The sequence below is a fragment of the Athene noctua genome, chromosome 2 (genome assembly GCF_965140245.1).
Source record: "Athene noctua chromosome 2, bAthNoc1.hap1.1, whole genome shotgun sequence".
Lineage (NCBI taxonomy): Eukaryota > Metazoa > Chordata > Aves > Strigiformes > Strigidae > Athene > Athene noctua.
In genome coordinates, this window is record NC_134038.1 from 146,078,997 (window position 1) to 146,151,085 (window position 72,089).

Genomic DNA, 72,089 nt, shown 5'->3' on the forward strand with positions numbered 1-72,089 from the left:
ACTCACCCTCGAAAGCGCTAACAATATTTGCACACACAACCTCTCCACAAGGAGACTCCTCAGCACATTTAAGAACTGCTGCCCAGCCCCATCTTGCACATGCATATAAGGGAGAGGAAAAAAAGGAACAGGATGAAAATCCTCCTTGAATTTAGGATGAAGAAAAGATCAAGATCTCACTTCAGTTCTGTTTTGAAGGCTTAAATGGAAGATAATTGCACAGGCCTGTGCCAGCCCTCTGCATCAGGGTGGTTGTTATTCCAAAACGCAGCACGGTTTTGCATGCCCAACAGGGAGCAATGCCATGTTGCTTAAAAAAATCTGCTGCTTTGTAGGTCAGATATGGATACATGTCTTGCCTCAGTGATGAATAATAAGAATTATTAAGAACTTCAAATTCAGGTTGGTTTTGGGTTTTTTTTGTGTGTCTATGTACAGTTCCAGATGCATTAAAGGATTTCCTTCCACACTGTTTTTTACTGAATCATATTATTTATAAGATCACAATCTTCTGAACTCATATACACAGAGATCTTACCATCCAAATGTTTTCCACCACTCATCTCCCTCAAATTAATTTTTATGCTTATTTTCATAATGCTTCTATATAATCTAGAGAATGGTATTTGTCCTAAAATGGAAAATTGAAGTACAACTGACTCTTCCCTTAGCTTTTCTCCTTGGCTTTTGAAATTTATTTGTCCTCAGTTTTAAATAAATAATGCTGTTTCAGAAATGTCTCATTAGTATAAACAATGATGTAGTTGATGTTTTTCTTTTTACACTGTAGCATCCCTATGATAAGTAAGATCTGTTGTCACTGTTCTCATGCTGCATTTCTGTAAGCACAAACAATGCATCACCACTGGACAATAATTTTGCCAGATTAAGGCTGCGACTTTGCCCTTTGAGGGTTGTCTGTAAGCAGATAATACTGTTGAACTAGACAGAAGGATTTACAATGAACCTCTTTTTGATTATCATGCATAACTCTAGAGACCTTTACAAAATGGTCCCTCTTTGAGTAATTTTAATACATTTCTAAAAGATTTAAAGTAATATAGGTCCAGAGGCAGAATAATATGCATGGCTGTTTTTAAATGCTAGTGTAAAACCCCAGCTGCACAGCTTTGTCTGTATTCATATTTTATTAAACAGTCCATTTTAATGTCCTCGCTTCTCTCTCTCTCTCTCATTCTCTTCCTCTAAGTCCCTGCCCAGCTGCTTCCCAGAGACCATTTTGAAATTAATTGCAATGATTTTAGGCACTTTTAATATGACTATCATCATAAGACTGTTCTCTTAGTGAACCAGGTCGTTAGCTAGCAGCAGTATTATTTGGGGACCTCATTTCATTGTTTCCTCCAAACTGACAAGAGTCAGGCCAAATCCTTGGTCTAATCCTGTTTACTTATTCACAATTTAAATTAATTTAAATGAATATGCCACAAGATAATTGGCTCCCTTAAAATATAATTGCAAAATAAAGAGGGTCTAAGCTCCAGCTGTTTTTCAGAGGGGGAGACAACTTAGATCATTCGGTCCTTCCAATGACAACCCCTGTGACCAGACTCATCCCCTGCAACCAGAAAAACCCTGCGCTTATGATGAATTTGCTCTGGCCTGTTGGGCATCTGGAGCAGTTACTCCCCTTCGATTAGTGATCAGTTGTGACTAACAGTTTCAGATACTCCACTGGACCTGAAAGAGTTCTTGGCAGACCACTGATTTTAAGTGGAGTTTAATGTTTATTCAGGTTAAACACTGTCTGGATAACAGCCATTAGTGCCTTTCAGCACAATGGTTAACAAGAACTCTAGTCAGAATTTGTGCACTCAACTAGTTAACCAAGAGCAAAAATGTCTGATTTTATTGACAGCCAGAAGAAAGGAGGCAACTTATACTTCAAATGTTTCTTCTTCCTTGATCCTCTTCTTTTCTTTTGTTTTACACTTGTTCTTGTAGATCACTATGTATCTATCTAGAGTCAGTAAACTTCAGCTTTGGCAATCTGCCTAAAATCAGTGCCTTGTAACAAAAAATCCCTTAGTGTGCTTCTTTGCGGAAAGTCGTACTTGTACTACTTCATAAAAATCGCAGAGACAGCGTTCATGCTTTTCCTTTTCCCAAGACCTCTGGTTCTTTCATAGCACTTCTTCACCCAAGTTGCAATGGCAAAGCTTAATTTAATGGGAGGTTCACATTGCACTGCCTTCTGTGGAATTTTCCTGAAAAGGAGAATGTTGAAGAATAGTTATGATAATCCCAGAGTACGTTAAATTTCTATCAGCTTTTCTTCAGAGCTTAGTTTATGAGGGGGGAAAAATACACATCTTCTTAGGGTTTCAATCTTGGTCCTCCCTGATGATCAGCACCAAGACAGTAATAAAAAGGGATGCCTGATATATGTGAAAAGAAGAAAATCTTCACACATAGAAGATATACATATATATATGTTACTACAGATCATGTCATCTCCCCAGTAATACCTGTTATTACACCATATTTGTCCATAACAGATCTGTTATTACACCATAATATAATTGTCTTGCAAGACAAATTCATGGAAGATGAAAGCATATTTTTTTAACAAGGGAGAAAAAGCTATCTTACAGTAATTATAACAGCTTTTATACAGCACTTTCTATCCTGTGAGCAAGATTTACTTTGAAAGTAAATTGAATACACCTTCTCATTTTATCTAGGTGAAAACTAAGTGCCTAAGCAAGAAGGATCATTTAACCTAAATATTTTGTTCTACTGGCGTGTCTGTAGTTACTGTGAAACATGTCACTCAGCAAAAGACTTAGGCCCACAGTTAACTTCAAATCTTTTAAAAAGTTCAGTAGAAGTTAATGGCAGTACTCTTGGTGCATAATATCACACAGATGTATAAATGCCTGCAGGATCAGGATCTTAGGTTAGCAGCTTGTGTGGGGCACATCATATTTCTCTTTCTAATAATGTAAAATATCATGTAAATGTATGGCGAAATATGCATATTCAGTGTATATGCACAATATCCCAATGAATTTGGCTAACAGTTTTCTACATAACAATAAAAGACATAACTAAAAAAAATTCAACCTCAAACCTAATCAGTCAAGTTGATTATTTTGAAAGACTCAAGATAACAGACCTTGGGTACTATGTAAGTCCTGCCAGAGCAATCAAGTTTTTGTAAGTCCTCACAATACTGTACATAAAGTAAGAAATATCTTTAGTATTCTCTGAACAGTGTCTCAGATGTCCAAGTCTCAGATGTCCGGAATGAACACCTTTTATGTTATTAGTTGTTGCTGGATTACTTTTTTCAAATCTCTTTTTCTTCTGATTCAGGAACATAATAAATCCACCAAAGTTTCTCATTTTCTGCCCAGACACCCTGAAAACTGCTTCTGGGATTGTGCTGGTTGCTTCTTATATGTCCCATCATAAACAGTGATTCTTTATGCTAACTTCTTTTTCCATCTAGCTATTAAAAATGACAGCAAGAATTATGCAATAGAGGATTTGTTTGGAAAACCTCATTTGCAGTCTGTACATCCGGTCAATAAGACAAGCCCATTTCTTAAATAAAACTGTAGGTTAAGAGAAACCTGTGATAAATCTAAACTGAGAAAAATATCTTGATGAGCTGAAGCTATAATCCGTCCTTTCCCCCTACCCTCCAGCAAAAAAAAAAAAGTATCCGCAGTTTTGTGTTTATAAGCATTATATGAAGCTATACCTACTGTGCTCTTGGAGACTGTCAGGTGCAAACATTTTGGGGATCTATAATACCATGGTTTGTTCATTTTGTTTATGGATAATTTGCACTGTCACACTATTCATTACACTTATTAGCAATTAATACAACACTCACATTTCATAAGTATATTATTCAGAGGCAGTAAGTTGGAGATGTGCATCTATACTGGTACAATACAGGTACATGTGTTTTCTGTTTTGTTTCACCGGTCTGAGTTGGTCTTCTTTTGTTCCTTACTATGACTCTCTAGGTAAGAAGTTAAAAACAAGTTATCACCAGTTATGTTAGTCTACATAGATAACAGCTAATTTATGTTTGGTTTTGTAATGGTTTTCCACGTGAAGCCACTTGTGCCTTGCAACCACAGTAAAACATCATGGTGCCTTTATGAATGCTTTGCCAGAAAGAGCGTCAAGTATCTAAATTCTCACCCAGGATGCTGGGCACCCTCACCTGTCACAAAGATGAAATGTGTCATAGTTTAGGGCTGGAAGTCTTCAGAAACCTGCTTTGAACAGGGCTTCTCCATGATCAAGTTGTCTGGCTCTCATGCGCTCCCGCCCTATCAGTGTAAGCAGGGAGGGACAAAGGATGATGGAAGCTGTGAGGCCAGATCTCTCCTACTAAAGGCAGGTACCTCCGAGAAGTTCTTCCCATGCATGCAAGGCAAAGACCTGTAAGCAAACAGTAATAATTTGTGTTGGCATCTATTTTAATTTTGGCAGGAATTGCTTTGGTTTTGAATTCTCCATGGGTTTCTGTCTCCCCAACCAGTGGTACTGGGGACTGTTTGGTACTTGTGACTCATGGCGTAACTACCTGTATTCCTGGGAGCCCTGGGAAAAGTAGGGGCTGTTATTATGTTCTGTACAAGCTTTACATTTTGTCATAATTTAAGGCCAGGAGAGATCAGATTGTCTAGCCTGACATCCTGTGTATCAATGGCTATTAAATGTTGTACGTGTACCTCAAAGTTGAGACAATTACTTTCAGTAGCCCATAGTATTTTAGTCCTTGAGAAACCAAACTGTTATGTGTCTAAAGCAGTACCTGAGATCCCTGCAGTACTTGAGAACTGATTAGGTGTGACATGCCCCGACAGAAACAATCCATGCAAAAAATCCACCATCCTTGCCAATCTGAGCGAGTAAAATCTCTACTGCTCCTGAACTTGACTTAATTCAGACTCAAGCATCTGATGTCTAAGATAATTTTCTGCATTGGTTTACTCCCTTCCTGGCTACAGCAAAATAAATAATACATGCTTCAAGGGAAGGCAAAAACTTCTACTGCAGAATATATGAGGCCAAATATCCTCTGGGAGAAGTGGAGAAAGGATTCCTCCTCACCGCTGTAGGCAGCCCACTGAAACTCTCAAGTATGGGATTTGATTATACTCATTACTTTAATGTCAGCCTGCAAACATCTGACTGAGCAGGGTGTAATTCAAGTCATCTTGCTTCAGCTGTAATGGAGGAAGTCACACAGATGTGTTATTCTAATGCATGTAGGGCTAGAGGGATCACTGGGAATCTAGCCCGATATGATCCCCCTTCCTTCCCTGTTTGAGGCTGCTCTGTCCATTAAAAATTCTCCTAGAAGCTGAAGTAAAGCCCATATTTAAGAAAGACAGCAAGTTTTAAGGACAACATCAAGCAACAGTGAGTGCACTACCTCCCTTTGTAAGCTCCTATGGAGTTTAATTACCTTTACTGCTAGGAAATTGCATCTGATTTCAAGGTTGATTACATCTAACCTTAAATTTCCAGTCACTGGATTTAGTTGTGCTTTTGTCAGCAAGAGTGAAAAAGCGCACTGCTATCTGTTATCTTTCCCCTGTATCCTCTCAACCTTTTCTTTAGTAAGTGGAATATGTCCAGCTCTTTAAGCCTCCCATCTCAAGACCTGTGCTTGACTCGCAGAACATTTGGATTTTCTCCAATACTTTCTCATTTTCTTTAAAGTGTAGGCACTAGAACTGTGCTCGATATTTTGGAAACACACAAGGACTGTGCTGAGTCCTTTCCACAGCATTGCACTGAGATCTCATGTTAGGGTTGATTATCTAGAGTAATCGCTTTTATCATTCCCTGAGTCTCTGCTCTCAGAGACAATGTCCATTCCTACAAGATTTTGGTTCCCAGAGGTATTAATTTGCATTTGACTGTAGTAAAATGAATTTAGTGTGCTGTTTGTTGGACAGTGATCATTTAGCCAAATCAAATCACTGCAGAAGTAATATATCTTCTTTATTTACTGTGTTAAAATACATTGTGTCATATGTAAGCCTTTAAAGCAAAGATTTTATCTCATGGTCTGGGCTGCTTAATACAATAAATAGTATTAAGTGAAGACTGTTTCTGATTCTGCTGGGAAAGCTTCCCACATCGAACAAAACCTCCCTACTAAAAGACTACATTTTGAAAACTGTCAGTGAGACACTTCTTAATCCTCGTAATGGGTGACCTGTTAATTCCATGTAATGCAAGACTTGAAATCAAAATGTCATGTGGTATTAAGTCAGACTCCTTGCAGAAATCCAAGTATGTCCTATCAATACAGCTGCTTTTCTCATGCAGACCTGTAGTCTTTTATAGAAATCTTCTAAATAATCAAAAATTCCACAAGTGTGTCTGACAAGATCTAACTTCCACTAACCTACTTTGACCAGCATTAAAAATATCTATTCTCCAGTTCTTTTTCTAATATTTAGGTATCCCCAGAAACGTATGCTATTTTGTGAGCAGCCCAAACCACCAGTTTCAAGTAATAGATGGCATATAGCAAAGAAATATGCTTCCCTACTTATATTTTCCTCTAAATCAGAGCTAGATGGAGTATGAGCTGAACTAGTTGAGCTTATTTACAACCATTGTTTCCCTTTCAGAGCTAATGAATTATTGACAGTCTAAGGATTTTCTGTTATTTAAAACAGAAACTCTCTTCTATAATACAGTGCAACTCCTCACTATGTAGAAAAGGGAGTATGTGCAAAACTAGCAAGATCTTTCAAAATGACAGAACCTGACAAATACAGGAAAACAGAAGCTACTGGTACTTCTTCAACAGATGGTTTAAGGCCCAGTTCTCAAACCCCTGCGAGAGTAGCAGTGCTTAGAAATCAAGATGGTTTCCAGAACAATGCACATTGCTAGCACAGTGAGTTTAAGGGATACAAAATATTTGTACCAGCCCTCCTCGAAGACGGCTTTTCTCCATTATTAGTCTTCTTGGGCCAAAACCTCAGCACCTGTAAATGCAGCAGCAGTGCCCATAGGCTGAGAGGAGCATGAAGACTTGACATCCATCAGCCTAGAGAGACACCAGGAGTAGGTATCCAGTTCAGGAACACAGCTATAGTGTGAACTCTATTTTTCTGTTTCTGTTGCTTTTAGTGTGGCTAGGATACAACATTTTGTGCTTTTTGCAGCTCTTGTGGCTCAGCGCTGACTACTGCTCTGGGCCCGGTGTGCATCCTCCCTTTGAGCATGGAGTAATCCCAAGGGGAATGTGCTGCCCACACACCTTTGCACTGTCCTCTACAAAGAAACCACTCTGGCCCATAAACAGGAGAAATACTCTCTCTAAACTGCGAAGCACATGCCACTAGAGGTAAAACCACTGTGAGATTTAGTTCTTTAAAGTACCTACGTCTAGAATATGAATTTCATACCATTGTTGGCTAGGAAAGGAATTGATCCTCCAGTAAAAGGAATATTAGTTAATGGATAAGGAGAAGGCCTCTGAATTTATCTCACCACTGGAAGAAGTGGTATTCTTTGCTGATTTTTGTACAAAGTTATTAATATCTGGGAAGCTTAAAGGAATAGATAGTACCAGATGATTCCTTAATTTAGGCATTGAAATATTTTGTCAATATTTATAAATTTTTAGGGATCCAATCCTGTAAAGTCTTATTTATATGAATAATTCTGACAGTCTCACTGCAGGTTTTCTGCATTAGAAAAAATAATTTGTGTAAAGGTTAGTAGTACTGGGCCCTTAAATATTTATAAACACTTAGCAAAATTATTTTCTGAGGTAAACTTAAGAACCATCTGGTATCACCTATTATTTTATGCCCCCCAAATTTTCATAACTGTAGCAGTCAGCAAGTATTAGCAGTTTCTTTCTTATCTGAAGGCAGCCAAATGACCTTATCCTTTAAACTTATACTCCTTCCTAACAGAAGACTAATCCTTTCACTTCTACTTAACATGTAAAATGGACATATGATGCCAGCAAGCTAATGAGCAAATCTGCTAGCACGTTCATGGAGCTAAGAAGTCTCTTCCACCTATAATAAAAATATATTCTTTCTACTGCACACACAGCCAACTAAGGGGGGGCATGACATCAGCTGTATTTCTGTTCTTAAAAATCTGTGACATTTTTAACAGCAAGTAGTTGTGCATCCCCTCACAGTAATTTTCCCCAGAAAAAAATACTTCCTTCTCCTTTTCAAAAATATATTAAGCACCCATTAAATTTCAACTGAAGTTACAGATACGTAGCTGCTCTCAGGAGTGAGTCTTTGAATACAAACCTACAACCCAGCTACTCATGTGCAGCTGGTCAAAAAACTTTTTATAAGATGTGATTTCAACAACAAAAATAAGTATTTCTGTCTTTCTTGAGGTTCTTTTTTCCCTAACACAAGCAATCACACTGAAATCAATAGGATGAATAACATCATGGCTAATGTGGTAAGTTATGCAAGCTAAGATCAGTCTTCCCTTATATTGTTAAGATATTTAACTATGTCAGTTGTTTGTTCCACAAAATATAACTAGAATTTCAATTTTAGAGAGAAATTACGGCATGGAAGACATCCATTTTAATGTAATCAAATAAACTTTTTTTTTTTTTTTTTACTGTTGAGCCAAATGAAAAGCAGATCTGCTAATTTTCTTTTTCATTAAAAAAATATTTAACAGGAGCGAGGTCATGCCAAGGAGGTTTGTGATGCTTGTCATATAAATACTAGTATTGCGGGTATCAGCAACCAAGTACATCCATCCTGGGTGCTACACCCAGTTATCAGATACCTATATACTGAACAGTGAAAATATAAACCCAAGATGAGTTTGAAGAAATGACTCCTGCACATTAGATTTTGGGCTCTCAGCAATGGTTAATATCTTTCTACTGCCTTAAAATGAATCCAAGTCGGTTTCAGTCAAAGGAATAAAACTCACAAAGCCTGAAAATCATTTCCCATTGTAAATAATACAGGGCTGGCAGTCCAGTCATGGCTTCTTCCGGTCACTGACTTTGTGACATGATCCAACACCCTGTAAACAGGAATGCATGCTCATGTACTAAGTTTTTATTTTTTAACTGAATATGTCTTCAAAGATGGGTTGAGTCAGTCAGTGTGAGGAATGCGTAAGGAACTGACAGAAGCGATGTTTATCAAGTTTCTTCGTATTTGCTATTTCCTCTTATACTAATAAGAATGTGAAATGATAGGCATACATAAAAGTGTTCATGAGCCAATCTGAAAATATTCTCAGGTGCATAAAAGCAGGTTTTGCTAGAATGCAAAGGCCTGGTCCTACATTATCTTGCTAATACGATTCAGAGAGCTTATGCAGAGAGGTAAGTATTTACTTGGGTAGCGACTCCCAGGACAGAGGTTTCATGATGGAGAATGGCATTTAGCAGCGTCCTAGTTGCATGTTTTTCCTTCTTTCTCCCCCACCCCCCACCGAAAAAGATCACCTATCTGTGGCCATAGGAGTGGTCCTTCTGACCCAGCAGTTTCCTTTTAACAACAGCCTATATGGAGATAAAACAGTTTTGTATAGTTAGAGGCAAAAAATGCTCCAAGGAAATCCCAGCCAATTCTTTTTTGGTTGTTGTTGTTGTTCCATGTAGCATCAGAATCCTTTGCTGCACGAGGTAACCAGAAAGTTTACTTTGCAGAGCCAGGGGAGAAAAGTGCACGACAGACAATGCATGTTTGAGTGAGAGAGGCAACCAGCTGGTGATGTTCCTTCAAGGCTGCGTTTTGACACTCAGTGGAACTGCTGCAACGTAGCACATCTCACAGAAAGCACCTCTCAGAGAAGAAAGCCACCCTGGCAAGAGTCATGGTAAACCCAAAGGAGGGTCTCAATAACCGGTTCTACACCAGACCAGGGTTGATTAGGTTGGGTGCAGAGTTAACTTCACCTATTGTAGCAAAACCCGTGCGGTAGCAAGTTTGGCAAATCGAGTATTACACGCTGGCAATAGCTGGCTTCTCACTCAGATTGGGAAAACAATTAACCGTATTCACATTCTGCAGGGGAACGTGGTGGGCACTGGGGAGAGCAGACGCACCCCCCGAAGACGCCCCCGGGGGAGATCGCGCCTCTCCCCGCGCCCCTCCTTCCCCCCCCGCCGCGGCGGCGGCCCCTTAGAGCGAGGGGGGCGAGAGCCAAAATCGGCCCCGGGGAGGGACAGACAGCATCCCCCCTCCGCGGGGGTGGGGGCAGCTCCCCGCTGTGCTCTGGGAGCGGGAGGGGACTCTCCTCCTTCCCTCCCTCCCTCCCCGCTCTCTCCTCCCTCCCTCCCTTCCCCCTCCCTTCCCCGCCTGCCCGCCCGCCCGCCGCCTGCCCGCAGCCGCAGCGCAGGGGCCGGAGGGAGCGGCGGCGCGGCAGGCAGAGCCGCCCGGCCGGCGGAGGCAGGAGGGCGGGCGGGCGGTGGCTGCTCCCGGGCCCCGCCGCCCCGGCCCCGCCGCCCCGGCCGCAGGCTCCGCCCGTCGCTCCCATGGCGCGGCGGCCCGGCGCCAGGTGAGATCTGCGCTGCCTGTTGCGCCGCTGGGGCAGGGGCAGAGCCGAGCCGGGCCGAGCCGAGCCCCGGCGGCGACACGCCGCGAAGTTTTGCGGGAAGGCGCCGCTCCGCGATGTGAGTTGCGGGGCCCCGCGGCCGAGCTGGGGGGGTGGTAGCGCCGGGAGGAAACTCGACGGGGAGGGCGGGGGGCGAGCAGCGCTGCTGCCGCCGCCGAGGGGCCACCGCCGCGCCGTGCCACCTCGCCCGGCACTGATCGGGAGATACTCCCTCCCCCGGCCCGTGGTGGCGAGCCCCGGGAGGGCTGGGAGGGGGCGACGTTGGGGTCTGGGCTCCGCCGAAGCAGCGCGGGGGATGGGGAGGGAACGAAGGGGTGGAGGGGGCTGCTACCCCCTCCCTTGGGAGCAAGCGAGGAATTCGAGACCCGCGCCCCCCGGTCTCGTAGCGGAGCAGCATCAGAAAAGGGGGAGGAATAAAAAAAAAAAAAACCCAGGCGCAGCCCCCCCCGTATGTCCGTGTTTCCGAGGCGCCTGGCCGCTGCGCCCCCCGGCCGTGTGCGGGGCGGGCTGCCGGCGGCCGCGCTGAGCCGCGGAGTGCGGGGCGGGGAGGCGGAGGCGGGGAGCGGTGGGAAGACGCCGTGTGTGTTGCCGTGGGGTTTTTCCACTTTGAGACCTACCAGGACCAGTTGCTACGGAGCAGGCGGCGGTGGCTGTGATGGGGAGGGAGAGGGCAGGTCCCGCCGAACGCGAGCAACAAACGGCAGCGGGGGGCAGCCGGGCGGCGGTGCCCGCCGCGCCCAGGTGAGCCGCGCCGCCCGGGGTCAGGCACCGGGCGGGACCGCGGCGGGGGGCGCCGGGGCTCCCCGGGCGGCGGGTGCAGCCCCCCGAGGCGAGCTAGGCGGGCAGAGGGTCCCCCGGCCCGGCGGGGGTGGGGTGCCCCGGCCCGGCGCCCCGAGGAGGGCACGGCCGCCACCTCAGAGCCCGCCCGTCGGTTTCGTGATCGCCGGCAGCGAGCGGGGACGGGCGCTCGGGTGTGCGTGGAAACGGCCCGCGCTTCTCTCGCCCTCCTGGCCATCCACGCGCCCTGAATTGCCCCTCTCCTAGAACTTGGCAAATGTCTCCATGTGCCAGCGGGCATTCTTCTTTACTTCTTGCTTCTACCTTCAAAAATGAGAAGATTTTAGAGGTTCTGTTAGAAAATCGCAGAGTGATTCGGGCTGCAGTTTATCACCCCCTCTCGCTGAATGTCCCTAGACAGCAGAAATGGTGTGATTACAGAATAAAACCAGCCAAATAACTTGAAAAGCACGAATAAGCCAACTACTTAAAAGAGTCAGAATTGAAAACCAGGCAAACAACATGTAGCGCTCCTTTTAGAGAAGTGAGCCCAGAGGTATTTATGTATGTATGAAAATGACAAAATAAGCAAATGCTTTTGAGATGATTGTAATTATTTAACAAAAATAACAGCCACGGGAGAATATTGCAGACTTGACAAGGAAAGGAAAATAAGTACTTTTAGAGACAAAAGCTCTGACTAGGATAGCCTTTTCTGAACGCTGAAAAATAACTGGCAAGAATTTCTTCTTTTGGTAATCTGTCTAATAGTTTCTTCATTTAAATTGCAAGGTGTGCATCACGCCCTACTGAAAGTGGTAGCTTGAAGGCTTTGATATAGAGCACCACAGTGTTCATATGGCTTGCCCGTTGATATTATTCTTAGTAATTTAATTAAAAAGGACGGGCACACAATGGGCTTCTACTTTGATTTAGAGGGAAAGAAAGTAAGCTGTAGCATGAACTCATTTGCAAAACCTTTGCTATGCTCAGAGTCTAATTTTCTAGTTTAGTATCTAAATGCTAAAATTGCTTGGAATTAAGATAACACTGAGATTGCTTAGCCAACTCTGCAGCCCTTGTGCAAATTGCAGAGGGTTTCTGTGGAATTACTCCTACAGGTAAATTCTGATGACTCAAGAGAGCAGGATTGGGCTCGTTGTCAGCATAGGGCAGTACGTGGGGATGCACTCATTGGTGCTGATGACTCTGACTTCAGTAGGAGAAAAACTTGGGGTTAAGTCCAGATCTCTTGCATTTATTCAGCTGTTGCTGGTTGGGTCACTGAGCCCTTCTTGCCTTCTGGTGTAAAATCTGCACCAACTTCAGTCCAAGGAAGATGAGTTCATGTGAGTGATTGTGGTTTTCCATTGCGTTAGGATGAGTCGAAGCTGCTCGGTATCTTGGAGATCAGGGCCTGAGTGAATGAGAAGGAGGGCTCTATCTGCAGCTGTCGAGGATCAGTGTGTTTTGCCTCAAAGGTGAGCTTAGTTGAAAAATAAGTATCATTTGATAGGCATATAATTTTGTGCTCTGGATCAAGTCCTGTGCTAATAAAGTCCATGAGAGTGTTGCCACCAATGAACAGAATAGCAAGACTTAATTTAAGGATGCATTTGTGATTTGTCTCTTCCATGTGCTTTGTGCGTTTCATATTTCAAATCTTTTGAGAGATAGGAAACTCTTCCTACTCACACTGAAGCTGTGTTAGAGTAACTTCAGAGCAAATGCATGATATGTCAGCGCAAGAAATAACCTCCAAGCAGTAGAACTGAAATTTATAAAAATCAGCCTTGCTCAGAAGTGTTAACTTGGGTGTCTAAACCCAGAGAAAATGTATTGCTTTATTATAAAATTACCTTTAGATGTTCAGTTAAATAATAAGGTACTTCTGAATCTTGCTTTTAAGGATATTTTCTGTCACTTCACTAGGCATATTTATGAGACTAACACATGTCTCACTGGCAGGAAGATTTTAAACTTTTTAGTGGAATGAATAATTTAAGCAAGTAGGAATATGTATAGAAATATTTGTTGTTACCATTTCAGTTACTCAGAAGATGGACTAAGGAAGGTGCTTTTTCTCAGAGTAGGATATTGCATTTGTGATGATTTACAGGATTTACATGTAACTACTGTCCTTGTCATCTGCATACATGGGTTTTGGATTAGCCCTCACTTGAGAATGCAGATTAAAATTAGTGTTCTGTGGCTAGCAAAATAATCTTTGTAATTTTGCTTCATCCAGTAAAATTTGGTCATAAATTTAGAGAAATCTTTCATGGAGCTATGAAACTTGTAATAATGCTAAACAGAATGTTATTTTTAAATGATGGTATTTTGAGCCAAAAATAAATTATTTTAGTTCATGGAATATGTAGCATTTACCTTGGCTTGTTTGGCCAAGCCTTTTAGAATATTATTTTGTTTACTAAAAGGAACCTCAAAAAGGTGTGGTTTTGGTGGAGCACTTCAGTGCTGATATGAATCAGATGTCAGTATGTCTACAGAAACTACAAGCAATAAGAGTATAGGAATTTCTCAGCACATTCAGTAAGTATTTTTAAATGGATTACAGTCTGTAAATACATGCATGAACAAGGTGTGCATTCTACTCTTAAATCCACTGTGCTATATCAAATTTAGGGTTGTTCTCTTCTGGTGAATTCAAATCTCTGCTTCTAGTTTTAATACAGCCCTTTTCATAAAGAAGTTTCTGTGTTTCCATCATTCTGCTGTAGTTTGTTTGTCTGGATGTTCAGTGGACATGTGGGTGCATCCCAGTGAAAAAGCAGTATGATGTGGTACTTCACCACATGTTGCTGCTTCATCTGAGCTCATGGTTTAGATGAACAACTGCCAAACCCAGTGTGGAGTAGGGTCTCGTTATTTCACAATGATTAAGGATGTATGCTCCTGCTTCATTAAGATTTCTGTGGGGAATTGGTGTCTCTGTATTTGCCATTGATGACTTGCACTGCTTACCCCTGTAGACTAAGCAGCATTTGTAGCCAGCGCTGGCTTGTTTTACACAGAGATTTAGTTTGAACTTTGAAGAATAACAACAATGCTTACTGCTACTGAACAAGAAAGTAACTTTTATTCCTCTCTCCCTGGATACTCTATTGAGTACCTTCAGCAAGCGGATTTTTTTAAAAATTAACTTCTTTCTACACTGACTTCCACACTGGACATGGGAAGAGCCTTTTACTGTAAAGATCGGCACAACTCCTGAGTTCTGCTTTCCATCAGCAAGAAAAAGGCAGTGGTAGGTGAAGCAAAATGGGGTTTCTTTCTCTGGAAGGTATGAACTTTTTATAAGGATGAAAAAAAGACAGAAGGAGAAATGGGAACAGATGAAGGTGACCAAATGCCCTTGAAATAGGGGAAAAGTAAAAGACAGCAAGGAGAAGGGTCCTGTCTGAACTGGGTAGTTCAGACTTCCCGAAGGATGAAGGTATCAGTGGGGTTGCACCATAGCCCTTTAGCTGCCTGCTGTGCTGTGGGCTTGCCATGGGACTTCAAAAAAGATGTTGGTTGATTTCAGTGGGACTAGAAGTCTTGATGAGGGATTGAAATTGCCTTGTTGTGTCCTGACTCCACAGATAGAAAGACCATAAAAATCTCTCTCAATTAAACGGGGCTGGTAAAAGGCCTTTTTAGAGATACATTGAACTGGGTAATTGAAATTTTTACTTAAACAGAGATGAAAATTTGTACTACAGATCTTGGTGTACTCAATTAAGGTTTACCTCCGCTTTTCAGGGTGAGTTCAACTCGCTAGTGTGCGTTTTAAATTAATTTTGTCCTACATTAAAAACAGTTTCATAAAGCTGCTAACTTACCCTTTGAGAAGAAGAAAAAATTTGATTTCTGCCTGCCAGATAGTACTATAAAGATATGATAACAAGAGAAAGTGAAAGGTGGTAGAAGTGAGTGATAGCACATAAATGGGATGCCAGTCTGGCTTGAAAGCAGGAAAGCAAATGGAGAATATTTAATTATTTAAGGAACAACAAATTAAAAGTCTGGTTATAAAGTGAGAGTAAAAGGAGAGACAAACAATAAAAATTAAAAAAAAAGTTGAGAAAGAGAAACAATGCATAAAGTAAGTAGAAGGTGGACAGGAAGGAATCAAAGGGGCAGGGGATAGATTTAAATTTCCATGGAATTTTCAATTGGAAAATGTTACTGGTATAAATGTGTGTATAGCATGCTTACATAACAACCTGTATTCTACTCAAATTGTGGAAGTCTGACAGAGAGTGTTCTCCTGGGGGGTCACTTCATGTTCCCACTTCATCCTTTGGACACACAATGTTAATAGAGCATGTGTTTTTAAAGGTGGCATGCTTTAGTGACAGACTGTCTCAAGAGGCGTACTTTGTGGATGTTGTTAGTTTTAATGGCGTCATCATATTCTTTTCTGTCAGAGTTGCAGTGGAAGTTACGTCTTTCTCCAACAAATAATAGCATTGATTTTAAAGGGAGTAGTTTTTTGCAGTTTACCAAAATGGGGTTACATGCTTTTGCAACTCTACTAAGTAAAGATACTTTGTATGTAAAGATGGTGAGTATTCAGCATTTTATTAGAGTACTTGAACAACTGAGTGTTTGGTATGCTTGTACTGGGAGTTAGAGGGACATGTGAAAAGCATGTGAGCGTTGTTTCCCTCATCTACATTAATTGTATACCACTTTGGAAGAATTTGCTTCATGCAAAGTATTTTTGTAATACTTAAAAAAAATATACATTTTTACGTGCACGTGAATAATTTGCAGCAAAAAGGTGCAGCCTTTGGACGTTCAAATGAACCTGTGCTGCTTGCTATTCTAAATACATTATAATTAAAAAGAAACAGCCACTGGTGTTGAGTTCATGCAAGTACTCATCGTTCTTCAAGAACAGACGCAAGTAATTCTTCCTCTTAGAAGAGGAACTGCAACAAAAAATATGTGTAGTTGCTTGCTAAGTCATGTGTGGTTAAGCAAACAATGGGGGTTATATATCTAATCGATGAAACTTCAGCTTATGACCATTAAAACCAAAATAAGTTTAAGTTAGTTAATTGTGTTCTGATTCTTGACTTCTACACATTTTTACTTTGTGTTAGATTGTGCCAATTTTCATTACCCGTTAATATTATTTTTGTTTTTAGTACTTCATGTAGCAGTATTTCTATATTGTTTTCAATACACTTTTACCTTAAAAAAAGGAAACATCAAAAAACATTTTCATGCAATTTTAAAAACAGATTCTCTAATGCTTTTTTTTTTTTTTAAGTCTGAAACTTTGTTTTGAAATAGTGACGTTCTGTTACACTTTTCCATCCTAGGCAAAATATTATTTGCCAAGAACAGAAATCTTGAATCAGTATGTGCAAATGTAGGAGTTCCAGAAGAGGAAAAATACTTAAAGGCAGGAACCTGTTCACGAGACTGGGAATCAGTAAATTCCAGGGTCAGCCTTTATAGCAAGTCTGGCTAGGGTTTGTTTGTTGTTTTTTTTTTTCCTTGCAAATGGTCTTTAAAATTTATCTTGATTCTTCTCTATTATTAAACATAATTTCTTGTTATTAGCGTCAGAAGAGAGAATGACCCTTGGTTCTTTTCTTCTGAAATGAAGTTAACAGAGTACAACTGCCATTGCAACCTTCAAATAGTCTGATAGTGTTTCTAAATGTCCTTTTTGCCCTTGTTTTTATCTTTGTTGACACTGAGTCATTGAGATGAGAATTGGTGACTTTTGAACAGTCTATTTTTAACAAAGTTTGTAATAGAGTATTACTGTTCATGAAAATGTGTTGATCCCAATCCACAAGGCATGTATCAGAAAAGAATTGCTTTTTAGTACTCATTTTTGGGTTTTGCTATTCACTGGGTGTGCCTGGTCTGTAGATAAGCGTATTGATCTTCACTCTGCTGCTGCAAGGATATATCCCCTTTTCTAAAGCTGAGAGATTCTAAACTGTTTCAAAGGAAATGGTCTACATCACGTTATATAAAATATGATGCAAAGGGGAAGTTGTTGTTTTCCAGCATCTTCAAACTTAGAGTGAAACAACTCCCAAAACATCAGATCACAGTATTTCTCAGACCTTCAGTTGTCACTTCTCTCACACCGCAAATAACTGAAGTACACCAATTCAAATAGAGTAAGAACATCTCAGCTTTGACTTAAAAGCAGCACATGGATGACAGCATGCAGTAAATGGGAAATCCTTACCCTGAAAGTACATATTGAGACTGCAAAACTGAGCTGTCATGTCCCTACAGACCAGATTTCTGATTCCATTCTTGGTTTTAAGCAGACTGTTGTCATTGAAGGGTTAATAGTTTATGTTAAGAAAATGTATTGGTCATTCTCTGTTTCCAGAATCTTTCACAATTCTTGCCCTTTGACAGAAGACATTGTGTATGTATTCTGCATATCGTTTTCATCAATTACATGGTGTGCTTATTGGCAGCTTTCATGAATAAATACTTATTTTGCTAGAGTAGGAGATGACAGGATTTAGACATGTAAGAAACCTAAATCTTTGGCTCAGAAAAAAAATCCTGATGGATACAAATGGTATTTCAATAACTTTCGATCCAAAAACTTTTCTTGCAAAGCGACATGACTGTTCTTGCCAGTCATGGCAGGTGCTCCATCTGTACAAATACCGCCTAATTTGAACCAGTCAAGCTTAATGGTTTTTTTTCGTACTATCTGCCACATTTTCAACAAATTTTCTCAGTTCTTTAAACAAGTGTGAGGCAGCAGTGTGGAACAAACTGGACAGAGGCCAAGCAATTCCTTAATTATAGTAGATTTTTTTAACACATTGAACAACAACAGTCAACTGTGCAGTGTCAGTAGTGTTGCAACTTCCCTTGGTTGTGAGTAAAAAAAAATAAATTTGCATGAATCTGTTAAAAATTGAATGCATGCTGTTGTATTGTCTAATATCATCTCAGCCCTTCTCATTGTCATGCTGCATGAACAACTATGAACAAATCAGCTGTGTGCTGTTCTTTTGATCTGGTTTGTGCAGCAATAATTGATGTACCCTCTCGCATTCAGTCTTTGTTGTCTGAAAATGGCTCTTTATTGCAAGCTCACCATAGGCGTATTTGCTATTACACCTTTGTCGCTGATTTCAGCTCACAAATATGTATTTATTTTTTATATATAAAAAGCTGTTGTGCTGGGGCTCTTTCTTGGTATGAAATCAGACTGCAAGTCAGATCCAATAAAATATACTTTGCATTAATTTCAGGATCAGTTTGTATAAAAATGCCATTCCAATTTGGACTTTCTGTGTGGCTGTATCACCACACCACAAACGTACTTTTACAGACTCTGTCCCTTCTCCACAGAGCTGCCTTCTCTGAGAGAAACTCTCTCCATGCCATGTCAGCTACATGCACTGTCATCTTAGTACTTTTTTCCCTGCGGCATGCATGACTTGGCAAGCAACGCTTTGATAAGTAAATTGCTTTAAAAAGTTTATGGATGTTTGAGTTGGCTGGGAAATCATTAGAAAAACATGAGGTGAATGAGGACACTGCAGGTTTCACAGGTCCTTTGTTTTCCTCTTGCTGTGGAGTTGAAGAGCAGGTAAGGTCTGGCTTTCTGTGGGCTTCCCAGATGGAGTCTTGTTGACTGGAGTTACTGTGTCTTGGTTGTTGTTTTAATGAAGCAATTTTAATCATGTGGGCTAAAACTGCTAGTTTCAAATTCTGGTTCTAGAAGCTGTGAAGTGCAGTTTTGAATCCCCAGTAAGCACTTGGGCTTCTTCTGCAAAGGGAGACTAAAATACTATCAGGCTTGCAAAGTAGTGCCTCATGAATGCAAAGCAGTGGGGAGCTGGGGACTGATTCTCTGACAACCTGTGTTCTTCCATTCACCTGGCTAATCCAAGTAGCCTTTTCAATTTCCTATGCATCCGTAGTTTCCTCAAGTTTTATTTTTTATTTTAAAAATATTATTACCTTTCTTCTAAAAATATTTAAGGCAAGGCGTTAAAAAGACTGTTGAATTTAATAAATACCTGTATAGCGGTAGAAAATACATTTTTGTGACTGCAGATGTAGGAGCCAATGGAGCTCTAAAAGCATTCGGTCTCAGTCCTCCTGAAATTTCTTTATTTTTTTGACCATTCAGTAAAGAGCACTGACAGGGTAACTTTTTAGTGAGTTAAATACCACAGGTGACAGAGCTGATCCTTAGAAATTAAATCTTTCTATCAGGGAAGTGACTTCACTATTGCCATCAAGAAAAAAACAAAAAACCCCGTTTATTTTTAATTACAGATACTGAGCTGCTTGTGGTCAGTTGCTGGGAGTAGAGGTAGGCTGACTGTAGAGGTGGAAAGTTTGTGGCAGTGGAGATCAGTGAGAGGTGGATTTCTTGCTAACATTGACACTGTACTCAGGTTGACAGTTTTCACCCATATACCTGACTGTTCTGTACCTAGCAGCATCTTGGATAGAAGGGTTGCTCCTGGAAATGGTTCTTTTGGTCTGAGAAATTAGGTATAAACTTTGTCCCTTCTCCAGTTTAATTTAGACCAGATGATTTTATTTGACAACTTAATAATTGTACCTAAGCTGCTTCTGAAAATATTTTCACTTTAATTTTATTAGTCTTGAATATATTATTTTTTTCAAAAGAATTTTTATGGTTCTTACTAAAAAAAGAACAAACCTGGGAGTAGGAAATTAAAAGCAAGTGCTTTGTATCTTCAATTCCAAAACAAATTCAAAATGAAAAAAAAAAAAGTGTAATTATCTTTTCATGATTTTCACACCAGAATGGAGGGAAAAAAAAAGCCCATCTGTGTAAACCTTTTGAAACCAGCTTCCTGTGCCATAGCTTGTACTTTTTCAGATTAGAGAGGAACACTATATTCCTCAGATGTGATAAGGAGAATATTACTGTTCAATGACTGTGATAAGCAAAGAAAATACTAGGCTGAAAGTCAGGTGCCCCGCTGCCCTGCAGCAGCAGTGGTGCTGGCATCTCGCTGACAGTGCTGTAGAAAGAAGCAGGTGTTTGCAGGCTCCCTGTGAGCCTTGTTGCTGCGAGGGCAGGGTGCGCCTACAACCACTTCAGACCGCAGCTTTGGGGCACACCTCTTTGCTACAGAGACTCTGTGGAACATTGTAAAGTTCACCTTGCATCTTTACACTGTGTTGTAGTTCCCCTTACTGGTGAAAGCCTTTGGTTTTTTTGTGAGGGGTTTGACCCTGGGTTCATTTGAAGGGGGAACTTGATTTCCTTGCACATCCAGAAAACAAACCACCACCACCACCAAAATCCCAAACAAACCACAGAAAAGCACCAGCCTCTGTCAGCAATAATTCATCAGGTGTGACAGGGTTCCTCAGTTTGGGCTTGCATTTGTCAGGCTTAGGGGCAGCATGAGAGGGAAGTGCTGTCTGTAAAGAGCTAGTAGGGATCCACCAGATAAAATACCTGTGTAAGAAGACTCATCTGAAGAAATGAAGGACAGAAAGATCAGGACGTGCTGAAACACTTCCTGTAAGATTTGTGCCTCTGGTGAAAGGTAAAAGATAAAACATCTCGCTAATGCTAAAGCATATCCTTGCTAAGCCTACACAGTGACTTTCTTGGCAGCCCTGATCGGAGACATTTTCCTGGGGCCAGAGAAAATGGGCATTTTGGGTGTGCACAGGCGATGGGGATTTGTCAGGGCTGAGACATGGAAATAGGTACAGAGGGCAATCATGGAGCTTCTAATCCAGCGAAGCATCTCAGACAGGAGCCTCTGTCTCTGGGCATCTGTGTGAAGGGCTCACAGTTATCGGCAGTAACGGGATTCCCTCAGAAGCCATCAAAGAGCTGTTCAAGAGCTGGGCTTTTCTACAAAAGAGGAGTTTCTTTATAGGATGGATGAGTGGTCCAGGTTGTAACAGGAATGATGACAGTACTGCTGCTGCCAAGGTTAGTTATGCCTATTGTGCACTAAAATATTGCCATTTGAGTTTTTTATGTGAACATTATCAGTGTGAGTTGAGGATGTTTTTAATTGCTGTGGTTTATATAAGGCCTTCAGGGTTGTGATTCGGGACTTCAGGAGGTCTTGTCCAAAACCTTACTGAGAACAAAGTGCTCAGTTCTTTTCCTGTAGTGAGTGGCATGGTTTGGGGGTGGGGTGGATAGGTGAGATTTCAATGTTCTCAGCAATGAGGCAGTCCCATGTAGCATTTTGCAATGTGGGTTTAAAATCTCTAACTTTCCAGCTGTTTCCCTTTTTTTCTTTCTTACTTCCCCAGAACTTTTAAAACCTTGTTCAAATTTTTCCCTGAACCAAAGTGGTGTTTAAAGAACAAAGTCCATTAGAGATGTTGTCACAACAAAGAGTTTTAGAAGATGTGAGTCAGCTTAGGAGGTTTGAAATGGGAGGTTGCCTTTCTCAGGGGAAAATGGTCATTCTGAATAAGAAGGTAAGGTGTTCTCAAGTGATAGATTAAGAAAGTCTGCAAAAGGTTTAAACAAGCATAGCACCTTCGCATTTCCCAATCAGGGGTGGGGAAATGTCTTATTATAGCATAGCAGTGTTGTGAGTTAATAAAAAGTAAACTTTGTGTAATTTTCTTTGCAAATATTTGGATACTATTGAGAATGTTTACAGTCCCTAAGCTTTTTACTGTTTTCTTTTTACCATACTCTCTCTCTTCCCTTTTCATTGCTGCTGCTTTTTGAAACTTGTGTTTTCCCCTCTCTTGGAGGTGTCTGCTACAGAGGACTCTTCTCATGCACCAGCTTAATGCCTCATGTGGGCTAAGGGTTACGTGGAGCAGGGCAGCAAAAGACTTGCAGTGCAGATGCCTGAAGCTGGTCCTCCCATACCCCTGCTGGAGCTGATGGATGTGTCTGCTGGGGGTGGAGCTGGATTCTTACGAGGAGAAGGAACCGTGGGAATGTGTGTAGGTTCACATCTGAGATCAGGGTTGTACAGAGGTGTTCCCATTAGCAATTAGTTTGCTGTTTGTTTTGGAAACATCAGTATCGTGGGTTTTTTGGTTGGTGTGTTTTGTTTTTTTTTTCTCTTGCATATCACTCATGTTTAAAGAGTTAAGGTAAATCTACATAAGTCTGAACTCACTGAAGTTGCCTTAATGTGGGTGTAAACCATAATAGATTTATGTCCATAATGCACATGCTGTATCAGTTTGTGATAGACTTATGCAAAAACATAATGAAAACACCTTAAGAATGGATGTTATTCATACTGATTTGAACACAGTTATGTCCAAATGGGAAGCGAGGTATTGCTCCTAACTTGCGATATAAGAATACTTGAAATAACTATTTCTGGGATTTCAGTATTATCTGTTGAATTCATATCTACTCTTGTAATCTGACAGGCTACTAAAACAAGATTCTGCTCGAAATGATAGAAGTGACAGTCATACAATGCATTTCATTCCTGCTGAGCCCTGTTACGTAGTTAGTTTGGGGAGATTGGGATCTTGCTTCAGTCATTCAAAGACAGGCCTTCGGAAAGGATTTGCAGAATTTGTAATTGTGCCCATAAATCCCCTGCTCTCCCCACAAGTATGGTAAAATTTCTGTTGCAACCCTACTGTTCCGTGTTGGGGAAACAGCATTTCTGTCTTTTTTTTTTTTTTTTTTCCCGTTTGTTCCCTCTTTTTCAAACCCCAGAGGTTGTGTTGAGCTTGCAGTGAATTCCTTCTGCCACTGCCACAGACTGTGCTTTCCTTTCTCTGCAACACTGTTATGTAGAATTGCTTCTGTGCTCTGTCAGCGTTTTGACCCCTTGCATCTGGCAGTGAATAGAAGAAATCATATATACGGAGACCCAAACTCTGCCCTTAGCCATGCTGGTGAAAGCCTGTGGCATTATACAATTGGCTTGGAAAGACTTAAGAAATCCCATGAGATCTGCTCCACTGAAAGTCACTCTGTAAATGTTACACAGGGCTCTTGTTTTTGCGCTAGTACATTTTATTTTAAAACTGTACCTGAACTGCAGTCGATGATACTGTTTCATAACACTGAAACAGAGGGACAGATTTGGAGTATGAGATGTGCTGTGCTGTCAGTGGAGTTTGCTACTAAAACTGTCTTAGCCAGGCACCGTAGCAGTGTCTGTGCTGCGAGACAGACGTGCTCTGTGGGCTTCTGGTTCCTGGCAGCGTTCAAACCACATGTCGTCATGCGACCATCCTCCTTCATGGCCTGATCTCGTTTGGAAAGGAGCCAGGCCCATCTGCTGCCAGGGCTGGGCAGCAGAGGCACCCAGAGTCCCGGGCCCATCTTGGTGGACGCTGGCCCAGGCAGTAGAGTATGTTGTCATTCCTGGGCTGAGAAAACTGGGTATAGGTCTGACACGTTCCTGGCACCATCTAATACAGAACAAGCACAGGACTGAGGAACGTAAAGGGAAGGTGCTTGTACCCCCTTGATCTGGAGGCAGTGGGGTGCAGCTCTGGCGTCTGGCCCGTGGTGGTGTAGCTGACTGCCCTGCCATCCGTGACTCTGAAACACAGCTTACGTGGTGATGTGTGTTGCTGTATGGAGAGGCCCATATGACCTTTTAGTTTCATGTTTAGTGCAGAACTATAGGAAATGGTTCAGCCTATAGAGAGATACTGTACAGAGCACAGCATCAGTTTGACTTACACCCATCTCAGCGAGTGTGGATGATACTTCATACAGCTGGTCCACAAATAACTGAAGAGCTTGAACAGCTGTATAATTCTTCTTTACAAAAGTGTTGCAGTGGTAGACCTGAGCAGATTGCAGTTACAGTCAAACAGCCCTGCCCTGAGCCATTTACCTTTCTTGGTTTCTGAGTGTTGTGATCCTACTGAGACAAGAAAGCAAATTATGAGAGGTGAGGAAATGAAACAGAAGATATGATGAGATGTATTATTCATACCTCCAGCATTGTCGTTAGACATTTTTACCTACTTATATTTTTTGGAAAATTTTCAACACGAAGAGTTTTGCGTATTTTTTTCCAGACTGAATGGAAATTTTGCCATTGCTTAACGTAGAAAGGGAGTCAGAAATATCAAAGTTACATGTGAATTATTTATGTGTCCAATTTGCTGTTGTGAGTGGAGGAACAAGGATTTTAAAAGCTGTTAATTACTATGAATTTTATTGTACTGACTGTGGTTGTGGCTGCAGGCGACATAGGCTCTGGAGGGTAACCTAGTGCTCTGCACTAAGGGCACTTCTGGGAGGGAGGAAGCAATGTGCCAAAATGCTCACTGCTGAGCAGTGAGGTTACATCTAGATGTTTTGTCGTGTTTTTCCTTCAAGGCCTGAAGATGAACAGCTTTATTTATGTTTTTTTCTGGTATGTCCAGAACAGAAAAAAGAATAGAACAAAAGTTACAATGTACATTGTAGTACAGCATCTTCACATTTTTTATTCTGTGCTTCCTATATTCAAGGGATTTCCTAGCAAGAATAGAAACATCTGCAATAACAACTCCTATTTATGTTAATCTTTTGCAATCAGCATGCAGTCTGAAATAATTACAATGAATGCACCCTCTGCTCCAAACACTCAGAACTTGCATTTATTTCAGGTTTCTTTACTCAGAAGTCTGAGAACATAATCCCTCATTCTGCTCTGCTTCATCTCCTTTGCATGAATTTATCTAACGTACCTTTTGTGAGCTTCATTAATAATGGTCATGCCATAATAAATTACATAAATTGAGAAATTTTTAATTAAATCTAAGTTAACAACAAAAAAATCAAAGCATAATAAATTTAATTAGGTGACATTTTCCAGTAAGAAATTTGCACGCAAGGTGTGTAATGAAGTAGGGCGGGGTAAAATCTATAATCTGGATTTTTTTAGCCTTCATAGCTTTATTAATTTTATCTACAAAAATATTTTTTCCTTCTTTCTTCCATAACATTATAAAAACGTCATGTGTCAAACATATCTTGTGCAAATGATTATGCAACCTTATCAGAAAAATAGTGGTTACTGACAAAGACATGACTAAGAGTATGTTTGACCCTATGAAGACCCATCTTCCAGTCTTTCCTCCTCTGTTTCTTTCAGAGCTGCTTGCCCAAGTCAGGGTTGTTTTCTCCAGCTTTCCAGCGGCCCTTCAGCTCCATTCGTTTTTTTGGTGCTGAACAGAATTGGAGGGTATTTTCAGTTGAACTGGACAATGTATATGGTATAAAGAGCACATTCACAGCTTCATCTTCATGCAGGTGCTATTTGCATTTAGCTGGACTGCTAAAGTGTGCAGTGCCATGAAGCGACTCCTCAGGTGTCTTCTGCAGCTATCAGCACCTGCTTTGGCTTTCTCTTTCCTGAACTTGCATCCAGAAATACTAAGGATGGCTACGCGATTCCCTGCCTCCTAACTTCTTACAGGGCTCAGCCAGGCTGCTTTCATTTGGGCAATGTTCCCATCTAAGGAATTTCATCCGAAAACGAGAGGTTTTGTTTTCCTTTATGTCCAGGATATGCAGTTTCATGACAGTGAACGGTGCTCTTATTTTCAATGGTGAGACCATGAAGGGATTGAAGAAAAACCAATTGGAAAGGACACAGAAAGGGAATCTTTAAAACGATGAATACTGGTTTGTGTTTTTCCCAGACATCTCTGCAGAGTCACAGAGAGCAGTGCAAAGGGAGTATGCTGGTACGTTACATTCACCGTTTTGCTTTGGTGATGCATAGAGTGAGAATAATGTTTTGTCATTCTCTTTCACAAGTGCAAATGGCTGTGTACTGAAGGCCATGAAAAATAATTACTGGTATTTATTATCTCTGCAAAGTATCTTTTCCTTTTGATATTTTAATTCAGGGCTGATTTAGAGAGGCAAGATTGATGTCAGCAACATCCATTTTCAGTTTGGGGTGGGTTTCTGGTTTCTGGCTCCTATTATTCTTATGTACCATCAAACTCTGAAAGGAAGGATTAAGTCTTTTGGACATTCTGTGAGAAAACAGCACTAGGTCATTTATTTGTGTGTACATACAGTTGAGGTTGCAGGGTGAGAAGAAGATGTGTGATGAAGGACATAAGGGAGAGACAGAGATACTGGGTCAGATTGTGACAATATGGCCTGTGGTGGCATTGACAGTGCTAGGTCTCTGTCCCCTCCTAGTCAACTGTACCCTCATCTTAGGTCACTGCTGGGGTAGCTCAGTATTATGGGAAACAGAAAAAAAAATGGTCTGTTGCATTTTAATACTAGCTCTGCCAGTAATTCTTGTGTTTTCTACAAGATAGATGTAATATTTAACCAGGTGAGGTCTGTTGTGAAGATGAAATGGCAGCTTATCTGATATATATATATATAACTCATAAAATTCACCAGAAAGGTCACAAACCTGTGAGCAAGTGGATCTCTTATAGTTCTCCAACTCACAGACTGTAGTTAAGTGTCCAACAGAAGGGATTATAAAGCATTTCAGTATATCCAGATATCCTATCTGTCTCTGTCCCTGCCTTTTTACATCGAAAAAAAAGCAGCTGTATTTCTAGAGAAGGCATAAAGTTTATAAATTCTAGGAGGGCATAAAGTTTATATAGCAGAAGCACATCTATTTTACAGAAAATGCCCCACTTAAGTTTTAGGAACAATTGCCAGATAGCACTCCTAGACTTGTGGAGTATTGCACAGAAATAATTGCCTTTGCAAAATCTGAGAACTTGTAGCATGCATGGTAATCTGGTGGTAAAGAAGGAAAGGGACACACAGGTCTAGAGAGTAAAACCAAGGTGAAAATAAAGAGTTCATGGGAACACTGTGGAGGAAGACTAATGCACAGAAAAAGAGTGGGGAAATTAGTCAAGCAAAGAATTAAAATTAAAATACAACGTGTTGACTGAGAAAAGCAGCTCACTAGTAGTCTCTTGTTAGGATGAGAACGTAGTATGTTCAAGAAGAGACTCAAGCGGACCTTCCTGTGAAGGTTTGGGATCTCCATGTGAAGGACCTTGGGGTGAGTGGGAAGAAACTCTCCCTCTTAAAGTGATACAAATTAGATGGCTGAGGCAGAGAATTTCTTTAATTATATCTGGAATAGAAGATAGTAGAATTAAGGTCTTGATGACAGGAGCATGTCAAATTAATGCATTATGTATTTTTGGAATTATACAATGTGTCATAAGCCAATTTCGTTCTGGGGGAAATGTGACATCTTCTCCATTGTGAGTGAGGTTTCCAAAGGGCTGAAAAGCAAGGAAAATGTAAAGCAAAGAGAGAAGTTGTCAAATTGAGAAAGCATTGACTGTGCTATTTAAATTGTATAAGTCAGTGGTGGTGTATCCTACCTCTCAAACCCTTCTGATAGCTCGGTGTGTTTAGGCTGCTATATCCGTTTTCCATTTTCAGTCTGTTTCAGGGCAGTAGATTTTACCTTGACCTGTAAAGCCAGTCATATCCTTTTACATAGCAGTGACTTCTCAGAGAGCAGAAACATAAATCTGCACTGCTGCCATGAGGTGCATGCTGTGCCTCACAGCAGATCTGTTTTTTAACTCACAAGAATGTGTGCAAGAGGATTTTGCTGGGCTGCTGAAAATATTTGAGCTGCAGTTTTACATACTGAATTCTTGTTTCTTCTGCTTCCAGATCTGAATAATTTAGAAAGGAAATAGAGTAGAATTCTATTCTATGAAATTCTATTCTGTGAAATATGGAGTTATTATCTGAAATGATCTTCCTTTTCAGAAAAATACTGTTTCTGACATTCCTGTTGAGGAAGAGGAGCTATCCTTTCTAAGACACTTGGTATAGGTATGAAAATGGTCAAAGAGCTGACAATTAATAATTATTATTCACTGCTGCTCATTGCTTCTTGTATAGAGAACATATTTTTGGAGTAGAATTAAATCCAAGTCTCTCCAGGGGCTATTGGTATTTTGCTAATGCTAAATTAAAGCATGCCATGTGCTGTGCGCTAGAGGTGGTCAGCAGTGGCTTGATGGAATTTAATTGTGTGTGTGGCAGGGGTGCTTTGGGTCACTGCGTGGTAGGTGTGATACAGCTTCAATCTGGTGGAAAAGCAATCTTTCACAGCCCGTCGTGTTTTTGTGAACAGGAAGGAGACATCCCCAAGCTGCTTTTCATCATGCCGGCAGGTGAGGTGGTCCAAGTCCTGGAGTGGGTATCCTGCACAGCCAGTTTTTGTTTCTTCTGCTAATCACTTATCCCTTTGCATTTTCTGATCCCAAGATGTAAATACTTAAAATGAGAAATAATTAGAAGCCATGAATCGGAGATGGAAGCTGAGCTACCTTAAAAAATCAGTAAGTGAAGAAGCAGGTCCAGGTTGGAGAAGGGAAGTAGTCTTTATAGCCTTCAAAATTATCTCCTTATTAATCTATTGAAACAAAATTTAGAAGTATTGCCTCTTTGGAACATGCTGGTGTATGTCTGAAGTCCTTAAATGGCATATCCTCCTGTACTGCACCGTTATGAGCACTCATACTCTTAATGTATCTTTTGTATTATTTTTCTTGATGAGGTCCTCACCTTTCTCAGGTGTACGTTTTGAACGTGTTCATTGGCACAGTCAGTGCACAGTATGTTGCAGCATGTTTGGGCTAAAATAAAGTGGCAGTAGGAAAAGAACCACCGAAATTAAACCTGTGAATCTTGCACCTAAACCAACAAGAGTCATGGGGTGGGGAAGTTTCCCGAAGGCCCTATTCCCAGGATCTCCTCCTTCCTGCTCTCTTTTCCGTATCTCACTGAGGACTAAGCTAGCTCAGGCAGCCTGTGCACTGACAGTGGGTAGGGTTCCCCGGAGAGCGGTAACTGTGATCTCTGTAGCATGTAGTAACTAAAGGGGTAATTCATGGGATGCAACGTCTGTAAGGTATAGGTGCAGGTAAAGGTTTGGGGGGGAAAAAGTGTCTCTGATGCGTCCTGCACCCACAGTGATCCTCAGTGAAGGGTATGCTGCCTCCGGGCAAGGAACGAACAGGAGTTGCTGTTGCAACTCGATGCGGGTGCTGCGGCTGCTTAGGCAGTGGCAGGGCAGAAGAGTTTGTCAGGAGAGCGAAACATCTGAAAATACATTGGGCTAGCATGATGTTTGATACTATGTGGAATGGTGGCATTCTGTTAATTTATTTAGTAATTTGTGATGGCAGTACCAGAATATTGAACAGTTTAAATCTAAGCAACTGGCATTTCATGCTTTGGTGAAGAGTGGGTGCGAGAAGTAGTAGGGGTAGATTGTGAATAGGAGTGAAACCAATATGTGCAGCTTTCTCTGGATCTGCCCACCTCTTTCTTTGTGTAATACTAAGCAGCTGGGGCTGTGCTATCTCAGCTTATTATCACTAATCAGGCTGTAGATCTCTGGGGACATGTTTTGCTTTCAGTAGCTTTGGTAGAAATCTAAACTTATTACCTAGATTATTTGCATTCAGACCAGCAAAACTGCAAACAGAATCTTTTTTGTCAGTGTGGCTGGTGGGAAGTACTCTCATTTTATGAGAGACTGCTATCTTTGTTTAGTCAAAGAAGAAACCGCTTGAATACAAAATGAGAGAGCATTTGCACTATTGTCTTTCTCTTTCCTTCTGTAAGGAAAATTGTACTAATCTTAGTAGGAGTATAACTAAAAGAATTCACTATAAATTAATTAAAACTACTTAGTTTATTCAAAAGTGACATTTTCCTAATCCATAATATTTATGTCAACCTGTAAGAGCATAGGACACAAGACTTGACCAAGTTAGTTAAAGGTGTATGCTCCTGTAATTGAATTCCTTCAGCTGTTTCAAACATTTTTCAGGGAGATTTTCTCCCCCTTGAATTCCATGGAGTTTTTTCTCTAAGTAACCCACTGGATTCCCTAATGATTTTTAATGCTAGGCTAGGTAGGTATGTTTATGAGTTGCCATCCTAGACTGCTTTCTCCAGAGGTGTAATTTGGTGTTTCATTCACTACTGTCCTTATCTTGGTCAGAATCTATGATTCCATCTGTTTTTGAGCTTGCAGACTGATGACTCATTCCTTTGCTTCACCAGATAGCTGCACATGATCTCGTCCCATTCTTAGATGAGCTTTGGAAGCAAGCTAACAAGGAATGTTCACAGTATTCAGGGTAAATCACAGTTCCACAGAGAAATTTATTTAAAAAAAAAAAAAAAAAAAGTTACTGTAACTAAACCTTTTTTTTTTTTAATCGTTTATGTGGTTTATTTTGCCTCTTTTGGGCCTCACAGTACATGCAGAGGATGTAACAAAATACTCTTTCTAGCATGCGTGAGAAAAGTCAGGGTGTGCAGAAGCAGTGTGGTGCTTCCATTCAGGAACAAGGTGCAGCAAAACCACCAGAGACATCCATCTCCCATACTGCAGAAATCCATGTAAAGAAAGAAATCCTAATGGGATGTCCACTGTATTTGCAGGAGTTCTCTTTAGAAGAGCAGCTTCCTGCATGTGATGTCCCCACGTGACTTAGCAGCATCCTGTAGGTGTGAATGCCTGTCTCTGCAGAGCAGGATATGCAGAAGATGAAGAGATGAGTGGTAGAAGGATACATGGTCACTAACTCTTTTTTTTTCCTGGAAGTGCACCCTCAGCATGGAGGACAGCATAAGTATGTCCCGGATAGGCTCCTCACACTGCATCATTACTGGGGATTAAGCCATTTTTCCCATGGATCCTGTACTTGGCAGAAAGCTCTGCAGGAAGAAGTAGTGTGCCTCCAGATTTAAACATGTGCAGAAATCAGCACTTGCGTAGCAGGTTCATTTGTTGTTATCCACCAATTTCTTCTGTTCTGAGACACGGGTTTCCGATACTGCACATGTTGATTTTTCTCCTCATGCCATGTGGTCCTAACACATGGCGAAGGAAGGATGTTCTGACTTGAATTATTTCATCTCCCAGAATCTAAAAAAACCAAAGGTTTTCCAATGTCACTTTTTTTTTCTTCCTGCTATCTCTTCTGGTACTTTAATTTTTTTAAAAATAAGACATTGAGTTTAGATTGTTAACTTAAAACTGATGGTTCCCATTCACTAAGATATATTAGCAAACTGCAACTGAAAGAACTAGCATGCTGTAATTTTGCCCCTTTTTTTTTGGGGGGGGGGGGGGGGGGAATTTGCTTAGATTATTCTTTCTGCTTTGCTAGGTCTGTGAGGACCACAAGGTTTAATTTCTCTAGGTAATTCAAGCTTGCTCATTTTTCAAATTTTTATCTCCTGGCTTTGAATAGTAATGGCAAATTTGCAGTAAAGACTTGTCTTGGAATTTGAAGAGTACATTTATGAGCAGGGTAAATAAATAGTCTCTTTCCTTATTTAGGTAAAGGTGTTGGCCAGCATTCTTGGTGATGGTGTCCATTTGAACTAACCTGGATTATTGTGTTGTGCAGAGTGCAACAACCAAGCGGTACCAGGCATTATTTTTGTTGTTATCTGCTTATAAGTGATGCCCTTATGGTAGTTAAAGGCAGCATAAAGAATTTACACTGAACATGCTCAACCTGTCTTCCAAATGCTGTGTTCATACCCCTTCCCTGCTAGCCACCCGGAATCTGTCTTCACCTAGTAAAGACTTTTTGTTGTCATTTGGAGAGTCTGCATGACCATAGTCTGTAAAACCTTTCTTCAGCCTGGCTGCCAAGCTGTGTTTGCACAAGTTAGAAGATGGATGGCAAGAGCCAGAACTGGGATTTCTCTAAAGTCGGTTTATTAGGTTCCTTCAGAGCACAGGAGAAACAGCCTTCCATCCAACTGCATGGTTGAGTATCACTTATAAAACGTTCTTTCTCTGTTTTATTTAATAGTCTGGCTGCTGTTGAGCTTTTCCAACTGTGAAGTCAGTTGGTTTCTTGTGTACCAGATTCTGTGGAAAAATTTTTGGCCAATGGTGATTGATATGAAAGAGGAGCGCGGACTAATTCTGTTTAACAGCTTGTGCAAAATATATGTAGGAGTGTAAGGAAAAAACTGTCACTACTGAATCTCGGAAAAAGTAAATGTAAGAAAAATGTTTAGAATTTAGGGAGGAAGGAGAGAATGGTGTGCACGGATTGAATGGAAAGCATCAGGTCCCCGTTCAAAAAGAGAAGCTGTCCAAATGCTGTTTAGGAAATATGGGTGGTTTCAGAGAGCATATTCTGTTATATCTTGTTACTGATTAACAAGTCTGTAAGTTTTTGGTGCATGTCATAGTTTTATCACCTGCTATCGCAGTTTGCTGACTAAGGCTAGTGAAATTTATTTCTACTGAGGATGAGTATCCTCATAGGACATGCACAAAGAGGTTGGCTGATTGTATTCTTCCTCATTTGAGAAAGCTAAAATGTTTGTTACATACAACTTGTAAAAAAGCAAAGAGAATTTATAGTGTTATGTGAACAACACAAACTCCTTGTGTCATTTCATATGAAGCAGACCAAAAAAGCACCGTTGTTTATAAGCAACAACTAAAGCAAGGCTTTGAAAAAAACATGGATTTGGCTTCTGTCAATATAGCAAAATATTTATTTAAATGAGTGAAATTTCGTTTTGATGTTGTAAGGGAAAATATTTTTACATATGTTCACTTTACCATAGTAAACCATCTTTCTTACTTTGTGTAGTCATGCATGAATACACTGTATTAAGTAGTATTCTTATGAGTTATCTGGATATTTGAATTTATTATGCATGGACCTATGAATTAAAGAATGCAGTTTGAAAAACTGATTTTAGATGAGATTAAAAGATCAAAGTAACTCATTATTGTATCCTTTACATAGGTACTCTAACTGTAATTTTTTCTTTAACGTACATACATATATTCCCTCTGTTTTTGTAGCTTTCTGATATTATGTCCTCTGGGGTTCTTTTCAGTATTAATTTTTGTGTATCTCATTTTTTTAATGTACCAAATGAAATGAAATGAAGATATGACAAGTCAAATAAACAGAGAAATAGGTTAACATCTAGAAGAATAGAAAACTTGTCTAGGAAATAGCTTTTTAAGTGGGTTTAATTTAAATGGTCAAATTAATAAGGCTAACCAGAAGAGAATAGACATTTTTGTTGAGAAGGATGAAAAACATATTAAGAGAAACTTGTGAAACCTCAGGGGAAAATAAACAGACAGCAGCTTTTAAAACAGTCTAGCCTTATGACCAGAAAGAACTAAAAAAAATAAATTAAAAGAATTAATTGCTTCCTTGCCATCAGCCCTTTCCCACCATGAGAAGTGCCGTAAGCAGCAGTGAGTAAGCAGTGGTTGCTAGCACTTGGGAGTAATGACTGTGGGCAGGTATGTGATGAGATGCCTTTTTTAAGCTTGGTACAATAAGGAAGCTTCTCTTTGGTGTAAAACAGAAGTAGAAATTAAACCTGTTGACTTGAAATGTAAAACCGAATTGCTTAGAGCATTTCAAAGGAATTTGTCTGTTATCAGTTCTATCAGTCCTTGAATTTTAAAGGTATTTTTGTTACTGTGAACTTGAAAATTGAGATGTGCTTTTTTTTCCAAGGCATGAACTACATGATCCCATGATGTAGTGCCTTTGCACAGACTACCTCTGTGGCTTTGGAAGAAAGCTGGTCAGCCATAGTGCTCCCCTTCTCTCTTGCAGATTATCTGGACCTATAGAAGTATGGAGCAAAGCTAGTATGCCTTGCTTCTTCCGGGACTTGCACTACTTTTCTTCAGAGTCTGGCCTCCTGGGAACCCCTGGGATTGCGAGGTTAAGCAAATAGCGTAATAGAAAGCTTGACTGATACCAGGAGATGAAAAGAATTGTGCTGGATCTGCTGGAAGATAGCAAGAGAGAGAAACAGAGAATCCCCGAGTGCATGCAATCACAAGATACTGAGCAGACCCCGGGGCTCTTGGTTTGTCAAGATGAGGACCAGGAAACAACCTTGGTGGCTTGTTCCTGTGGAGTTCTTTCCCTTTGGCAGACATCGCATCCCTTTACAGAGATTATCTAAGACAGGATTGTAAATGAAGGATGGAAAACTGTATTTCCTATTAAAATCCATTTGGCTGACTTCTTAAAATTAATAACAAAAGGTGGAATTTTAAAAGCTTGTTCTACCAACAGCTCAGATCAGCTTCTGAAAGCATTTTACAAGACACTTAAGTAGCGACAGAGTTCAGTGCGTTTAGTTTGGTTTGGTTTTAAGCCTTCTAACCACACTTTACAGGATTTTGTTCTGTAATTTGGGTGCATAAAACAGAATGAAAATTTGCCTTTGTTTTCTGACCAGCTTGAATATCATTTTGGTGCTCAAAAGCATTTAAAAAAGGCTTAAACATTTTTGTTCCCTCCCCCTTTTTTTTAAGGGCAGTGTTCTTTTTGTATGTTCTGTTGGTATGAAAGTAGGCACACAAATTAGTGTTTGATGCATTAAAATCAGTTAATTCACTTAATTGGTTCATTAGGTACTTATGAATTTATTTGCCAGAGTTTGGCCATGTGTGACTTGCTGTCATTTAAAAATCTTCTCCTTTCAAGAGTTTCCAAATAAGTTTATGCATATTTATTGGGGATGTTGTCTTGCTCCCAATTCAGTAATTCAATTTGTTGACTTCAGTTACATAAATGAATAAATACTTGCAGTTTTGGTACTTTGCCTTTAGATGTTGGTATAAAAGAGTACTATTTTGATTTAGAGTATAAAGTCACAGAGCAATACAATAATTGTGTATCCTCAATGTTTGCTCATACAGGTATTTCTCAGGAAGCACTGTTGTTGTGGAAACCAGCATAATTTTAATTAATGTTTTATACTATGTGCCTTACAATTAGTATTTTAAAAATAGAACATCTGTAATTGAACTTGTTTACCCACCTTAGTCATAGTGGGAACTGTACTCAATGGTAAGGTGTTTCATAAACTCTGAGTGGTAGAAAACATCTACAGCCAAACTCTGAGTTTGGGATATGTGTTTTTAACTCCCTGTTGCAAATGAAGCACCCCATGAAGTGCATTTCTTCTTTACAGACAGCATAGATTGTACAACCATGTGTAACACAAACAGGAAATAAAAATGTGCTTCAGTAGAACTTAAATGTTGTACTGCAAGGCCTAGAATTATCTCTGTCTTAAGTTATACTGCTTTCAAATATTTTTTCTTGAATTGTAGTTCTTTCAGATGTTTTGTTTAACCTTCTTGAAAGTAAATCACAGAATGGCTGAGGCTGGAAGGCACCTCTGGAGATCTCTTACTCCAACCCCCTACTCAAATCAGGATTACCTGAAACAGGTTGCTCAGGGCCTTGTCGCCCTGGTTTTTGAGTATCTTCTAGAGTGGAGATGCCACAGCCTCTTTGGGTAACCCATTCCAGGTTTGACCCCCTCACAGTAAGGGGGGCAGTGTGGGAATAATTATTAGTTTCTTATTTTCAGATGGAATTCCCTGTATTTCAGTTTGTACTGATTGCCTCTTGTGCTTTTGCTGGGCACCACTGAGAAGAGTGGCTGTCTTCATTATTCCCTCCCATCAGTTATTTGTACACACTGATGAAACCCCCTGTGCCATCTCCAGGCTGAACAGTCCCATCTCTTTCAAGCCTTTCTTCATAGGTCAGATCCTCCAGTTCCTTAATCACCTTTGTGGCTCTACATTGGACTTGTTTAAGTCCATGTTTTTCGTGTGCCAGGAAGCCCAGAACTGGACCCAGCTCTGCAAATGTGTGTGACCAGTGCTGAGTAGAGGGGGAGGATCACTTCCCTTAACATGCTGGCGATGCTCTTTCTAATGCATCCCATGATGTTATTATCTACCCTTGCTTCAGGGGCACGTTTCTGGCTTATGTTCAACTTGGTGTCTGCCAGAGCTTACAGGTCCTTCTCTCTGCAAGGCTGCTTTACAGTCAGTTGGCCACCAGCATGTACTGGTGCATGGAGTTATCCATACCCAGGTGCAGGACTTGGAACTTCCTTTGTTGAATTTCGTGAGGTTCTTGTCAGTCCATTTCTCCAGCCTGTCCAGGTCCGTCTGGATGGCAGTGCACGCACCTGGTGTATCAACTCCTCTCAGTTTTATATTGTCAACCAACTTGCTGAGGCTTCTATCCCATTGTCTAGATCATGCATGAAAATGTAGTTATATTGGCCCCAGTACTGACCCCTGCGGTACTCCACTAGTGACTGGCCTCCAGCTGGACTTTGTGCTGCTGTCCGCAGCCTTCTGAGACTAGCAGTTAGCCAGTTTTCCATCTACCTCACCATTTACTTATTCAGTCTGTGCTTCATTGGTCTTGGCAATGAGGATGTTATGAAAGACAGCATCAAAAGCTTTGCTGAAGTAAAGATAAGTAACATCCACTTCTCTTTCATCTCAGTGAAATGAGCCAGGCATCTCATTGCAGAAAAATACCAGGTTGGTCAAATGTGATGTCTGCTTTTATAAATCCATGCTGACTACTTCCAATCACCTTATTTTACTCCATATATTAAGGAAATTGTTCCCAGATTTATTTTCTCATCACTTCCCAGAATTGGAGGTGTTGCTGACCTGCATGTAGTTTACTAGATCCGCCTTCTTGAAAATAGGACTTTTGCTTTCTGACAGTCCTCAAGAACATCCTCTGATCCCCATGACCTTTCAAAGATAGTTGAGTGTAGCCTCCTGTTAACATCAGCCAGCTCCCTCAGCACCTGTGGATGCATCCTTTCAGGACCCATGAGTTTGTGTATGTTCAGTTGTTTTAAATTTCCCTGAACTGGAACCTCCTCTGCTGACAACAAGTCTTCATTGCTCAAGACTTTCTCACTGGTTGCAGAGGCCTGGGATTTCTGTGAACAGAATATTGAAGGAAGAAATATCTTTTAAATTGACTGCCTTTTTTCTGGTAGTAGTCTGTCGCTCTGGCTATCAGAGATGCACTTAATGTGCTTTAAATGCAAACCAGTTCTTTGCAGAGTGTGTGTATTAAATAAATGTAAGGTCTGTTGGTAGACCTATATTTAAAGCTAAACTATTAATGTCTTTCCATAATTACACTGAAAAAGAAAAATTTTAGTGTGCAAAGGAGTATGAATTTACCAGAAATGTGGGAGTTTTTTCTGTGTGCTTCTCTCCTGTCTTGGCCTGGCTGAGTGCTGGCTGCACAGAGATATGTAACAGGAGTTACTACAGGCAGTGCAGGGATTTCAGAGATATTTTTCATGTGTCAGAACAACAAGGTGGCTTAGTCTGCATTCATGTTCACGCTGCCATCGAGAGCTGCTGTCTGTGCCTGAGCAAGGTCGTTTTAAGCTTGTATGACTGGAACAGTCTCAGTCTACAAGCGTTTTTGTGCATTTGTCAAATGGGGAAAAGGAGGGAAGAAAAAAAAAGTGACGGTGCTGTTTCCAACTCAGCAGGAATCTGACAGCTCCTGAGCTCAACAGTACTAGATGCTGAGAGCTGCTGCCTCCCAGGCAGGGTAAAGGCATGGCCATTGACAGGAGGCAGGATTCTGGCTCCTGGCTTCTTCTGAGCTCCAAGCCCAGCAGCAGCTTGGGAATTCCACTGCTTATGGGGGTACAAAGCACAAATGATCCCTTTCTGCTGAGCATGTGCCACCAGTGGGGAGCATAGGTTAGTCATACCTGCCCTCCAAAGAGAAATTGGACCTCCCGACTCAGTAGAGTCAGAGCTGAGGAGCCACCTATCTTCGACAAGTGTTCATCTACTCTTCCAGCACAGCTCTGCCAGCTTTAAGTTAATAACTTTTAAAAAACCTTTCTGTTTCTTAGGGTTCCTTAAACAGCCAGCATTTCTCAAGGGGTTGCACAGCAGTGAGGACTCAGCCTAGCATAACACAAAGGTCTGACAGGGTCATTCCCCATCATGCACACAAGGGAGAACAGCTCTGGGTGGGAACCGTGGCACTGCCTCAAAACTAGTGGGACATTGCAGATGTTACAGCAATTATTAGCAAGAGTAGCTTTGCCATCTTTTGTGCTGCTTTCTGCTGGCACTCTTACACAAAAATGTCATTTATTGTCCTTGGCATATCTTCTGTTGTTAACACATCTTGATAAGTCAGGGTTGCAATGAGTGTCTCTTGTTCATGGTAGACCATTTATAACATATTAGATGTCTCATCTTACAAGCACATTGTATGATCTCACCACAACCGATTGAGCTTCTGCTTCAGATCATTACTGAGATCATGAGTGCAAGCCCAGCCAAGCAACATCCAGTGGGACCGCTTTGTTCACCTGTTTGTAAGGGCCTTTAACCATTAATGCACTGAGGAAGCACCTTCTCTTCATTTTGAATAGAGCTGACTGAAAGCTCCAGGTGAAAGAACTGTAGAAGAAAAAATACTGTAGTTTTAGTTTAAGTTTTAAATATCAATGTTATTTAAATTTTGTATTTGGATTGAAATTTTTCATATTATATAATGTTTTCTCTCTTAAAGCCCTTTCAGGGGTTTTAAAAAGTTTTTTAAAAGTAGTATTTAATAAAAATTACTTTCATAAAATTCAATAAACATATATGTTCCAATAACATTTAAAAATCCGTTAAAGTATCAGTAACACCTTTGATACAAACACTGTGAAAAATGAAGCAGAAATAAGAAATGACTTAACTGAAAGAATGCCACTAATAAAGGGAAAGATGTGAAATTATTTTCTTCTCTTTTTATCTTCATCCACCATCAAGTTTTAAGCCATGTGCACATTTGAATGAGTAAGGGTAGAATGTAGCGTTTTGCCCAGAGAATATTCTAATACCTTTAAATAATTACTAGCAGGTTATAAATAGGCTATTTTTTCTCTCATCTTAATACTAACATGGATTCCAATAGAAGGCTAGTATTTATTTCAGTATAAATAAATTATTGCCATATTAAGGCAGCTGTTAAAATCACTGATAGAGAACTAATCACTCATTCTTAACAAAGTTTTTTTGTGCAACTGTAAAAGTAACTTCATAATACGAAATTATGTCTGGTGGGTTAATATTGTGGATGAAGTTGTAAGACATCTCCAGGGCAGATGGTTGACTTTCCTGCTTTTCCCTGTTTGCAGAGGTGTTTGCGTCTGCCAAAGTACATTTCAGTGTTGCAACTTCAAAGAATTTTAGAATGCTGTTTGCAAGACAACAGGGGTTTTTTGGTGAAAAGAGAAAGGAGAAGTTGTATATCGCAGTGAAAAGGAAACCAGGTGAAGTGACATGTCATAACAGCTTTCTGGGACTCGTTGAGTGTCATGCCCTGAGTAACCGTGTGCTTGCCATAGTGCAGTCGTGCCGCACGTGTTCTCCACATCCTCTGTGGTGACTGTCAAAGTCCAGAGACTACCTTGATTTATCTCTTCACACTCAGTGCAGGCTGAAGGCTGAGGTTTGCGGCAACCCTGTTGAAGAGAGCATATGTTCACAGTGGTGACAGTATGGGGTGACTATCAATGCCATGTCTATGAGCCTCTCCCTTCTGTGCTCTTGGGAAATGCTTTTGAGCACAGCGCACCATGAGAGCTCTGGTGGTGCAGTAACACATGGCTATTGCCTTGTGACATGGCTGCTTTCAAATTCTATCTTCATCTGTCTTCTATTCTTCATCTATCGTGGATCAGCCTGAAAATCGGTTGACAACACAGTGTTGACATGAGGTTTAATACTGGGCTGTTCCTCAGGCTGGCAAAGGTTTGCAAGGTCTGAAATGCAGGTTTGTAAGGATGGGCTCCTCTTTGCAGCTGAGATGGAAAATCTGGTCTTTTTGGGAAGCATCCTTTTGGGATGCAGGCAAACTTTCCCTGCATCAGAACATGAGTGGCAGTGCCCTGTGGTAGTTTAGTCCATTTGATTGCGTGTGAGCTGCTCTGTTAACATCACTGTCTGGTACGAGAGGGCAGGGTGGAACTGGAGGGTACCGTTGACTGACTGAAAGCAAGAAGGGAAGGAGGCAGGAGGTGCTCAGATGTGAACCAGTGCACGGAGATGGGACTAGCATTGCCGCAGCACTGTGGCACTGCATCTGTGGCAACTAGGGGAAAGAGAATGAGCAGTGTAATGTTTCCTGTGATGTGGAGCATGAAGTAGAGATTTGAAAATGCTGCTCTTAAGTGATATGATTTGTTTTGCAGTTTTTCATAGTTTGTAGACTGGGACTTGATAATGGTGTTGCATAGCCCATTTGGACTTCTTCGGGTGTCCTGGACTGTTGACTTGTATTCAGATGTGGGATTTGGATGCATAAGAAGTAAAGGTGCCTCTGAAGTTAATTGATTCTTAAAAAGAGGGAGAGGAGGAGGGCAATTAGCAGGATGCTTTTCATTACTCTCTCAGTGAAAATGTGTAGTAGATACAGGGTAAAACTATACCACTGTATGGGTTATTTACTGTATTGGAACATCTCTTTCTGCCACATTAGTCAATGGGAAGCTCATGCTGCTGGTGGTGGGCCAATTCATGGCCTGTTATGTAGCTCCTGGAAAGATTATAGAATTTGTAGAATTTGCTTATGTTTGGCAGTTTCACTGGTCTCCAGGTTGTAAGGCGTTCACGCATTTGCTTGTGAGCCAGGGTGGTGTCTCATGTGAAGGTCCCATGTCTGGCTTCCTCCCTTCACAGTGAGAGCACAGACATGACAACAATTTCTGGTTCTCATTCTTCTTTCCTCTTCCTGCAATTCCACAGACTTTTCTGACAGCCTTGAACATCCCTGTCTTCTACTCTCTGCCTATTTGTCCTTGAATTAGTAGTCCTGCCAGTGAGACAAAGGCTGGCTTTGTAGCTGGGCCATTTCTATAAGGAGTCCTTAAATCCCAGTGTTTGTATCTGACTGAGGAAAAAAAGCAGGTGAATGGCTTTGAATTCATATATTTTTATTGGGGGGGGCAAGAAAAAAAAAAAAGGATCAGACAAGTGAAAAAAAAGCTGACAGGTAAAAATAAGTCTCTATTTCAGAATAATTCCCATTTGTTATTTTCTCTGACATTTTATTTCATTGCTTCTCCATTTCATTTTTTGAAAGGAGTTTTTTCAGGAGAGAAAACAGTAGTCTTATTTTACCTGCTATCACCCAGACTGTTTTGCGGCAGTGTATGGATGCAAGTGACACGTGCTGACAGACAAAGCCACCATTGTAGTTACGCTCAACACACCTCACGGAGAGTAGCTGCTGTTCCAGAAACCGGAGGAGAAGGAGAGCGTACATGTGCCATGTGCTGGGGACAGATTCCCTTTGCTCTGACATGACTTTTATACATCTTGTTAGAAATGAGTGGGTTGGTGTCCAGGCAGGGATCGCAGGGGGCACGGCAGGGCTTGGCATACCAAAGAAAACCCAAGGCCACAAGGGCTCTTGTAACTGAGTGAGAAAATTCAGATTAATGTCTCTCCTGGAATCAGACTGAAGTGAGACTGGTAGTAAACAACTTCTGTGCTAATAGCAGGGTGTCTTAGTGTGCAGGTGGTTTGGAACAGAAGTAAGTGCCTTTAAGCATTGTTTTATGGTGTTGTACATTCCAGACTGAAAAATGGCCACAAGCTTTATTGCTTTAATATTAACGCTTTTTCATTACTCTCTCTGCCCCTCCTGCAAACTGCTGCATTCATCCATTATAAAGTGGCTCTTTCTTTTTCTCTTTCACCTGCCATTTTTCACAGTGTGAGGAGAGAGAGGCAGGTGGGTGGCAGGAGGGACAGTTGAGGACATCATGGCACCTCACCTGTTGCCAAATGAAGCCAAAGTCTGGGCTGCTGCCAAAAAACCTGTTGAGGGAGCTCTCAAAGCCCTCAATGATAAAAGCATCCCTCCTGCTACCACTGCCACTTTCTAGTGACCTGCGAGGGGACTGCACCTCTTACGAGAGCATCCTCCCTCCTGCTCCTTGATGTCAGGGGCTTTGCAGCACGGGTGTCAATATCCGTCCCTTCCTAACACTTGCTATCAGGTGTTTCCACCACATTTGCCACTGAAGGCTGTATGCCAGGATGTTTTAAAACTAGGAGACAATAGTGATTCACAGGACCAAATTTGCCCCGCTCCCCACAGCAATTTGGAAAAATGGTGTAAAAAAATTATTTTTCAAAATCTTATTCTTATATTTTCTTTCCCATTCTAAATATATCGAGTTAAGTTTATCTCCATGCCGGTACCAACTGTAACCAGAGTTAAATTAGCCTTCCTGTTAGCTCTGCTTGGTTTTCACTTTTCAACAAGCCTTAGTAAAATAAATCATGTCCCACTTGTCTTTAAATTTCATTATCATGACCTAATGTAATTTGCTGTAAATTATTTCTACCTGAGCTTCTTCGACTGTGAACTTGCAACCTCCAGTGTCTTGCTCATTGGATCATTGCCCAGTTAATCAAGATTTTATTTTTTTTTCTTCACAACTACTGCGTTTTGTATTAGCTAGCTCCAGTAAAGTCAACTTGGCTGTATAACCTCTGTGTGGACACACAAAGAGCTGATGTATTGTTGTCTTTAAAACAAGGGTTTTATTAAACTGAGTTTTAGTCTCTTCCTGTCATGCTCTAGTGCTGCTAATAAAGACCTCTTTTCCCCTAGAATAAATGTGACCTCAACAGTTTGTTCTCATCTTGGAGGCAGCCATTGCAACACTTTCTTTTGACTCTTCCTTTCTTTTCTCCTTGGGAAGAATAACTGACTGACTGGAAAATCTCTGCTCTCTCAGTATCGAGCAGCTGTGCCTTGTTTTTGTTTTTTAGCACAGCTAGATTTCATGTCTGATAAAGATTGGTGTTTATTTCCACTGAGAAATGCCAATCCATTTTTTTTCTTTAGAGCTGTTCCTTTTATTTAGCAATTGTTGATAAACAACTTTTATCTCAGCCCCCTAAACACTGAAGGCTCGCCTCTCACCAAGCTGCTGAATTGCAACCAGGATGAATATTTTTGCTGAGTAAGGGTCAGAGAACCCTTAAAAAGTTTCAACCTCCTACATCAAGTTGTAGTAACAACTTGCCATGTTCATATGTCCTCAGAAGAGAAACTTATACAGTGAGCTTTTTATGACTTTGGAAAAATACCGAATGGCTTGAAAAAAAAATAAAAGGATTTTTACCTGTCTTCCTGGGAAGCCTTGGGGATGCTCCAGAGCAGACATTTCAAAATGAAAGCATGCTGATTGTTGCTTAGGTGGAACACATGTAATTTGTGAGTCCTTTAATGGCAGCTGAGGGCCTGATGTAACTCATCAGCACAATAGCCAGTTTTTCTAACTCTCATTTGGAGACAAGTGGTAACATGCAGCTGTTCATGATGACCAGTCTAACATTATTGTTCAATATAGCCATTCTTTTGAAAATAGACGCTCTTACTTGGTGCCTAGATCCTGGATATGTCTCCTTGAGTAGTTTAACTGTTATGGATGTTGATGGAATTGAGTTTTCTGGGTGCATTCAGATTCTGCTGAAGTCATCCTGTTATACCTTCCGGTATGGAATGGTGCAAAAACAGCAGGTACAAAAGGTACTGCCTTGGGCACACAGCAGTCTCCTCAGTTCTGACATGCTTCAGTCTGACCTAAATTATTGGCTCAAATGAGGTTTACTGGTAAAATGACACGTCATGTGATAGGCAGGGGGTCAGATTAGATGATCTAATGGCTCCATCTGGCCTTAAACTCTTAATTAGGGAAATGCTGCCAGCACAAGATGAAATCGAAGCTTTCCGCTTTCTGCTGTTAGATTTTGCTTGCTTGGGAGATCCTCAGGTGACGGAGAGCTTCAGAGGTTGTACCTGGGCTAGTCTTTTCCTTGGCCTCTAATGCTGGTAGCAGCCAGCAGAGGTAGAAGCAAGTTCTGGTGAGAACCTTCTAATCTTGCTTTCATGGAAGTACAAAAACCGTGTATCTAACTATTCCAGACTGTCACGTGTTCAGCTTTTAAAGCTATAGTATCTAAATATGGAAATAAAATCTATTATTAGCCTGGTATTATGGCATTCATTGAAAGAAAAAAAATAAGTTTCTCTGGCAAACTGATGAAAAAGAAATTACAGTTATCTGAAGCTGCTCATGGATTAAAATATTAAAAGTGGGGGTGTGGTTTTAGTGATGGGTGGTTTGATACAGTAGAGGTTTATGATACCTTTACTTGACGCCTTTGGTGCCGAAATGGGAAGTATAGGTGTGTGTGTTGTTGTCGATGCACTCTTCGCTCTCTCAGCTATGCAGGTGGCAGTGTGCAGGTTTAATAACCATTGATACAGCAAAACCAGCATCACTGATCAACCAGTTTTGTCAGCAGACCCAAATGGCTTGTAGTTAACTCAGTGTATCACTTGATTCCAGAAGGTCACTTGAATGTCTTCTTAAAGTTGCTTAATTGCTTATTGATCTCATAATTATTCCATACTTGCTGCCTCTTTTGCTATTTTCTGAAATGCGTTGATACATTACAATTTTAATTTCTTTAATAGAAGATTGTGGTATTGTGTTTTTGTGGTGTTGAGCATTTGCTTTTAAGTTTAGAGATTTTAATTGGCAATTTCAAACGTTTTTGGTTTCCCTTATATACAAATGTTACACTTTTTCTTGCATTTTTCAAAATCAGATACTTCTGCATGCCTGTTAAAGGTCCTGTTATTATACAACTAGGATATTTCAGAGCACAAGGAGCTGAATTAATAACTGTTGAGGTACTCTGTTCTAAAGTGCTGTCTGCTATTGCTAATTTAGCTTGTGTTTTTTTCCCCCCTTTCAGATTTTTTCATACAGAGTAATTGCTCTGGAAGTATGTTTTCTTTGTGGTCTCATCTTGTGGATATTAATCAGACCGTTTCATTTTAGTAGTAGCTTCAACTGCCCTGGCTTCTTGCCTTGCAAATTCCTTGTGCCATAGATTATTGCTCTGTGTTTATGTCACTGGGAGGTTGTGCATGGAGAGAAGCAGCCTTGGTTGGTTTCCTGTAGTTTAGCACAACGGGGTAATCTTGATCCCAGTTAAAAGCAAGAGTATATGAAACTGGATGCTAAACCACCACTGCAGCACTGCCTCTGCTCACATCTGTATTTCCTTTTGAGGTGTCTAACCCAAGAGACGCTCTCATCTGCGGTGACCCATCGCAGTTCCTGGGAACCTGTTCTGTGGCAGAGGGTCATCTGGAAGAAGCAGCTTTCAGTCATGCTCTGCTTCATTCTCCTTCTCCCTTCCCTGTCTTACTTTGGAGTCTGTAGCACATCTTATTTCTTCTAGGACTCCCTAGTGCCCAGGTATCTGCTGCCAGCAGCTGTCTTGCTGGCTGCTTCGTGCAACTGTTGTCAACTTTACAAAGCCGCTAGCATGTTCCTTGCTGAATGGTCCCTTCAGGTTTGCATGCTTATTTCTGGCTTGCTGACTTTATTATCAGCACAGCTTCCCCAGCCTAATTACAACTTCTCTCTTCCCACTGCTTACTGAGTTGCACGAACATTTGGATGAACCTCAAATGAGCCTGAAGACATCAGTATGCAGAACCAAATAAGTGCCCTTAAAAGTGGAAGAAGGGTCTCTAGATGGTCTGAATCTTGCTTATCTTTGGAAGGCAGTACCTTAAAGGCCTATTATTTCCTGATAACACAGGTTTTATTACCAGGGTTTAGATTTATGCTTTACAAAATAAGAATGAGATTTTCAGTTGGACAAGGACACCATCTGCAGTCACCAGATGCAGTTATCAAGATTAAATTGCAAGACTTGTCACTGATTATGCTGGTAATCATTGAGGTGATCAGTGTAATTATCTTGAGATCAAGAAGACATTTTCTCTGATATGGTACTGCAGAATTAAGTTGAAGGAGCATCCATCATTAGCTGCTGAATAGTCAGAGTATGGCTGCAACCAAGCACTTGTCTTTTTCACTTTGATCAGATTATTTTATAATATGGGAGAAAAATAAATCAGCAAATATTTTGAAATTGAGCTTTTACATTGAAAACATTTTCCATTGGATTTTATCAGGTTTATTGAAAACGTACTGCATTGCCTAATCGTGAAAAGCTCCTAGGCAGTCAGTTCATAACCAGACTTCAGAACAGACTTTAGTCTTGGTCTCTTTACCCAAGGAAGGCAAAGTATTTCCACTTCAGGTTATTTTGATGTTTTAAAGTACATTTTTTTTCTATATAGATCATATGGAGGATTGACTCAGTTGCTGCTGGAAAGAGTTTTCTTGCCAAACAGAATGGTTGTTGATGTTGTCTCAGAAGATGTGACTAAGACTTGGTAGAATATAATCCCAAACTCTAAAAATGGTTTTGACTCTAATGCACGCTATTAATTAATCTAGAAACAAACGCTACAGCTTTGGAGAACTCTTTACACACAGTCGTTTGAATGTGTTGGAGCATTTCCCTTTAGCGTCTGTAATGTGGTTCTTCATGTTCTTATATAGTGGTAAAAAATCCGTTTTGCAGATATGTTTGCTGAGCAGTAACTGGCATATCTTGAGCCTTTGTTCAATCTTCTGTAGATTGCCAAGCCTATTTCTTGCGAATATAGTGATAAATTATGTTCAGGAGATGATGGTATTTATGTCTTATGTCTTCATTTTTAACTTCATGTTGCTGCTCCTTATGCACTGTAAGTGTATGTAGTGTTTTGTTTCCTTTTTCAAATGGCATATATACACCTACAAAATGCTGTTTGTGTTTCCCAGCAGGGTATATTGCTCGGGGAAGGGACAGGAGCCTTTTGTGGTCTAAGTCATCTGAAGAAAATGCAGGAGATAACTGTGAATAGTAGGCAGCACTGAACATCTTCTAAAAAGCAAGGGATTCAGTCTTTGTTAGGCCGTGAAAGAAAGAGGTCTAAGAGCATCCCCAACAGCTGTTTCTTTATTTTCCATCAAGCATATCAAATTTGATTCCACACAACGTGTTGCCACACAAGACATCCAAGAGCAAAGCATCATAGGAAGGATAAGAGATAACTGGTAATACTTTTTCTGTCATTGATCTGTTATTATATCTTCTAAGCTTCACACAATTATTTATCAGCAGAGAGTTATAAAATCATTCCTGACTTGACATGAAAAGGGAGAAAAGTCAAATACATTTTTTAACACGAACCCAACCCATCAGTCTTAAAGTGCTGATTCATTTGCCCACACAGTATAATTAAGTAAGCTTTTAATCTGTAATAAGGAGTGATACATTCAGTGATCTCACAATCAGAAAGTAATTATAGCTTAAAATGTTCATTTGGCTCTCCTCAACCATGTTATTACTCCATGACTGTTAAGAGAGAGTGTTCATAGCTTAGGATCTGTAAACTTTTACCTGCACAGTTTGCTTCTGCAACTGGAAGTGGTTTGCTATGAGCAATTGTTAGAAAATTGTCTATGCTGGAAGGTTTGGGGGAAAAAAATGTCAACTGGCATTCTGAGTCCTGTCTTAGGGGAGAGTATTATAGTTTGAGTACATTTGGTGTTTCATTAGATAATGAATCCATTATGTAATTGGAGTTCAGGCTCAAAATGATTAATCACGATGTCTCATTTATTCAATCAGTGATCTTTTGCACCCCTTTTTTCCCACCTCATTTGCTACTGGCTTCTACTAATTTCCCTTCTTACTGCTTTAGAATTTCATCTTGCCACGTTCTGAGATCCCAAAAATCCTCTACTGCCAGAGACTTTTATCTGGGAATTTAAATCACCTGGCACCTTGCAAGGATCTCTTGGCATCTCTCTGGTTTGGTGCTTCATAGCATTTTAACTGCCTACCTTCAAGGTAGCTGTGCTGTGAAGCAGCCAGGCAGCTGCACCGTGTTTGAGGACTGCCAGGGAGAGATGCCTGAAAGACAGAGGTTGTCCCAAGACTCGAGATCAGATTCTTGTTTCCTCTGTTAAATTGAATTTCCTGACGGTGTCCCGGAGCCACAGGGAGGGTCAAGTTGCCCAACCTAGTGAGATTGCCCTTAGCTGTGGCATATCACGGTGCCTGCCCTGCTGACAGTACGCAGGCAACATTGTTTTAAAAGATTCTGTGTTTGTCTGGAGGAATTCACTTGGTACCCATGAAGTTTGTTGTTCTGTAGTGCACAGACAGCACAGAGATCAGAAGCAGCTGCTGGGTTCTCCTTCAGGTTCTGCTGCTCCCGCTCACCTCCAGCTTGCAGGTATCCTCTCTTTCCAGCTCAGTACCCACTCAGTCAGTCATGTTGCCATGGTGTAGTTTTATCATATGTCTATATGGAAGTTAACAAAAATACTTTTTTTTTTTCTTTTTTAAATTACTGTTATTTTGACACTGTCACTTTTGAGCCATTGTCTAAATCCTGAAACAGATTTAAAGTAACATATGGAAGAAGGAGATTCAGCATTTTTACATCAGCCTTCTTGTGTTTTTAAACAGTTGTGGTTAGATTCAGCCCACAGGTGTTGGAAGAGCCAGGCAGAATTTCATGGAGTTTTTTCCTGCAGTGTGCACAGACTCTTGTCCTCCAGAGGCTCAGCTGCTCACAAACGCAGCACACAGATGTACAGGACAACCCAACGTGTAGCTTACTGGAAGGTCTGTACTACCCAGTAGTACAAGATTGATTAAGGACAGAATGTATGGAAATAGTTCTTCCCATGGATATCTTCTCTGGTTTGATTCTTCATAAATAAGCCATCTGCAGTTGTTTGGGAGTAGTGGTGGCAGATCTTCTTCAGTTCAGCTAAAATTGCCCTGTCCTCAATCCTTTAGCAAATTGGACTCTTTGGGTAGGCTAATCACCTGTGAACTTCAGTCTTTAGTCTCCATCTTACAGCTGTCTTGTCAATACTAATTACAAGGTAATATTTCTAGAGATAAACTAGTGTATGGCATTTTATGACAATATTAATGGCCAAAATAAAAAAAGGAGTACAAAGACATAAAATACAGCTCTTTATGGATGTGGAGAGTAAGGCAGGTTTGTGCATGTGCTCTAACAAACAGACTGGCATTACAAGAAGAGTTCAAGAAAAACAATCCATTAAAAAGATGTTTTCTACTTCAGTGGGTGTGGGTAATTTGCTAAACCTGAATTAAAACAAATGTATTCAATATGGCGAAGTTAAGACCTATTTTAATAGAGAATAGGAGAGTGGATTTATCAATAAGCATCTTTTCTATACCAACATAGTCAATGTCTAAAAGAGGGAAAGAAAAAGTTATAATAATGTCAGGTCTTTCAAAAATATAAACCATCTCAGTAATTGTCTGGAAGTCAGATAAAACAATGATCTTTTTACTGTGTTCCCTTTTAGTGGATTCCTAGTTACAAAATTTTAATATTTATTCAAAATGCAACTTTGCTCTAAAGGATGTCTAAAACAAGAACCCATAGGAGTCTTTATTTCCTGGGCTTTTCTACTTCCATATCAAACTTCTGCTGTTTGCATGCAAGAAGGTTGTTACTCTGAAAGTTAGAAGTTTGCTTAGACTGGACTTGAAAAGTCGAGCTGTTTTTTTAGGGATCTCTTGAAGGCTTATTGGGCGCACAGCCAAAGCTGAGCATTTAATTTGCAGGTGGTAGAGCTGCACACATGAATACAAGTTTATAGATTTTTCTGTAAGTTGTCTGGGCTGTACGTGAGGAGGACAGGAGCACCTCGACGTGTGCAGTGCATCTCCAGTGTGGAGAGCCAACAGTTGCTCACAGGGTTGCCTTTGGTATTAACTGAAAAAAACAGTAATCTTTGTGGTGGACTTTGTGATCCCAGGGAGTGTGGAGCGTAGCGGTGCCATTTGGGATCTGTTTTCAGATCTCCTTCTCCAGGTACTGTGCCTAGTTAGGAGCAAGGTCATTTGAGTTTTCCAGCTGTATATCATCAGAAGTGTGGTATGGCTGGGCAGGTGAATTGGACACCAGACCCTATGATCCACATGCTTGGGAAGTTGGGTTTTACATAAGTTTTTCAATTTTTCTGGAGGTCAGAAAGTGACAGACCAGACAGACAGACAGACAACCTTGTGGCTGAACTGTTGGTTTCTTCCTTTTGCCTCTTCCCATTCGTGCTTAGTCATTTGAGCATGTAAACTACAGTAACAAGAAATTCCTCTCTAATCATGGCACCTTCAGTAAACACAAATACAAACGATGCGTGCAGATGACGAGCATCTCTAGTTAGCTGTGACCCCTTTGACACTGCTGGAGTAATGGATGCAGTCTTCTTCATCTTCTTTGAAGACAAGAAGGGACATTTTTCTAGTACCTTACATTATTGATAGGGAAAATGGAGTTGCTGTCACTGAATTTCCTTCACAGCGAGACGTGTGTGCCATGCAGCTCTCTTTGCACAAGCGGATGGTGTAGTTGCTCAAATGCCAGTGAAGGCATAATTTAGCTTATGGAATCTGCACAGATGATCATGCATGAGATGGAAATACCACTTGGCATAAGAGATCAGCAGTGAAAACCCTTTGTAGCCAGGCTGTCTGACCCTGGAAGCCACATGAATATCTGTAGGTGGCTGACAGCTATGCTCTCACTTTCGCACTGTGCCCCCAAACTTAACTCCACAGCTTGCCTTGCTCCTGTGTTCTTACTGCTACCCCCAGGATCCCAGTGCTACTGTAGTTGGCCTTAGCATCCCTCCTGCTTTTGGGACACTGCTGCAGTCCCTATTCATCTGCTGGGCACCTTGCATACTTCTGCCTTCTGGTTTTTTACAACTCATTTTGTGCCATGGCTTTGTACTCTCATGCAATCTCTGAACCTAACCCCAGGGGATAAAAACTTCTGGTACAGCTGGGACTTACTCTGCCCATTGACAGAACTGCCCTCTTCAGTTCTTGGGGTTGGGCTCTGAGGAGGACAGTTATATATCAAATAGCTGTGATCAGCCCATCAGCCCCTGGAGTGGGAAAAGGGAAAAGAGAGGGAACAGTGCATTGTGGGTAGAGACAGGAACATGATGGGGAGAAGCATGCCTCCCAGTGGACCCTGTGCTCAAAAGTAGACCATGCTTCACCTGCAGCTTGACGCCATAGCACCTTGAGTCTTTTTTTCTCCGCATCCCTTGACATCACATCCCAAAGAAAGAGCATCTTCCAGAATACCTGCAATATTTATCCCATTATTGCTGGAAGAGTGCATTCTGCACTGTGCCTGTGCTGGTTGGCTTAGGGAACAAGAATGTTTTTTAGGATCATATCTTTCTTTATTTTCCTACTTCTTGTTTGCGAATGACAACAACAACAAAAATTAGAAAGGCTTCCATGTCTCATGTCACTGAAGAGTCCTTATAGGCTGTGATTCAGTGAAGGTCAGTGTGGTACTGACCACAGAGTTTGACCACAAGCAAGAGGAGTGATGATGCTGTGTGTGTGTCTAGAGGTCTTAGGTTAGCTGGACCTGTATCATCCTGTTCTACAGACTTAATTTGTTGTTAATTTGTTTCTGTGATTCAGGACAGGAATCATCCCATGAAGGCATCTAAATTTTGTCTTTATCATGTGAGACTTTACTTGATGAATAACCATCAGGAAAAGGGAGATGTTCTTGATCTCTCCTCAAGAGAAATGTTTGAGAATTCACCTGAAAATGTCTGAGAATTCAGGTGAGATGCCAAATAGAAGCATTGTGATAATGGAGTGACTTGAACAAAGATAGTAGACTGTCACAGGTAATTTTTGTAGTGCTAGGAACTAATCTTTGAAGATCCCTACTGCAGTGTAGATACACAATATACAGAGAAGACATCTGATGAACAAGCAGGGTGTAAATCTCTCTCTCATCTGGAAGATACAGATTTCGAGGAAGAGTGTCATCAGGTGTCTCCACTGACATAATCTTGGTGGTGATGCAAGCTGATCCTCATGGTTGAGGGGGTTGTGTGTGTGTTTAAATTCTAGAGGCAGAATACATCTTAAGGCTGATTTTAGTCTCTGCTATTGAGTCCTCTGAGAGCAGTGGCTGCCTTCAAGTGCAAAGGACTAGCAGCTGCTCCACTCTCACATTTTATGGGGGCAGAGGCTGTGTGGAGGGCCAGTGAGAAAATACACATGTATGAGCACTTGGGAGATGACTGAAGACCTGCCATATGGACGCTTAAAGTCTCTACAGCACAGTAGAAACCACTTTTACCTCCCCTTGCCCTTCCCTTTCTCTTGCTGTCAGACATCTTTAACTGTATATATGATTGATTCTTTTTTTATGCATCTTTTGTTGTCTTAGCGTTGTCCCAAACAATGAAAAGTCTCAGTCTGTGTCATTTTTATGCTGTTCTGTGGATGGTTAGAGGATTTCCTATCCTATATCTTGCTCTGAAGACACAACAGCATAAATTAATACTGCACATAGTCTTGTCATAGACTTTCTGTGTGACTTGGCCAAGTTTCGAGGCCCTTTTTTCCAGGTGGGTAGTTGGAGGCACTGATGATTCTTTACATCACTCATTTCTTGTGGGAGGAGTTACTAATCAAATACCTAATTTTGTAGTATTGCGTTCAGGTGCTAACAGACAGCCTCTGCACCTTGCTTGCTGGAAAAGCAAACATCTGCAAGATACCTGACACGTGGAGCTCAGTAGAAATCTCACTGTGTATTAAAAGCAAATGAGCTTTCCTTGAGGATTTCAGGATTTGTACATCCATCCTATACTAGATGTTTTGTACTGAATGAATGGTCTTGGGGATGCATAAGAGGAAAGATTGAAAACCAGCTTAAATGGCAAGACCATAAAGAATTCTTTTGTTCATCTTCCCTCTGTAATTTTATTGCCCTGCAATATTTGACTTGTAAGTTAAGTTTTCTATGTTTGTACTTGTATTTTAAAAATATACTCAAAAAGCGTCTTTATACCATGCTGTTACCTGTGCTTGTAGTATTGCTGTGATTTCCGTGTGCCTTCATTTACACTTTTTTTTTATTTGCACATTTCTAATTAATTCATGTATTCATTTTAATTCTGTGTTTTCCATCCATTTCTCTGTAGTCTTTAGTGTTTCTGTCTGATATATATCTATTGTCTTTATTCCAGCTTTGTTACCTTCATTTATTGTGTTACAAGCAGAGAAAATTAGATAGATGCTCAAGAAGCCAAAAATCTTTCTTTTGGCATTACGAATGTGTGGATCCTAGTTCTCTTTTTCTCTTGTTGCAGTCACGAGGATACATGTGAGTTAAGAAAGTCCTTGCTGTAAGTTTATTGGTGAAACCTAAACCTCAGATATCCCTTGGATCGGATATTCTGATTATGGAAGTAAACAAAGCTCTGTTTCCCCTGACTGATGCTCTGTCCCCTTGGGTTCCTTCCAGTTAATTTACTGAGAATTTGCTGAGCTTTATTCTTGCTCAGCTGAGTTTTGTCGACTGGGTTGTTAATTATGGGTTTAAACCTGTATTTGCTCTTTCTAATGTCTTAAAACTGGGGAGATTTTCTCCCTCTTTACCCATTTACTTAGTTATCTCTTTTGAAGAGGCATTGCTTCATTAAACACTTTCCTGCTTAGTCTATAATGATCCTACTTCCACTTTAAACACATTAATGCATTAAAGAAAAAGAGCTTCATTTATCTTCAGTGGGATGAAGATGTTCCACATTGTCTTTGGTGCTTGGGGGCTCTCTGACACGTGATCTTTGGTGGTGTAGCTGTGCTATGGAGGACTCAGCAGGGTCCATAGTGTAATTCCAGTTTGGCAGGGGTTTTTTAGCCTGTAATAAAGCAAATATGGTATGTAATTGTCACGCTCTGGTGAGAGGAGTGTGATTTTTTTATGCTTCTACAAAATTAAGCATCTGAGAGTACTTCAGGTCTTTGCTGTTTCACCCCAGTCCATTCCTGCGGTAGTGCTCTGGTATTGTTGGTGAGAAGCTACTGAATACAAATAGTAGGTGATGAGGTGATGCTCATTCTGTGGTGATGAGCTGGACCACTGATATGCTCTTTCGGTCCAGCACAGTAGTGAGACACGTAAGCATGAAGGGAGAAGAAAATAGGGGACCGGCCTTGCTGCAGCACCCAGGGCTGCTGGAGGGGAGGAGCAGATTGCCAGCTCAGAGCTGCCAGGGGGAGCAGCTGCCAGCTCCAGCTTGGCCTCGGAATGGGCTGCGCATTTTAGCAAGTACTTAGCGCTTTTGGGCAGGCTGGGAGAAAACAACTTCTGGAGCTTACATCCTTCTGTAGCAGATTTCTGTCTGATCTGAAGACCAGGCACTGCGGTGACCAAAGAGCCACTGGGAGAAATGGCAAGGACGCACCCAGTGCATTGGGCTTCTATCCTATAAACCGTATTTCTTTCACAGAGGTCCTGTAGGATTCCATTGATTGTGGAGGTGCTACATCACCTTTCTATCCACACAGGGAGTTTTTTGTGCTCTGCTTACTTCTCAATGGTTTCACATTCTGACGGTTAATTTCACAGTTTCTCATTGCTAATAATTTCCTTTCTTTTTAATTTTGAAGTTTTATGGAGTCCCAAGTATAAACTTTCTGTTTAGGTTCTTGGGCAACCTCTCTTTCGATTAATAAGTCGAAAAGTAGTGGTGATACACTACTCTTTGCAGTAGTTGCAGTGAGTATGCTGAGCTTTTGCCATTCCTGAGCCATAGCAATGGAGTAGTCATACATAATGTACACGCTATTAAGATGGGTTTGAGTGTTGTTTTTTTTTTTTTTTTTCCTGTGGCATACTAAACTACATTCATCAAAAGGGTTAAATAAAACTTGAGCTGTGGGTTTGAAATTCTGCATGACACATCTGATCCATATTACTGCGATGTGCCAGAAAATGCAGTTAGTATGCAAGTTGTTCAGGCAAATATGATTGCAATGCAATCTCTTCTTCTTCCTGTAAAATCACACATATCCTCCCTGCAGGGATTTTGTTGTTCGGTGGACTACAGTGTGGGTTTGGAAAAAAATAAATTCATTTATATGTAAATACAACCTGAAGGCTGCAAATACCCAAGCTGCTACAGAGACAGAGGGCATGTACATGAAAACAAATGGACTTGTTGGGGTTAGAAATTCCGAGTTTACCATAATAGAGGAAAAAGTAAATGAGGTTGTCTTTGAAACCTTATAGGTCAGCATTTCAGGCTTCTGTATTTGTGCTCCAATTAAAGGAGAAAATGAAAAAGCTTCTGGATATTTACTATTTCTAAGCCAACTTGAGAGAGGAGAAGCAGAAACAGTATTTTTCCTATGTTCTGTTAGCAAATTGCATGCCATGCATAAGACTTTATTTTGTTTGCGTCGTACATGGGTTTGTGTGAGTTTTTAGAAATTGTTACATTTCTCTCTTTTTCTCTATGTTAAATGAAAAATTTTCAAGAAAACTGAAGGTAGAAATTACTTCTGTGGGTCTCACAAAATGCTGGGAGATCCAGGAAATCCAGTGTTCAAAAGCAGAAGAGAAGGAGATAGTGGATGGTTTTGGTGTCTTGCAGCAGCATTTGGTATACTTAATATTTGTTTCTTGGTATAGTAAAAATAGTTCCTTGCTGAAGTACTTTGATTTGGACTTAAAATAGCATAAATTATTTTGGGGTAAGTTCCCATTAACCACCACAAATTCCGCACTTACCTATCACTGTTGCAGAGATCCAACTCTTAGCTCCTATTAGTGCATTTTCTACTTTAGCGAGGGAAAAGGTAACTTAGTTTTATAGCTGTTTTAGAAAAGTGTGTTGTAAAAACAAACCAGTGCTGTCTCTAACAAGTATTAAAGCCCAAACCTGTTCAATTTGTAGCAAGTGTAGTCTATCCTCTTAAAAATGTCCTAGGGATTTATATACTAAACTCACATTAATGCTAATAGGAGTTACCTAAATAAATTCTCTGGTGCACTGATACAATAATAGATCATTTATTTAGTGTTGCATTTCACTTTGACTTAATTTTATTTCTAAATTTTATTACTATTTTTTTAATGTAAACAAAATTGGAGTTGGGAGTTGATGGTATAAGGAACTTTTTATCCTTTCTCTCTGTAGGTGTGCTTCAATGATGAATATTGATCATGAGGAAGCCCACGTGTTAGTCAGTTTTTACTAATCCCACCGAAGAAAATGAAGCCACGTTTCAGCTTTGCCAATCCTTTTCCCACCACTGTTGGCTGAATGAGAAATGGTCGTGTGATTATGCTGACACCCCAGCATGCATTTGGTAGACCTGTGGTTAACTCGTTCCCTCTCCATGTGTCTGCTCTTACAAAGTTTTGTCCTCATGATACTGTGCTTTCATTCTGCCAGTATGTGCCCAAAAGGCTGCCTCTGTTCTCACTCCGGAGGTCTGAATGTCAGCTGTAGCAATGCAAACCTCAAGGAAATACCCAGAGATCTTCCTCCAGAAACAGTCTTACTTTATTTGGACTCCAATCAGATAACATCTATCCCCAACGAAATTTTTAAGGATTTGCACCAACTGAGAGTCCTCAATTTATCAAAAAACGGGATTGAGTTTATAGATGAACATGCCTTTAAAGGGGTGGCAGAAACCTTGCAGACTCTGGATTTGTCTGACAACCGAATTCAAAGTGTGCACAAAAACGCTTTCAACAACTTAAAGGCCAGAGCCAGAATTGCAAACAATCCCTGGCACTGTGACTGCACGCTGCAGCAGGTGTTGAGGAGCATGGCCTCCAACCACGAGACAGCCAACAACGTCATCTGCAAGACTTCTGTGCTGGATGAACATGCGGGGAGACCGTTCCTCAACGCTGCCAACGATGCTGACCTCTGCAACCTTCCTAAAAAGACTACTGATTATGCCATGCTGGTCACCATGTTTGGCTGGTTCACCATGGTGATCTCATATGTGGTTTATTACGTCCGGCAAAATCAGGAGGATGCAAGGAGGCACCTTGAGTACTTGAAATCCCTGCCAAGCAGGCAAAAGAAACCAGATGAAGCCGATGACATTAGCACTGTGGTATAGTATTCTGAATACAATGACTGCCTTTGTGATGAAAACTAGATTTGGATGACGCTGAAACCAGAGGTTTACTTCTAACATTCATTGTAAACATTAAGACTTTTGTTTTTTTGTTTTGTTTTTTTTTCCTGTTTAACTGAATTATGCCACTGTTGAGCTTTCTAACAGAAAGTTTTGTCCGGGTGGTATACTTTAATTATTTCTCTGGTGGTATCCTAAAGCAAGTGAACTAATATGTAAACATTAGTTTAGACTCATTCCACTATTTAATAATGAAATTTATTTTTTTAATTTAAAAACCAAATAAAAGCTTAAATTTGAACCATGTAAAGCAGAGTAGTTTATTGATCAGAATCCTGTCCAGTGCCAGAGCACGCTTGATTTGATCAGTGCTCATGAGGTAAAAGAGAGAAGCAATGACGAAGTGGGCTGTGAAAGGTCCAGGAGTGGAGAGTCCCCAAAGGGCACTTCTCTCCTTGGGGTGCAAGGTGAAGAGCTGGTGAATGGTAGCCCTTTCTGGGGGCTGCTTGCTGTGACGGGAGAGGGGCACAGTGTGGGGAAAGCAGAGTACCCTGACTCTGGGTGTAAGAGACCGATGCTTGGGTAAGATCCCAGAGGGCATTTCGACAGCTGAAGAGGAGCCAGCATGAAGGAGCAGCATTGCAGGACGTTGAAGAGAGGTAAGTAAGGAAATGCGGCGGGTTTTCTTCTTATGCTCAATGCCTCCCATGAGCTACAGGCAGGTGTCCTTAGCCCTGGGGAGGACAGCGAGAAGGCAAGAGCAAACTTATTATACCATTCAAACTAGTGATGATTTAAAAAAAAAGTTAAATAAGATTAGTCTTTTTAATCTGTATAGAGGTTTGCAACTAAAGTGGCTTTATTTTTTAGGGTGCAGCCTTTTTAAAAAGTGGGATGAAATGACTATATAGGCTAGGCATATTTTATTGTGTGTTAGAAAATATTTTTGTGTGATTTTATGGATAAATGTTTAGTAAAATATAAAAACTATGCAGTTAAACTCAGCCTTGGATATGAAATGGATATTTTAAAGCTCTGCTGTCTTTAAAAACAACATGGTTTTTTCTTTTCATAGATCAAGTTTTCAAAGGGAACAAATTCACAAGAACGTATTCCTCTTGTCCTTTATTACCATAATAAAATGATACTTGTCCCTGGGTCCCTACAGATCCAGTCTGACAGACATTGGAATATGAATTGCAGAAAGGTGGATTAAAAATGCATAAAATGCTGCTTTGCAATAACAAGTGTTACAGAACAGCTTTAAAAAATTCAAAATACTCTAGAGTCCTATCTCTCATTAGATTAGCTGTTAATTTCTGTTACAATTATACTCTTTTATATTTTAGAGAGCACAAGCTTGTTTATCTTATTGTTTCAGAACATTGTTAAAAGAATATCTAAAATTTGTTTCAAAGCAGGTGAGAGAATAGGAAAAAAAGCCTTTTTTTTTTTTTTTAAATGTACAGAGAGTCGATGTTTTGTCATCTTTCTGAGCTGAATCTTGTGTGAGTAGCAGTTCTTGTGACCAACTTTGCTATTTTCATTGTTTTATCTTGATGAATGTTTTTTGGCATATTAAAAGAATGTTGATGTTTGTAAAGGGCACAGTTGAAAAAGTCCTGCTCTCTGATATTTCTGCCTCCCCTCTTTCCCCTCCATCATTAAGTAAAAATTTTCTAAGGAGGGGAGTCTGTTGACTGTATATCCTGCCTAGTTTGCATTTTATACCTTCCTTTTTTCAAGCTCTATCATGCTGAACTTCCCAGCATTGCCAAAGTGCCACCCCAGGCCCCCAAGGTCTCTATGGCCTACTGCAGGAGCCAAAAGCAGTAGGGCTAAATACACATGTGAATTTGAAGAGAACAGATAACATGTTACATTGTACCGGCAATATAAAAAAACCCCACTAAATAGGCTGAGTCAGGCTCATTCCTGTTATAATTCTCCCGACTTGTCTAAAATCTCCTCCAGGGTAAAATTTGTCTTGTTTCTATCACTGTGTTCTCCAAGCAGTATTTTGGATCACACCTGATATGCTGCTTTTGGGAAAAGCAGGAGGGACTACCTAAAAGAAGGGACTGAACTGGAGGTACTAACTTAATCAAGAATTCAGTGCTGTTTATTTGTAACTGAATGCAGGAATTTTTCAACCAAATTTGGACAAAATTATTTAAACTGCGACATTTACAAAAATCTGGAGTCTTAAAACGCTAAAAACCACAGGTTTTTAAAATTTGCTTTCAAGCAGCTTTTTTGTAAAAAAAAATAAAACCCCCCAAACTTCTCAAAACTGACTGACAAAACTATAAATAATTCAGTTTTTCCATTTTTCCACTTTATTACTTGATCTTAAGACTGATTCTGGAGCTGGTACAGTTTTGCCCCAGTTGACCTTCTGACTGCACATGTTTAAATCCTACCAAAACCAATTTAAACCAAGCTAAGCAGTACTCTGTAGAAATGCTCTAAAGGGATGGTTTCATATCGGCTCTCCAAGTCTACTGATTTTCTTTAATTGATTCCCTATCAAATGTCTCTCCTCACAGAACTTTTTTACTTTTAAAGCCAATACTGAAATCTCTGTTTAAAATCTGAGAATCAAGACAATGCTCTGACAACCAATAGATGCAAACTTGTCAAGCTGAATTTAGCTGATGAGGAAAATTAATTAAATCGGTGTTCCTCAGCTATGTGGACTTGACAATGCTAGTATTCCTGTCAGCTCAAATATTTGTGGTATATCTCCTTTGTTTCCTTGACAAGAAACACGACAGATAAAAACCTTTAGCGTAAGAAGATACTTACTTTTAATGTTTACTACATAACCTTTCTGTCCAAAACTACTGTCTCTAGAGAAGCCTACATTCTGCCCTTTGAAGTCAGTGGCACAAACTTTTAAACTTTGATTGCATAACACTTCAAGGAATTATTTTATTTACGAAAACAGTTTTGCTCAAAAATGAGCAAATTGGTATATTTTTAGCTGTGATGCCTTAGCATATAAATACAGATGAGAGGAAATGAATGTTTACATATTTGCAGGAGATAGCATATGACAGAAAATGAGGGAAATGCATAACACAGTGATTCTTAATTTTTTTAAATTAAGGTGCTTCAGGAAAAGTAGAGCTAGGACTCAATAACTTAAATGTGCTTAATTTCTCTACCCTGATTTTTTAAAAAAAAACTTCCTAGTTTTTGTTTGTAAAGGGTAAAGAATAACTTTCTCAACATTAATTTTTTCTTAAAACTAATACTGATTTTTCTCTGTTAATTTTCTGGTGTTATGCTCTGTTGGTAAGATCTGTGATGGTGCATTTGGGCTGTGTGTACTTAGGCACATACTTTATACTTTTATTCTGTTCTCAGTTTTGTACAGAATTAGATACAGATATCTTCACCATTAATGTACATTATGTTTTTAAGTCTTCGGTAGCAAGATTTTGCACTGTAATTGCCATAACTTTCAGGGGCTGAGTACAAACTGAAAGTGTGGTGGTGTGGATTCTGGTCCTCCCAGGGAGGAGAGAGGAGAATTCTGCTTTGCCAAAGAGATGCCATACAGAAAATCTGCTGCAGTGTTTTTCAGTTTGAAAGGGGCAAATCATAAGATTAGGAAGCAAGCAAAAAAGGGGAAAGTAAAAGGAGCAACTAGAGGCTAATATGCCTGAAGGTGTCATGGAGTCTTGCAGCATGTTTAGATATGCAGTGGGGCCTCAGAGTAAACCTGAAACAATTTTAAAAAGGGTGTCCCTCCCATGCCTGGAAAAAAAAAAAATAAAAAAAAAGCTAGCATTGCTAAACAAGAGTAAATGAGATTCTCAGGAGTTAAAAACATAGTCTTTAAATTATAGGAGTGAAATGTGAGGAAGGAAGATAGAAGAGGGTGCAAATTCTGGTGGGGTTAGATGATGTAATATGCCCAGAACAATTGGGAACATGTTTTTCTAAGCAAATCAGAAACAGGAATCCCACCTTAGCAAAGGCCTAGAACTAACTGGGTACTAACGGAGGGGAGCACTGTGGATAGATTGGGCAAATGTTCCTAAAGAAGCTAGGCTAGCATGTGAGAAGGGGAAGAATCATCCTACAAATTAGTTACTGGTTAAAAAAATAGAAGTAAGAAGGAATTATCTGTTTTCTTGAAGGAGGATGGTTACTGAAATCTGAGAAGGTGCCCCAAAGATCTCAGAATGGGACCAATACTGTACGGTGTATTTCTAGGTGATGTGAAAAAGGGAGTTAATAATGAGCTGATAACATTTGTGGATGATAAACAGTTTTTAAGGGCAGTCCAACCTACAGCTAACTATGAAGAAATACAGAAGATTTTCACATTTCTAAGTTAGCAGATGATGATAGAATAAAGGTTGAATTTGGTGTGAATAATTGCAAAGTACTGCAGATGGCACGTCCTTAGCTATGAACACAAGGATATTGTCTAAATTGGCTATAATCAAATGGAAAAAACATCTTGGAGGCACAGTGGGAAGCTCTTCAATGACAAATACCAGAAATTCTTAGGAGGGAAATAGCCAAACAGCATGGTGGAATGGCATGATAAACCACTGAATAAAATCTGTGATGAACCCTCATCTGGAACACTGCATTCAGTTCAAGTTCCCCTCATCTCTAAAAAAAGATGATACGCAGTTTCAGAACTACCAAAGATGTAGAGGAAGGTAGTAAGATAATCAAGGGTATGAAGTTGTTTCCATAGGAGAAGACATCAAACATCCCCAGGCATGGGAATGAGATGCCAGAAGAAGACATTACTATGTAGTAGTAACTGGAGTAGTAACTTGAGAAGGACTGATCATCATTTCTTGCAACAGAAAATAGAGCAGTTCTGATTAAACAATGCCAGGCATCAGGTGTTGGGATTTTTTAAAAAATATTTTTTGTTAGAAAGCATGCCTTTAAATTATAAAGTACAGGAAAACGTAGAGAAGAAAACACATATTCAAGGGTAGGACTCCACAAATTCTTGGAAATCAGGGTTGCCAGAGGTTATTTAATACTGCTGACATTGATGTAGATACAATTCTCAAGAAGGAAAACCCCTGATAATCCCAAGAAGCAGGGATGGTTTCCCTAGGAAAGACTCACAAGTCTTTGCTTCTCTTATTGTTTCTGAGGTGATGCTGTGGATGGGTTTTGAAGAATCGAAGGTGGGCTTGATTTTATGGCACCAATGCTCTCATGCATCCAGCAGGATGCAGACTGTGCTGCACTACCCTCTCTGAGAGGGGCCATTTGTTGTGCAGACAAAGAGATTATGTGTGCATGGAGTAGGAATGAAGCCCGGGCAAAGCAAAATCACATTTAACTGTTGGCATCTCCTCGCTGTGAATTGCAGTGCTAACAGCCTGGCACGGTTTGGACACTATATGTGCTGAGTTGTGCAAGACTGTGTTAACTAAAGGAGTGACAGCTTTTCACTGGGGACCTGTGGGAAAGTTATTCAAAGAATATGCACACTGAGGTGCTTTGATACTACTTTTACAGCTCACCTGGTAGTCCATCTAAAAAAGATGAGGATTTCCCTGTAGGTTCTTCATTAAGAAGAATTCATTAAGAAATCCCTTTATCACTATCTGTTTCTTCAAGTGAAAACTGATGTGATGATGACTTAATGAAAGTATGAGTACTTCATGGTGCCTTTTATGACAGCGAAATACCCTGGCACCTTTAGTTTTGGTTTGCCTGAGTCAGTTAATTTGCAGAATGAAGCTAACCAACAATCATTAGACGGAGTATACATGCTGTACCGTGTCAATATACAAAGTAGGTGGTTTTTGCATGCCTATACATACGTATGTATGTGTGCAGGTCATCCATGCATCTCTCAAAATCACTCCTATTTCCCTGCAGTTAGTCATGTGCATGAGTGTGTCAGATATGTGTACGCATGTGTGCACACTGATAAAACAAGAACTCAATGGCATGCTTTCATTTCCCCTATTTAATCATGAAACAGGCTGCTTAGCTGCTTTGAAGTCATGATTCATGCTGCTTCTGAGCCAAGTACACCTCCGTCCTCAGCCTTTCACAGTGCCCCACTGGTCCCAGCACCAGCTGCACACGATGTGAAAGAAAATGGGATGACACTGGCACAACTCATCCTCTTGCTGAGATCCTTAGTCAGATCCATCAGTTGCCGTATAAAGCTGCTATAGAACTCTGCGAACAACTTTTTGTTTTCCTTCTGGCTCACAAAAAATAATACAATTTTCTAGAAAGAAAAACGGTTAGGTGGATGATGTAATGCCTTTTAGGTTGTAAGAAACAGTCCTGTTTGTAAAAAGCAGAGTGCAAATGTGGCTAGCGTCCCTGGATCTGTTCTCCTCTTCTGCACTTGTTAATGGGTAGGTTCTTGGCATTTCAGCTGTGTTTGGCTGTGTTTTTCTCCTAGGAGATAGTTATGCCCCTTGGAGGAGATTTCTTGAGATGGTTGTGAGTCTGAATAGAGCTGCTAAATCCAACAAAAGCTCCAGAATGAAAAATGAGATTGTTTTAAGCTTTTCCTACTGCAGGGAAACTTGAGAAGCAGTTAAGTATTTGAGAATTCAGACATCTGTATTATTCTTGATGCTGCTCTGAGGTTTCAGATGCACATTGTGAGCATCCGGCTGGTTTGGTGGGGCAGTCTGCAAGCGGATTTCATAAAGATACAACAATCTCCAAGGCCTGTTAGTGGCAGATTAAATTTGCCACTGAGAGAAAAAAAATACCCAACCAAAAAAGTCCATATGTTAAACAGTCTGTTTAAATATCGTTATCCTTTACAGTTATTAGTCTCTGCCTCATAATCAAAGAATTTGTGATCACTAGATTTTTTCATAGCTCCATCTTAATTGGAAGAATATGTCTTTTTTAACACTTCTGCCCTAACACTAGAGGTATCTTACATGATAGGACTAGTATTTAATAAGCGATTGAAGTTTAACATATTAACTAAACCTCATCTGCACTGAGGTCTGTTTGTATTCCTGTCTACATATCTGCAAAAAAATAGGTGTATATTAAAAATTTTACATTTCCTTGCATAGGTGTGGCTATGAGACCATGCTCTTTCAGATATGCTCTGAAAGTTTTTAATGTAAAACAACAAGGGAGAAATTGGAAAGGAAAAACAGACTCCAGAAGTTTCAGGTCTTCTTCATACATCAAAGCTGAACAAAAAGAAGAAAAAAAAATCTCTAGCACAACCTATTCTTGTTTCTTCCTTTGAGGATTAGCTTTGTGCTCAGCGCTGCATTTCATGGTTTACCAATTTTTTATTTCTGTACCTAAGCCAGATTAACATTCACTTTAAGCAAAGTCTCTTATAAATGGAGTTCTCTGCAACAGAGAATACTGAGGCATATCAAGTTGGCTGGAAAATCCTGTGACTGCAACAAATAATCTCTCTAGACAATATTTCTATACCCTGTTAATTAAATTTAGTGGCAAAGGAAAAGAGTTGTTGTTGAATTAAGGTAGCGCTAGAGAGATTTCAGATTCTCAGGTGGATGCTGGCTTTTATATTCTTAATGCAACTGTATATGGGGCAACCAACATCCTTTTTGCCACCCTATTTCAGAAGCCACGAGTCTGGTTGCTGTTACAGAACATAAAACCTCTTATGTCTTTCTTTGTGTAGTCACTGGGGATGGGAGCTTTGGGAAATACCATACGTGGGAAATGCCACCCTGAGAGCAGTTTGTTCAGAGTCCCTCCTCAGCACTGGCAGCCGCGTTGTTTTAGGCCATATGTAAAAGGAGGGAAACTGCTGTTTGGGTGACATCTGTGAAACCTCTTGAAGTGACTTAGTTACCACTAGTAGCAGATACACCACAGCTCAGGATCCCAGGCAGCTCATCCCTTAAAACCACAGCGTGCTGCTTGGCTGCTTGCTTTTTTTTTTTTTTTTTTTTTTTCTCACAAGGCATGCTGGCATGTTGATGAAACCAAATTATCTGGGTAAGCCAATTTCATGGCTACTTTTCCACAGAATGACACAAGTTAGTTTTGGGACATCAAACTCTCCAGTACTATAAACTGAAAAACACCAGCACAGCCAGTTTTGATTTTCAAGGGGATGTCTATCTACATTGCAGCTGTATTCAAAATCTTTTCCCCTCTCTTTAGTCTTTTGTTGTTTAATATTACTCTTGTGGTTGAATAACCTTCATAGCTCTTCATTCTGAATCTTCAGCAAGCTTATTTTCACTTATCAAAAATTACTTCCTATCGCTATTAATAGTAGACCTCGCTGGGAAATGTATGCATGGGTGGGCATAGATTTTGTCTTTTCTCATGTTTTTAACAATGTTTGTGAACTGATTAATGTATTGGAGATTTTTTACAAAGAAAATGAGATGTGTATATGCAATCTTTTTAAAAATGTTGATCAATAAACAGTGAAATTTACTGTATTTTATTATGAAGTTCTGAAGTAGAAAAAGACATTCTATTTAGAAAAGCTGGGTAATGCATAAAGTTATTCTTTCAAAAGACAAGCTCTGCAGTACCTTGAAACATTTACTTCTCTTCAAAAACTGTGGCAACCTTGAAACTATGGTTGCATCACACTAGATCCAAATTGCAACGCTGGAATTAATTTATTTTTAGATAATAAAATAAATCTCTATCTATCTTGGGTTCTCACATTGTGATGTACCAAAATTCCTGGCTGAACATGAATTTGTGCTTTCTTAGTTAGCAGAATTCCTTCCCAAACCCAGGAACGCACTTTGCGCTGTATATAAAACAGAAGTCTTGCTGTTGCCTTCAGTGGGATCAGCATTTCTGCAATAAATGTATTATTGATGTGGGGTGAACTGAGTGACTGTTCTGGCAATTGTTTTTGTACAAAAGGGCTTAATATGGGTTTAACCTCTAAATAATGGCATCACACAGCTCTGCCATGGTGCATCCTCAGACTTCTGGAATGGCAATGAGGGACTAGCCTTATTCTGGTGGCAAACAGCAATGACAATTGTCTTAACTTTTTAATGTTTGTATGATAAAAGGCAGATGGTGCCTATTTGGCTCTACATACACCTCTCTGGAATCTGTAAGTGTGTGTGTGTACAAGGGCAGGCTTTTTCAGTGTAAAAAAAAAATATATTTGAGCAGGTTGACTGCATGTTATTAGCTTCCAGTAATTGGTCACAGTTCAGCCAGCATCGCCCACAAAGTTACTTTAGAGCAAAATTGGTAGAGTCAGCAGGCTTCTGGAAAATAGCCACCATTATTGTTTAAATGCTTGTATTTCAGTATTTTTCCACAATTACTGCTGTTCTGCACCGTTGTGTCCCCTGTGACCGCACTGTGGAGGTGAGCAGAAAGTTGTCTTAGAAGGAAGAAGCTCTAAATTCTCAAGCTCTCCTGAGGGTGTAGAGAAAAGGTCTTTCATGGAAACTACCTCCATTGAAAACACGACAGTACATAATTGTGGACCTGAGGAGACCTGACACACATTTCGTGCCTGGCCCCTGACTGCCTGAGTAAATAGATGCCATACTTAGCACAGAGAACAAATGGTTTGGGCTGAGAAGGGTGAGTCATTCAGAGCTGAGCTGCTTTTCCTGAAAACCCACAGAAATGCAATGATTAAATAGGCTTCAAATTTGGAAAATCCTGCAGGCAAATCTTTAATCAGTGTTGAAATGCTTTTCCTTCTGATGCTAGTAGAGTGGTTTTGACACAGCGTGATGATGACTATAGGTATGGCAATCAGTTTTAGCTAGCAGAGATGTATGGATGATGACTGCTCATGTTACATGAACACAGTATTGGGAGTCTGATGAGTGTGCTCCTTCTGCTGCAGGTATTGGATTGAGCACGACACAGAACCAACATTTCTGCACAAACTGAGAAGATGCCAGTGAAAGGCACTGCATGATCTGGCTGAAGATTTGAAGAGCAAACAGATGGCACCCATCACTGCAGGCCTGATGAAGCTGTTTCTGATAAACTTGGTTTGAAACACCAGTTCTCATCCCTTGTGGAAAACCACATCGGTTTATGGCACACAGACTTCAGCTATTCCAGCCTCCAGTCCCCATGCATGGGTGTGTGCACTTGCATGGGTGTGGTAACATTTGACTCGGCTAGGTTTTGCTGGTAGGAGACTGGGAATTTATATGCCCAACATCATGGGTTAGTGAATGTACAGATGATGGGCTTGGGCAGCAGCGATATCCTGGAGAATCTATCCACAGGCTTGTTGGAGCATGGGTGGGAGAGGGTCAGAGGATGCTCGTTATGATCATATGCTATTTCAGTACTGATATAAAAGGTTTGTGGTGATTTTGTCTTCTGTTCTTTTACTAGCCTAATACTGAAACCTTTTCTGTAAAAATGAAAGCAGAATAACTTAAATCGTTACTTATCACTGCCATAACACAGAAGCACTTAATTACTGCATGATATATGTCATGTCAGAGCCTGCCAGGTTGCTTTTGTCTGAGGCCACTTCCAGGGCAAGGAGTCAGCCAAGTTCTCAGTGCATCCCTGTTTGACCGTGGGCACCTGCCCCTGAGCAAAACACACCTTGCTTGCCTGACAGCTAGGCTTGGGGGCTTCTCCATCTCCTTCAGTGGCAAGCTACCTGCCTGTCTCTCAGACATAGTGCTTTTCTATATGTATGTAAACTTTAATTTCCTATTGAAGAGAAGAGGTCAAGCAGAGGGCCAGGGAGAGGTGTGGTGGGAATCTGCTCCTTGTGCTCTTAGGGAGAAAGGAGTAGCTGGGGTGGATGAAGGATGACCTGATTTGAAGCAAGGAGTTACAGAATTGCCTGGAAAAGACAGCTAGAAACCTGGTAGTCTGTATTCGGGAGAAGCCCTGAGCTCTCTGTAGAGAGAGAAGGAAGGGGTGGGAGAGGCTGAGGTAAGATGTTTGCCTGGAGAGGATGCTCTGCTTGGGGGTATACATTCATTTGGGGAGCTACTGGGGAGGGAAAGGGGGATGCAGAGGGAATTCCCCCGTTCAGTCATTGCTGACAGCTTGACTTGTTTTCTACCTTCCATAACACTAATATCCATAATATAAAACATTAATGTTGCTCCGTGCTCTGGAAAAGCTCTCTGAGGACAAAGCTGAACTGAGAGAGAGGGGTGTTAGGATGTTTATGCTTCTGATGAAGAGATCAGTTCCCCAGTCCCCCCTGGCCTGGCCAGAGTGTTTCTCCCTTGACACCTGCAGCCTTTGAGGCCCCTGTGTCATGGGAACCTGGGTCAGTAGGAGGTGTCCCACTGCTGGCCCTGTTCCCACTGTGAGGCTAGTTCTCACTGAGCAGGGTGAGGGCGAAAAGGTGCCAGCTGCTATGGTGGCTGCTGAGTTGATCAGCCACTGCCACACTGCTACCCCACAGCTTGCCTGATGCATGGCTCTTCCCTGCCCAGTCCTCATCAACTCTGAAGAGGAAAGATATTCTTCTTTTCAGGCAGCAAATTGTAAATAATGTCCATGTTCTGCTCTCCCACAGAAGGGCGTTTAAACCAGCTGTACGTGTCTTTCAACATGCAGGGAAGATGTAGTGAAGAAGGGAGCAGGCTATATAAATCAAGTCATCCCTTGCATGCTTCTTCTGCTGTGTCTGTTTAAAAATTCATAAACTGGGAGATCACCTACTCTGCTGTAATGCCTTCCTGGGTGTAATCCAAAAGTGTAAAGAGTCAGATCCTTACCTACAGTAGTTTAATGTAATTCCATTAAAATCAAAGAAGCTGTTCTCATTTATCACAGTGAAGGTCCTCTTGCAGAAAGCATTTTTAACTGCCAGCATCCTCACTGAGCATGAAAGAAAGAAATCCATGGTGATTTGGTGGGCATATTTACCCCATCTAGTTTAAAGGTGCTTGTTTTTCCTATTTCAGTTGTGCCCATGAGCTCCTATTAGAGAAAAAGATACTGATAGAAGTTTATTTCAGCATTGTCTTAAGCTGTCAGGGCTAAGTAGATCAAGAAGAATATCACTCAAATGAAGAGAGCTTCAAGGCTTTGTAGATAACAAAGAGAATCTAATTTTAATTATGATCTTCAGTGAATTTTGAAAAGGTCATATTCTTTCATCAATGTGTAGAAGGACAAGGAGCATCTACATGAACTCCTCTCCCACCCTAAAGGTAGTAGCACTCCTGGCTTTTAGCCCAAAGCCTAGGAAGGCCAATATGACTTGTTTGTTCCCTAGAATTATCTGGTACAGTATTAAAATGTCATTGTTGCACTGCAAGGGCAGTAAAGCAGGTCTAAGAAAGAGCAGTTATAATCTAGCTAGAAAGCACTAGGGACAGGTAAAGACTTGTGTCTCTTCTCCTTCTTCTTGTAAGAGCATGCTAGTATACCACAAAGACATGGAGACAGAAGAAGCAAGAAGGCTGTATGTGTTCAGAAAGCCTATTATGACCATGTTAGTTTTGTTATATATTTATCCTCCAGAAAGTTGACAATGAAGCAATTAGTCCACCCAAATACACATATATATAATTGTCTCTCTCTGTGTAAACACATACATATACATGGCAGGGTGTCTTGTGAATGCAAAATGATGTGTACTGAACCATATTTTCTGATATTTTTCTCCAAGTTTCTTATCCTCCCACTAATTCCTGGCATGTTGCTGTAGCTAAAACTTCCCTGAACTTTTTTCACATGACATTAATTGTTTGCCAGTGAACAGGGTCTGATTAGCAAGTTGTTAAAACTGAACTTGTGAGATGCTGTACATTTTATGCTAAAACGCAAAAATGTTCTTTGATTGACTCAAGACATACTTCCCAGTTTGGAGGTATCTCCCTTACCCAACAAGATTTAAAAGATTTAAATTACTTTTAAAATGTCAGTCTCAGGCTTTTTCTTAACTTAAAAACTGTACTTTTGAACTAGAGGTTAATTACTCTAGTGGATATAATACTAGTATTACATCCCTTGCTTATGAGGAGTCTACAGAGAAATGGTTTGCAAGTAGGCACCCTGCGTTTAAAAATAACCTTGTTTTGCAGGCATATATAACTTCTTTTAAATACAGTTGCTGTCCCTACCTAAGGTCCTTATAATTGTCAAGGAAATGAGAATTTCTCTGGGGCTGTTATCACTATAATTCCATGAAATATAGTTGAGTACCATAAATGTAAGCCCTTGTTGCCTGCTGCTGGCCTCCTCTAGGACCTCATCATTCTTAGATGTGAATGGTGTAGATGCAAGACCTGTCTGCTGGAGTGCTTGATATCAACAAAGGCTGAGAAACTCCAGATGAAGTACAGAAGTTTTGCCCAACTTTTAGACAAATATACTTTGGTAAAGGTTACCTGTGAGGAAAAGATATACGGAGGATGCCTGGAAAGGTGTTCAGAAAACAAATGGTTTGGTTTTCTTTTTTGCCTCTTGCTTGTTTTTCACTTCTGAAATTGAAGTCCTGTAGGGGCTACAAAATTTTACAGTGACTGGAGAAATATCAAAGTGGTGAATTGCCACCGTCGAATGAGGTGATGGTCAATAAGGGACAGGAAAAGGTTTTTTAAGTCAGACTACCTCAAACTCTTCTAGCATGTAATTTTTTCGCAGTGGCTAATTAACATAGGATGAAAGAGATCTTAAAGTCTTTAAATGGAGATGCAAGAACTCAAAGATCCATGCTGTATCCTTTATCAAGGCTTGGAAAGTTTGGAAGACTAAACTCAAGATCTTTCAGATAGGTCTAAAGTAAAAGTAAAAGAAAATCAAGAAGGTTTTAGCTTTATTCTCTTCATCTGTCCTTTACCCAGGTAATTTAGCCACCAAATAGACAAGGAGAACAAGCTCCATACAAGATACATATATTCTTTCATGTCAGCTGCAATGAAAGGAATATTTGGTGAACCGGTTTTATCTGTGCTTTAATTTCTTCTAATTCCCCAAAGTTTTAAGCTGATCTGTGTACCAGCTCTAAGTATCTGTATTAGGACCAGATTTACAAAGCCTCAAGCAAAAGTCTGATTGAGATTTTATAAATCTGGCCTTAATGAGGAGACTTAGAGCTGGATTACTCAGACTGTTTCAGAAGTCAAGAGGATTAAAAACTTGTCTTAAAGAACAAGGCTTCTCTAGCATCTTCTTAATGAAGACCCTAAGTATAGAAATGCCTATTTAGGAAGGTAAAAGACAGAAATCAAAGCATCTTTCTTTAAAATAATAAAAAAAAATCTTCATTTCAAAACTGCTGCCTGGGAGAGTGAAGCCAAGTCCAGGACCTCTTCTTGTGCCAAGCTATGGTGCTCACAGATGCTGAGTGAGGCTCTATGGGCATACTGCTGCCAGCAGGGTGGGAATCGAGCAGATAGGAGTTGCTCTTTCTAGCTTCAGCGGGGCCAAGGGCAAGTTGTGGGCTGGGCTCTCTCACACCACATGGTGGGTTTTCAACCTGGTCATCAGCAAGAGTTGGTGCTGCTCCTGCCTCCATGCCCTGAACCTTCACCACCGTGCATGGGGCTGGGATGGTGTTCATATCCCATATCAACCCCAGGTGTGAGGATGTTTGTGACAAATGTTTCTTTCCTCTTTGCTTTGCTTCTTCCTGTCAGTTGCTGAAGGCAAGATTTGGTCCTCTGGATAAATACAGAACAATGACAAACCCCAGTAGGGTCTACGGCTGGGGGTACTCTGCAGATATATGCAGATCCAAGCTCTGCAAAAAGAGCTTGACGGTTCATGCCAGACCCTCCAGACCCATTAATGAGAGGAGGTGTGTTTGGAAACAGAGTTGCATGTTTTGAGGAGGTTGTTTTCTAAATACAATGTATTAACTATTGTATTCTCTTGTGCCTGTGGTTGGAGGGGCTGCATTGTGAGAACAAGACCTAAAGAACTGCTCTAAAACACATGCAGCTCTCTAATGTCCACTTTCAAAAAGAGGACATTGCTTTTATATCATGTTTTGTAGGGGAAAACTACATTTACTTCAGTGACTCGAAT

The 72,089-nt window shown here is 40.5% G+C and overlaps 1 protein-coding gene across 5 annotated transcripts; it reads left to right on the forward strand.

Annotated features, from left to right (window-relative positions):
- Positions 1-10,416: 10,416 nt before the first annotated feature.
- LRRC3B (leucine rich repeat containing 3B) lies at positions 10,417-57,437 on the forward strand. 5 transcript variants are annotated; one of them, XM_074898097.1, is made up of 3 exons: positions 10,421-10,645; positions 12,744-12,845; positions 56,183-57,437. In XM_074898097.1, exon 3 carries the CDS (start codon positions 56,346-56,348, stop codon positions 57,123-57,125), a length of 780 nt encoding a protein of 259 aa, XP_074754198.1. In that variant the 5' UTR covers positions 10,421-10,645; positions 12,744-12,845; positions 56,183-56,345; the 3' UTR covers positions 57,126-57,437. The 5 variants fall into 5 exon arrangements, with proteins under 5 accessions (XP_074754199.1, XP_074754198.1, XP_074754197.1 ...); XM_074898098.1 differs by lacking the exon at positions 12,744-12,845 and having other exon boundaries at positions 10,417-10,530; XM_074898096.1 differs by lacking the exon at positions 12,744-12,845.
- The last annotated feature ends 14,652 nt before the right edge of the window (positions 57,438-72,089 follow it).

Bases quoted from the DNA above. Each gene is read 5' to 3' on its own strand.
- LRRC3B (XM_074898098.1), top strand. From the start codon at position 56,346: ATGCATTTGGTAGACCTGTGGTTAACTCGTTCCCTCTCCATGTGTCTG.